Below are 60,948 nucleotides of genomic sequence, written 5' to 3'. Positions count from 1 at the left end.
ATACATGTTCTATAAAAATCGATGCATGGATTATTTTCAATCTATTTGGCCCTGTAATAACCATACGTTACTTACTACGATATATTCTTAGAATATAAGTAGAGACAATTTTTTTTTCTTAAAAAGTTACTTCTTGTCATAGTCAGATAAAAATAAATGTTACGAATAATCTTTAGAAAGAAACTTTTGTTTGTAATTATAAAAGAAAAATGTAATATTGCATGTTCATTAAAATACCTCATTTAATGTAAAATACACCTGAATTTATAGATAAATATTATTTATTTAAATAAACTTACATAATTGAAAAAAAAAAAATGCACATAAGAACAATTTTTCTGTCACTATTAATACATACTCAAATCATATTAAAATACAAAATCATTTTAATGAGAAATTTAGGACTAAGTGGATAACTTGCTAAATGTAAAGATGAAATTCTAAATTTCTTATTTATTATATTCTACTAACTGAAGTAATTGCAGGAGGTTCATACTTTTACATAACAGGCCCTATTTCAAAGAAAAATTAAAGGAAGTACAAACTTTGGCGGAAAAAAATGGAAAATTTGTACAATATTCTATAATTAATAGGAAATCATTACTTTAACAGCAAAATCAACCCAAACACTTGTGTTTATTTAGCTTGAATGTCTTCTGTCACTGACACTGCTTCGTAGCACCGACAACTCAGAGTTCCAGACATCACGTCCAAGTCGCGGAAGTATCGAGTGTTTGAGCCCAGATCGCTGCTCAACACAGAACCAAAGCTCCGCCACGCTACAACTGCCTTCTTGCCGGACTCAGGCCGGATACACCGCACAAGGCACTCAATCCACACTCGTTTATTGATAGCTACTGGAAAAATCTGCTCGATATTCTTGATTTTTATGGACACACACTATTGCTGGTTTTCACCGTTTGTCATAGAGAAACCACAAGAACGTAAAATCACATTATAGTGGTTTCTCCATGACATACGGTAAAAATCAGCAATGCTGTATGTCCATAGAATAGGAATTATTGAGGGTTCATCGGTAGATATAATCTGTTTGATGGCTGGTATTTTAGAATTTTCACTGGTTTGCATGTGATTGTTTCTTACAAGGGGTTGTCTCTGTCTGATGGTCAACCTACACACATCTGATGAACAAGAAATTGGTAAATTGACCAAGAGAAAACGTAGTAACTATTGAAGCTAACCCTGTCGCCAAGTGAACGGGAGAGGTGTCCCGGTCTCTTAAAAAAACCTGCAAGTACTGTGCGAGTTCCGAGAGCCCAGTCGGGGCTGAGGTGATGACTTCATCCGGAAGTGGCCGCTCTCGAAGAAGTTGAGGTTGTTTGAGGTTGCATTTCTTGCAGGTGGCGTGGTCTCTGGACGTGGCAGGTCTTCTGCAACTTGGTGGTCGAGCTAGGACTGAGCAGCCAATGGGGCAGTCGCACGGACAATACCGCGGCAACCACCCCTGGAGGCGCTACACCAGATCCCGCTGGTCGGGGTTGAAGAAGTCTAGCTTGAGGTTGCATTTCTTGCAGGTGGCGTGGTATCTGAACGTGGCAGGTCTTCTGCAACTTGGCGGTCGAGCTAGGACTGAGCAGCCAATGGGGCAGTCGCACGGACGCCACCGCGGCAACCACCCCTGGAGGCGCTACACCAGATCCCGCTGGTCGCGGTTGAAGAAGTCTGGCTTGAGGTTGTATTTCTTGCAGGTGGCGTGGTCTCTGGACGTGGCAGGTCTTCTGCGACTTGGTGGTCGGGCTAGGTCTGAGCAGCCAATGGGGCAGTCGCACGGACACTACCGCGGCAACCACCCCTGGAGGCGCTACACCAGATCCCGCTGGTCGCGGTTGAAGAAGTCTGGCTTGAGGTTGTATTTCTTGCAGGTGGCGTGGTCTCTGGACGTGGCAGGTCTTCTGCGACTTGGTGGTCGGGCTAGGTCTGAGCAGCCAATGGGGCAGTCGCACGGACACTACCGCGGCAACCACCCCTGGAGGCGCTACACCAGATCCCGCTGGTCGCGGTTGAAGAAGTCTGGCTTGAGGTTGTATTTCTTGCAGGTGGCGTGGTCTCTGGACGTGGCAGGTCTTCTGCGACTTGGTGGTCGGGCTAGGTCTGAGCAGCCAACGGGGGCAGTCGCACGGACGCCACTGAGGCAACCACCCCTGGAGGCGCTACACCAGATCCCGCGGGTCGGGGTCGAAGGCGCGGTTCACGAAGCCCACCTGCCGGCCCGGCTTCGCGGACACCTGCGAGGCGCGCAGCTGCGAGGCCACGGACATCTGCGAGGCGCGCATCGCCGCCATCTGGGACTGCCTGCGGGTAGTCACGGTCGACCTCCGGGCAGCCAGCTTGCTCAGCGTGTCTCGCCTCGCCGTGAACTTGCGCTTTTCTGCGAAACGACAACCCACGGTGAACCCCGACAGCCAAGTGCTTGTTGGGTCAGTGTATAACCAGCCGAACACCTCTTTACCATGCCTTTCTTGTCGTTTCTATTGTTCAATGACCTTGCTTGCAAATTTAAATTTACTTGCGATAGCTTTCTTGTTATTTATGCTGCTTATATTTTTTCAAACAAATATTTACTAAATATTATCACACATATGATCGTGACCTTTTACAGTTCGGAAATAAATATCTGGTGAGATAATAAGAGGAAAAAAATGCCAGAGAGCTATTGGAATAAATTTACAGGAAAAGCCTTTGATTAACAGTAATGACAAGAACATGAAATAACTTATATGGCGTGTGAAACAGAAACTAAAACTAATTAAATAATTTATATGTTCTAAAAATTTAGATTTAAAAACAACATATTTGACTAAAACAATCATTTGACATCAGGTTGGCACTATTTCAACAAACAATGCTTCCTCAGCCATTCTATTGTTTAAGTATGATACTTAGTTTTCACATTTCACACTAAGTTTCTTGAAGTCACACCGTTAATCTGGTAGCAAAACTACTTTTCGTGATTAACAACTTGCTTCAATCTTACCATCAATTAACTGTGTGCTTTGTTATCTGTGTCCATTGAACAGACAGTTTGGAGATTATGAGGCAGTAATGTTTCTTCGAAAATATTTCTAGACTGCCACTTACTTCCTGTCTTAAGAACATTGCTCAGGGAAGACATTTATGGCTGGTACAGTTCACAAAAAGGATCACTATCCAGTGCTGTCCATGTATTCACTATTAGTAGAGCCAGTGATATACAGCTAAACAACTCAGGAAGACTTGTCCACATCGGAAGATTGTCTCTTGTCGTTGACTGATGTTTGCGTAAGAAACCACGAAGCACTAACTCTCAGTTGACCGGACTGTGTTAGCAAGTGCAGAAATTACTGAACTATAACACTTTTATGAAAATAGATGTATAAACCAACAAGATATATTTTAAGGTGATTGTTATTGGTTACCCGAGGAAAGAAAAGAGAATGTACTCTTTTGTTGGTTAAAGAACTAGGCCAATTATTAATAACTATTGAATCCAGATAAACGTATCTCTGAAACATTTTAAATTGAAAATCTTTTCGGGACTGAAATAATGTATGACACAATAGTCAGACAGAACAAGTCTATAGAATTTTACATTGAAAAGAAAGGGTTAACACATCCAATATGTAAACTGTGTAGCCTATTGATGATTAACAAATCTTAGTTTAAAAAAAGCATGTCCCCTGTGACCATAGTTGTTACTATCTCTTCAGTTTAAGTAGATATATTTTCACACTCAACAATAGAAAGAGCGAGGTGAGCAGTCCAGCACATGTCACCAGTGATATCTCATTCAAACAGCAGCCAGTGAGCATGTATTTTTCGAGAAAAATATATGATTGCTCATTAGACAACATTAAGGCACGTGTGCACGTACTAGCAAATGTTCTACTGTAATTGGTGGCCGCCTGCAAGAGAAGCCATTGCCCTATTTGGTCGGGCCATTCAGGAAGTGTTTGTTTCCTCATTGCATATCTAAGATTGCTGTGCTGACAATAGACATGCACCTGAAATAAACCCGACCAACCACGAAGCACAGGCAATGCTACAAAGTTTTAACACACAGCTGAAGCATATACAACAATGCGAAGTCTATCTGCGTAGTTAAATGACCTAACAAACAGGAGACCCAGTAACACGATACCTGCAAACTTTTCTATGTGGTCCAAAGCATGCGTGAGACCCGCGTCTATTGTCTCTGCGATCATCTCTTGCTGGTTCCTGGGAATGAGGTTGTGGATGGTGGACCTCCTCGCGTTCTCCACTGTCGACTTCTTCCTGTCGTCGTTGGGGTTGTTGACGTCATCCAGCTTGAATTCCTTGGTGAAGTTGACGAGCTCCTCGGTGATGATCCCCTCGTTCATGTCCAGCGCATCCTGCAGTCAAACGCCATAGTCGCCAATGGTTACTGATAGCGAACCCCAAATACAGCGTGTATACCTTAGTGCGATTTCGCTTACTCTAAAGTCTAAAATGTTCCGATACAGAATCATTTATGACAAAGTTTCCACCAGGAAGGGGGCATTAGCAAGAGAGGGTATGAGGAAAGTATCCCGGGGACTTGTCACAATCCAACCAAAACCGATTTAAGATCATGTTGCTTTATTCCAAATACAATTAACTTTTATTGAGGTTTTTAAGTTTTAAGGACTTTCTTAACGTAAAGGTCACACACACGATTTGACTGGCATGTGCTGACGAGGCAGACCATACGCCAACGATTGGTAAACTGGTAACTGATTTTAGTGTTCTGCGCATGCACCCCAACATTGTCTTACGATTTGCCAAGAGCACTACAAGAACCATGTAATGTAAACACGAAGCACTCATAGACCCGTGCTTTCAATGAAATATTTTGTTTGGTATAAATATATTATTTTATAGAGTCCACAACTTCATGTACTATTTACGTACAGAAATTAATTTTGGTTAGAACTTCATGATTCTATAGGAAGTAGCGAAAAAAAATATTTTGTTACGAAACCACGTTTAAAAGATGTTAAATGATGCCAAGAAAATTTTACTTGCAAATAATATGTGACCCACACGAAAATGCATTGTACAATTTATTCTTGAAAATTTTTGGAACATAATTTTTTGTTAAAGTCACACAAAACTGTAAAAGATGTAAAAAAATCATACAAAGGATGACAAAACCCAACAGTATTGTCAACGATATTTGGCATTAGCTGGTAGTACTTTATTATCCTTAAGAACGCACCACATGGTATGATACGTACTTCTGGAGGTTCTAATAGCAGGCAGGCCGTTCGATGCTGCATTAAATTATTTGTTCATAGTAGTTGTATCGCTTGCGAGTTTGGGAAGATCAATTTTTTTGCCAATAAAGACTTCACAAAATTTATTTATCGTGGTGGTCATTTATTGGTGTTGACTGAAATATTGTTTCCCGTCATTTGCAGACATTATTTCGTCAGTAACCACGTAACAACAGATTATTTAAGGGCAATAGTAAACTTTAATTTTACCAGCGAAGAGTCTTATTTTGAAGTTCAGTAATGGCCAGTAATCGCCAAGGACACGGCTGCAACCCAGAAGCCAAGCTACTTCAGACAATGGTCGTGAAAGCCTGCGAACATTATTAAACTATCCAGTAGTTGATGTGCTCAGTAGGCGGTACCTTGCTGCCGCAGGAAACCCTGGTGGAGGCCAGCAGGTGCGACAAGGTGCTGAAGCGGTGCATGAGCATGCCCACGAACTGAACCACCAGCACCACGGCGAAGAAGGCCACGAACAGGATGCCAATGGGCTCCAGCGTCAGGTAGGTCTTCACTATCTGCACCTGCGGACAGCACTCTTCGCCTCACGTCGGGCCGAGCACGCTCCCTGAACTGACACCAGGTTCATCTGGATCCCATGTTCCTGGCAGTAACCTCCTCTTTCTTAGGACGAGTGGGGAGGCTTCTTGGTAGGACAGGAGTTTTACATTGCCCGGTCTCATCTTTTCCACCATTCAAACGAGATTCTAAAACATACAGCAGAAAGACGGGGAAGAATTTTGGGAAATTACTACTGAACATGGGTAATACGCTAGTAATGCAATACATCGATGTTTCTGTAGCCGAAATGATAATCAGCATTTCTGCAAAATTGTTTAAATTTATGGGCGTGCCGGTGTGTGTGTGTGTGTATATATATATATATATATATATATATATATATATATATACATTGTGAAATTCATTTTTGTAATTTGAAACAAATTGACATGCGAAATGTTCAATGCCATAGTGTGTAGACGCTTGTATGGTCTAATGGCGAAATAAATAAATAAATACATCCTGTTTGGCAACGGGACATCCAAGACTGTGTAATCTGTGCTTCGAAACACATGAGTACCGACTCACAGCTCATAGACTGGAGACAAGCTGGTTTGGAATCGACCCCACGACCACTTCCACATGAATGCTAGTGATAACGACCACGGAGGTAAGGTGAGGCTAACATTACTTTATAAAATTTAAGTAAAATGGTTTTTTGAATGCCAAAATTGTGTTTTTTTACATTTTTATATTGCTGATATGGCTTAAAGCCAACTCGCTCAAAACCTCCCAAAATTAAAGTTTTCCTGCACTAAACTTTCCAAAATGAAAGCCTGTCCCGCAATAAAAAAATAAAATAAAATAAAAATAAAGGGGGAGGGATAGGAACCGAAAGAAGCAATCGCAGTTCAAACATTTTTTGGGCCATAACAATTTTCTTTCGATTAATTTTCAAAATTTGACTTCGTTTAAGCAATTATATAATTTATTGGAAAGCCTGATGTTAATAGTGGATGGCCGACACAAATAGATACCCCTGTGAAGTGTTTGGTGTATAGTATTAATTCATTTTTGGGAATGACTATAAATTTCATAAAACAGTAAATATACACTATCATATAGTCTTTGAGAATACCTTTCACTGTATGATCTCGGCCTTAAAGAAGACCAAATTTTCAACATCAAACAATAAAGAAAGATTGCCATGGCATAAAGGCTATCGAAACCAATACGGCGTCCCACGGTTGCTATCCCTCCCCAGTACACGAAGAACAAAAGCGTATGCAGAATTTCATTGCCGTGGAAGGGAATTCTTTCAATTTGTTGGTGGGAATGATATATTTTTTAGTGGGAGGGGATTTGTCCTACCCCCTTTACCACAACTCTCCCCTGCATACGTCCTTGATGACGAACGATTGTCGTGGCTGTATTTTGGCGAAGACGTGCGAGGAAGAGAAACCTACAGTTCACAGGGACGAGAGCAACGCCCGAACAGTTCCGAAATTCTTCGAAGTTTGCTAACCGCTCGTGAAAATAATTCATATATTGTATGGTTATATAGTATCTTAAATACTGCCAACCTATCCTAACCTACTTATAATTTGAGCTACGGTAACCTTACCTACCCTCCCGGAAAAAAATAAAGAACAATTATTTATTCCTCTGACCGAACATAACCTAACATTTTACTTCGGTTAACTTCGGAAGTGTTCGGGTTGTGGTTGTGGGGCTATCATCCGTGTGAATTGTAGGCAATCCCGCGAGGGAGGTACCTCATTGGCGGTGCTGTTGAATGAGATGGTGTTGGTGACGCCGAGCGGCCAGTGGAGGTGGATGGTGTCCTGGTTCAGTTGCAGCAGGAATATCACCAGCACGAACAGCGCGTTGAGCATCAGGAAGGCGAACACGCACTTGTTGCGCAGCTCTTTCAGGGCCTTCTCCGTCTTCGCCTGCGGGCAGAGTCACGGCTGACACCGGATCCATCCGAGACATCGGTGCAACCACGTCTTGGATTCTGCACTGAGGCCACGTTCTTAACCCTACGTTTTAGGCATGCCTTGTTGCAGCAGTCTTTTTATTTTCCTAACCTAACTTACAGCTATGAGTGTGTGGGAGAGGTCTGGGTAGGGAAGACACTAAGTACGTCTCAGGCCGAAGCCTATACGCTCTAAGCATGCAGGTTATGAACCATGCAGGAGAGGTAGCATGCATCATGTGCTAGGAGGGGATTGGCCAGCCATGGCAACGTTTTAGCGATGACTAACTCCCCTCACTGACTATTCTAGATTAAAAACTAGGTAAGTTGGGTCCAGGTAAAACCTGCATAGACACAGGGAAAACCCTGGGCACTTACATGCGGGATGCAAAATTTCATGCATTATTGACAAGCAGGTTTGATTACAGGAAACAGAAGGATGGTTCCGGAAGAAGAGTTGGACAGAGTGGAAATAACTTAAACGGGCGATGAGCTGTTTGTCGTACTTGTAGATGGCTGCAGCAAAGCACGCTGAAACGCAGGTCCCTTCACTTTCACGAACTTGACCTCAAGCCACAAACAAAGAAATACGGTATCACGGCCGGGTTATCAAACGTCAATGTAGTTTTTAACGGGAACACCCAATTGTAAGAATGTGAAATGTGTAGTGTAACCCGCTAGAAAACAGGAAAAACACTGTACTGAAATGCAAACCGACAGTTACCATAAATTCTGAGCGAACTAAAAACGCCGGTAGCAAAGTGCTGCCACCTGGCAGACAAGGTCGACAGCAGAAACATACAAAAAAATATACCCAACGCGTGTGGCTCTTTTTTGGTCAAATAACAATAAGCTATATAGTACCATATAGTACCGGATTACAGATTGTGCAGAACTTTAGAATGACGCATTATAGAATGTGACGAACTATTGACTGCCGGTTTGTAGGACGCACTGAACGCTTAAATGCCGAATTAAAGAAGGTACCTGTTGACAGAATATGCGTAAACATCAAATTCCGGATGACAGAATGTGCCGAACAATAAAATTCCTGGTTACAGAACGCAAAGTTTAAGACTCTTCACTGTAATTTGCGTTGTAGGTTTTTTTTTTAACACCGAGGAGGAAATGTATGCGTTAAAAGTGGTGTTGATTTTTAGTGAGTCCAAGAGCACGCCACAGGGCAGTACCGCCACCCCACGGCTTTGTGCGCGTCATCACCTTCCAGGGTCGTCTGAGCAAGTCACGGGCCTTGGACATTCCGCCGTGAGCTTGTCCGTCGTGACACCACGCCGTCTGGCTGTCTTCCCCGACACTGCGCCACGAGACGTGGCGTCGCTTGGGGACGTCCACCAACAATCACGCTGCGCGCGTCTCCGCGGCTCGCTCGCGCCTTTGCCTGTACCTCTCCAACGTACTTTCACATTCCATTGCAATAAATGTACTCATTCCTTATTTCAAATCTATAAACAACTACTTTCCTCCTTTTCCAAGCCACCCGAAACGGCTGGGAACAAAGCCTTAAATTATGAATTCTTTAGAGAACGTTATATTGGAAAAAATATTATTTCAGTGGGTGTCACTCTTCATTTACTAACAAATAAATAAGATAATAATCTTTTAACATATTATGTTAAAAGAGATCAGTTTATAAACAAATATATAATAATTTATGACAATTAAAACCAATAATTTAATTATTTCTACCGACTTGTTAGGTATAGCAGCCTCTCAAACAACCAAAGGACAAACGTGGGTAAATTAAAGATTTTGTAGTTTGTAATCACACAAAATTATAGAGTTAGAGCTAATGCTCAGGAAACTCACTCAAATATAATTATAGTACATGTGGAATGGCAAATATTGTCAGTTAGTTGCGTCAAAGCGATAATTATTTATTTTTTTATTCGCACAAACAATACTAGTTTTAGAAGACAGTGAAACAGTTCTTTAACTGTCGCTGTATTGACCTGGGCTCTATGGGTCTGCATGCCCGCGTACCTCCAGGCAGTTGGCCAGTTCTATAAACACCACTCATCTATGGTCTACGCCAAACAATTCGAGAAGGTATCACGTCTAGAAAATGGCCTGTACGGGATTTGAACCTGGAATTTTGCGAGTTCAAGGTAAGGAACTGGAGGCTGCCAAAGACATTGTCTCTGACATTATGAGTTCAAGGAATACCGGTTCTTCGATAGTTGGTTAACTTCGGAAACTCCTAATATTTCTCCTTTCCAAAACTGTATTTTATATAACGCTCAACCATTGCCACGCGAACACTTATGACGTTCTCAATGGCATTTTGAATTTTGAACTGTAGACAATAAAAGTAAAAAGACAACTTTCTTGTGTTTGGGAAATTTTACCTTTTCTTCTTTGTTTTCGTCCAGAGGGAATAAGTATTTGTCTATCAGCTCGTTCCAGAAGATTTGCTCAACGTCGCTAAGAAAGTGGACATTTCCTTTCACGTCGAGAGCTGAGATCCAGTATGGATTAATATGATCTTCTCTCTTGACAGCTGAAAACAGAAAAAGCACACAGTATGTTTACTGTTCTGGGTTATGCTCAGAGGCTTGCTGAACTAGATGGAACCCCTAAGGTCCTAATAGGCTATCAACCACCTAGGTACCGATTCGGTGGTGCTCGTAAACGAGACGTGTCTGGGTTGGAAAAAGATCCACAGTTTTCGCCACACGATTGTGAGACGGCCTTCGAGGTCTTTAACACACTTAGTACATGTTATAGTCAGAGTATTTTCCTTGTAGTGATACTGAAACTAAAAAAAATTGTAGCATTCCAAGACAAAGTGTTCTAAGTACCGAAAAAATGTATTATTTTTCATGAAAAGGGATTTATAAGAAATCGCTAACACATCGAACTCCCACGTAAGTCCCTCCGATGTTTGCTTGTAGTTCAAAAGTGAGTCAGTATATTACTCTGCCATTACAACCATCAAGTAGATTACAGGCTTTCGATGAGGAGCCGCGTCGAAGTTGTAGATCACACCGACGTTTTGTTATACATTTCAGCAGGCATCTTCAAGGTTGAAAAATAAACAGGGAATCGGAAGGAGGTAAGGCTCTTTATATAATGCCTCTTGTGATAAGTCGCCTCAAAATTATTACAATTATAAATAGAACCTTTTATTCATGCTGTCAGTTGACTTCTCAACCTTGGATATGACTGATAAAACAAAGATTAAATGTCGATACAATCAATCACTTCAATTTTGCTTAACCTCAAAAGCCAAGATAGTTTATTAATAACTGTAACCCATTTCCCTCAATATTGTTCATTTTCCCACTAGTGTATTATTTTGGCACATAAATCCAATTCCCCGGAATGCATCAATTACTTCCTGGAAATATCAAAATGTGTTACCGCCATGTGGACTCATGTGGTGTCCACGTCCTCCTCCCCCTACGCAGTCCTCCTCTCACAGCTCAGTCCTCTAAGCGCTCAGTCCTCTCACCACTCAGTCCTCCTCCCACCACTCAGTCCTCCTCCCACCACTCAGTCCTCCTCCCCCTACTCAGTCCTCCTCTCACAGCTCAGTCCTCCTCTAACCGCTCAGTCTTCTAACCACTCAGTCCTCTCACCACTCAGTCCTCCTCCCCCTACTCAGTCCTCCTCCCCCTACTCAGTCCTCCTCCCCCTACTCAGTTCTCCTCTCACAGCTCAGTCCTCCTCTAACCGCTCAGTCCTCCTCTAACCGCTCAGTCCTCCTCTAACCGCTCAGTCCTCTCACCACTCAGTCCTCCTCCCACCACTCAGTCCTACTCTCACCGCCTAGTCCTCCACCCACCACTCAGTCCTCCTCCCCCTACTCAGTCCTCCTCTCACCGCTCAATCCGTCGAAGCTCTCGGAGTCGGATGCCTCGTGGTCCTCGGGGTCGTCGTTCAGCTCCCGGATCTGGCCGTTGATGTTGATGCTGTTGCGATGGCGGGGCGGGATGGGCGCTGGGTTCATCCTCCTGGACAGTCACAGCTCAGTCATCCACACTGAAGTGTAGCGCTGAAGGTTCATGATGAGGTACTAGCTTGGATCCATTGGAAGAGTGCGGAAACTGTTTTCCTCAGTTACGAAATTTTCTTTTATCAGTTTCACTCACATTTAAGTGAAGTAAGTACAAGTTGTTTCTTTGTTATTTTTTTTATTTTAAGTTTATGTGGAGTGTTGGAAATTTTTTTTTGTTTTAGGGATGATACTGCTGCACTGTATATAAATGTCATTGAATCCGCGAATCATTTTCATTCCGTAACAATAATCCTTCCAAAATAATTAATGTAGCCCTACGTAGCTAGGTTTCTATAATTTTCTTATCCTGTCTTCGCTTGTGTTTTTTCTCTCTCTTTTAAATCCCGGAAGGAAGGTGTCCGCACACCACGGACCTCCCCCTGGATACGTATCTGGCTTGCTGCCCATAAAGACTGTTGCTGCATGGACAGTTATCTTATGGGCTGTTGTGCCATACAACTTTTCATGCACTGTTAGAAATTACAGCGAATTCAAGGAACTTTTCAACGAATAATTTAATTCAAATAAACGAAGAGTTCTTCGCAATTTCAAATAACTTAACCTTCGTAGAAAATACTACATATTTAGACTTCCAAGTTTTACGTTTTGTTCTAAACAAAGGCAAAACACACGTGGTAAACAAGAGTGATCTTACTGTGGACCTAACCAGTTTTTTTATTTAAAAAATGCTTTGATTTAATACAAAGAATATTATTTTGGATTCATGTTCAAAGTAAGTGAACTCAGTGACCTAAATTTACGAAGAAAGCTGTAAAATTACGAAGATCCCTGGATAATTTGTAACCAGTGTTTGTCATGAATTAAAGGTGAAAATTTTTAACAGTGTGGAAGATTGTAGGTAGGTACTGAAGTCGTAAACCTATTAAAGAAATTTATGTTGTACTGCCTCTCTCTCTCTCTCTCTGGTCATCTCCCTGGTCTAGGAGCTGCTGCGGCACCGACCTCTCCAAGGAGTCCAGCTTCTTGCCGAGGCCGTCCAGGGACTCGGCGATGCGCTGCAGCTGTTGCTGGTCGTCGGCGGCCTTGGGCCGGGTGCAGCACATGCACCGGAACAGACCCGCCACAGAGAACTCGATGGAGCCGTCCTCGGCGCTGTCCTGTCCGTCCCTCTGCAGGAAGCCCAGCACGGGGTTCTTCTTCTTGTTCTTCATCAGCTCCTCCTGCGCCTTCTTCTCCTCCTCCAGTTGCTGCCACACAATCACGTACACCCTGCTAGCCTCGCTGAGGATTGCACGTGACAGAGTCATACCTCCTGCCAGTTGCTGCCACACGAGCACATACACCCTGCTAGCCTTGCTGAGGATTGTATGTGGCAGAGTCATACCTCCTCCAGTTGCTGCCACACAAGCACTTACACACTGCTAGCCTCGCTGAGGATTGCACGTGGCAGAGTCATACCTCCACCAGTTGCTGCCACACGAGAACGCTCACCCTGCTAGCCCCGCTGAGGATTGTACATGGCAGTCATACCTCCTCCAGTTGCTGCCACACAAGCAAGTACACCTTGCTAGCCTCGCTGAGGATTGTACGTGGCAGTCATACCTCCTCCAGTTGCTGCCACACAAGCACGCACATCCCGCTAGACTCGCTGAGGATTGCACGTGGCAGAGTAATATATCTCAAGAAATTAAACATGACTTTATTTAACTTTATTGGGTTTTTTCCTAGACACAGACGGCAAAGCCTTAGTGATTTCAGGGTACATAAAAACCTGGCACCACCCGGGACCTTCGGAATGCGAGTCTAGTGTTCAACCACTGCACTGTCTCGCTCGACCTTGGTGATTGTATGTACAATGAGACAAGTTGTGTTCAATTTTAGCTAACTTTTTCAAATAGATGTATTTAGTTAGTGATAAAATATATTAGTTGAAAAAAAATGTCAGGTCATAAATTATTATTAAAATTTACCACTAATATTCTCGGTCGGATTCCATCCACCAAATTGATTCTGCAACACTGATAACACACATACAACCTTCACCGAGTAGTTCATGTTGTGTGTTTCTTCACACTAGCATTCAATTTTTTATTTCAGTCTGATGAATAGAATTTTCTAAAATTACACGAGAAGAGGTGGAATAAACCTTAACTTTATGTTACGGTAGTATATTATTGAATAAGTTGGTTTTGCTGATTCTAGGTGTGCCACCTGGAATCAAAAGTTAACACATTTGCAGCAATGGTCCCTTTTTATGTTTTACTATAATGTATTGTGAGTTTGTCCAGTGATGTTCTAAGGACGCCAAATAATCTGTGTTATTACTTCACAAACAGCATGGACGTTGAAGTGTTTGAATTTTGGCCTCTCATGAAAGAAACCTAAATTTTCTCCATCTCTGAAAGTAGGGGATTGCAGATTTACCTTCTTGGTCTTGCCGGGCTGGGCGGCGGTCGGGGAGTCCCTGGTGCCCCACGTGATGTTGTTCATGTTGAAGAGCGCGAATATGATGAGCAGCATGTACATGCTGGGCACAGTGACGTAGTAGATGAGGATGGCGGGCAGACAGCCGATCTCCTTGGGGTGCAGCAAGGCGGCGATCACCAGCTCGCCGAGGAACATGAAGAAGAAGATGGACGACGGGGCCGTCAACCCATCCTGCTGGATCTGGATGGCGATTCCTACCACCACGGCCATCATCACCAGACCGTACAGGCTGCTGATCACCATCGCAACGAACAGCTGCAAGGATATACGCCCGTCCAACTTACTTATCGTATAATGATGGGTCCCTGCGCCAATCACCATACCTACACATCAGTAGGCCACACACAATGCTATTTACCATCTCCTCTTACCATTAAAAGACAAAAAAAAAAAAAAACACTTCAACAGCTTTGTAATCGACTAGATAACTTTTCCCTCTACCACGGCCCTCATCAACAGGAAAATATATGCTTGTACAGTACCTTCCATATCAGTGTGCTTGAACAATCAGGCCTAAGAGAGTCATAATTTATGCGAATTGTCCAGTAACATAGAAAACACAAAATCTCTCCGAACTTGGGCCAATTAAGAATAACAAGTACTGGCGATAAACCTCAAGATATTAAAGGGATGCGATACCTGAACTTTTGCGCTAAAAACACCACAGCAGAAGAGGAATATAATGACTGGCAGGAGGTTGTACTGCATGCTCGCGAAGTTTCCGATCTTGAAAGCCGAAACAAATGCACCAACCAGCATAAGGAATATGGTTCCTGGACCAAGTATCGAGCCAGCCATCATAACGACCTGGAAAGAATATATACACACCATTAGAAGGGAAGTTTTTTGTGCAGATAGTAATTATGAAACGAAGTTAACCGTTTCCACAATGGTATGGTGATATGAATAAAAAATACAGAAATGATGATAATGGCAGAAATTATGATAATGCTCATAGTGATAATAATGCAATGATGAGATCGACTTTGGCACGACTAGATTTTGATGACTATTCTAATAATGAAGAACATCAAAATATTGATCAAAATATTGATAATGATTATGATGATTGTAAAAATAACTAAGATATCGAAAAGATAAACCAATATATTAGCTAAAGGCCAGACTCAAAAAATTGATTTTACATACATCACAACTAATTCTTAGAATTAATAGTATCTGCCAATGGATTTACTACTGGCATTACTTTGTATATATAAGTACTACATGCCAACTAAAAACACAAAAATTACAAGTCATTGTAAGCGAAGTATTAAGGTCATTCTGAATTACTGTCGATTTGAATGAGAAAAACACTACAGCTTTAACACATTCTACAACTATAAATAAACCACTGGGTATTTTTTATCGACTACTCTTTACTTAAGTGCCATCTTGAATTTAACATTCTGTGAGAATTTTGGGGTTTAGTTATTATAATTTAAAGTTTTCAGTTAAGTTCCATCCTAGAAAGTTGTGAAAACCATTTTTAATGTCATACATCATGCATGTTTAGTGTGCAATTGGACATTTATCGCCATGCATTTACTTCTTAGATGTTTATTTCCTGTATGCACTATTTGCACTCTAGGGCCCTGGGGGTCCTAGTGTGGTGATGTATAGTTGTTCGGTCCCAAAATCCGTCATATGAACCCTACTTATGAGAACCGAGTTGGTACCCAAAGCACATTTTAGTTTGGTAGACTCACCCAGAGATGTAGCACTCTACCCTTTCCTTCTTTCTTCTCCCTCATGGCATTCAGTTTTATGATTCCTTATTTTGGGAAACCGTTATGAATATGTTACTTTTGGAGATGTTTATTCATCTAAATGATAGTTGTGTGTGTTTCTGTGTTTCTGTCTTCTGCAGTAAGTGTTGGTTTTTTTGGTGCCACTGTTCTGTAAGTGTCAGTTAACAAATCGTGGCCTTAGTCGATTCAGATGAGGAAAGCTCTTACGTGGTAGAAGATGTAGGGCGCGGAGATGTTGTCGTTGATTTTGATGGTCTGCTTGTAGCTGGCCAGCAGGTCGAAGATGTTGGCCATGGTGGAGGGCACCCAGCGACGCCGCTGGTTGTAGAACTCGTCGAAGCTCTCGGGGCAGTGCGTGTAGGCGTCGCTGGCGGCAGAGTACTCGACGCGGTATCCCTGCTGCAGCAGCAATGTGCACAGCCACCGGTCCTCGCCTGGAACATGCGCAGCTGTTGGTGGGTTCCGCAGTTTACTCTGGTGATATACTTAAATTGAACTTTTGTAAGTTTTTACCTCAAGCGAAGATATATCTCATTTTAAAACATTTTCAAAAAAAGTTTTGAAATGATAACAAACCCAAAACTAAGGAAATCTATAATTCACGCGAAAGCTAAATTCATCAGTCCTAGGATGTATGATGACCATTTGAGTATTTATATTACATAAAGCCCACATATTTTCTATGACAGTTACAAGTTCGAAGTTGTGCAGGTTCAAGAAATTTGTTTATTTTTGTACCTTTCTTACAATACCATTTCATAAATCACGAATTATTGCTCACGAAGCATTTCTACTCGTGCCTACAATATTTCATAAACATGTTCAAGAAGTTAGTACTCAAAGATCACAATATTTACTATGTTTACAATGGGATCAAAGCAGTTAAGTTTATTAATGATAAAAAAGTCCCTACCAATAAATAATACTAAGTGAATCTTTCTTTATTTTATGGCAATTATAAAATACTAGACGGTGGGAAAATTTAGAAACGTATTATTTCTGTATTTAAATTTTTCATTGTAAATTATTTACATTGTACTCCCAGTTGATGTGTTACACGCTTGACCAGCAAGTTGACATGGCTGGCTACTGTCTTGTGGTGCTCACCTTGGTCGAACTGCACGTAGTGCCTTGGCTCGGTCGCCGTGAAGGTGTACCGCTTCATGACGCCCTGGTCCATCAGCGCCCTTGCCCTGAACAGCGAGAAAGCCCCGGGGCTGCACAGCACGCAGCCGATCATGTGCTCGGTCGCCTTCTGCAACCAGTGACCGATGGCATACTCGAACTTCTGGTACCAAGCCATCGCTCCTGCAACAGCAGTCGTCGACCTTGAGCCAAGTGCAAGCTGATTCACAGTTACCAGCTATCAGCATGAACAGCGGGACAGAGCTGGTTCTGAGACCATTAAAAACCCATTATTCATATTTATTGACCTCCCTCAACCTCCACCTGTCACTTGTCAATTAAAAACCAATTAAATAAGTGTGCATGCGTGAACGTGTCCAATTACTCACTCCCTGTGACTCACCACCACCTGCACTAACAAGTTTTTTTTTGTTTTTTAAGACTGTGAGTGTCTGGAGGACACCAACACCCCCTCCCCCACCACCCACAGAGTATTGACTTTTTTTTTCCCTAACTCTTCCTCTCCCACTATCGCTTACCAACTCGGACGAATGTTGTCTTTTTATGATTATGGTTTGGAGGGCATAGCATCATCCATGTTAATTCTGGAGTCCGCGAACAGTCAGCGCTGGCAGCACTGACGTAGTCAAGTCACAGTTTGTTCCAGTAGCTGCTGTTGAAGAGTGCTACCATCGGCGATCGTTATTGATTTTCATATTTTCACTAAATTGTTTATGGCGAGTGTAATTCAAACCATAACAGCAGAATGATCTCTTTGTCATGAGGCAGATGTTCTAACCACATAACTATGGTCATAGTTGAGGATGAGAAGGTTAAATAATCTATACGTATCGACGTCCCAGTCAAAGTTTTGGTCATCGTCGAATATGTACATGAGATGCAATAGCGTCTATCTTGGGTATCAGTGCTTATGAGGTGCGGGAATGGGAGATAGTGGGACATGTGCACGCTTAATTGGACTTAATGAATTTTTAATTTACAAGTAATAGGTGGAGGTGGAGGGGGTCCTAATTATGATTAATGGGTTTTCAATTGGTCACAGAATCAGCTGGGTCCACTTATAGCACGATGCAGTACAGTTCGCACTGGACATTAATCTACGACTCGGGCTTGCCTGCGCCGATGGGGTGTATACGCCCACAGGACGAACCCAGAGTATCGTTCTTCTTCATGAGGTCTATGAGCAAGTGCACGGCCTGAGGCTGAAAGTCGATGTCTCCGTCCATGGCCAGGATGTAGGTATTCTGCGCGATGACCGCCTTGCGGTCGATGTGTATGGGCAGCTCCATGATGCGGTGTCCCAGCAGATAGTACATGTACATCACCTGTTGCACACCAACAATAATGAGCAGGATTTATATTCGTCTGGCTGGACATGCAAGCACTGTGGGTGACAATGCCTCGTTTATCACATGCCTCTTCGCCTCTGCGCGCAAGACACTGAACAGTATTTATGGTTGCAATGTTCTTTCGGCATAGGAGTTACAGCTACAGCCCTAGACTCGCTAGTTGGATGAAAATTTTCAAAGTATAGTGTTTCAAATTATATAATTCTCACAATATAAGGTCTGGGTCTTCTACTGGATATTTGTTAACCTTTTTATTTGAAAAGTGAACATGATGAAGAATGGAAAAAGGTGTGTGCCCCTTTCTTCTTAAAGTAGATTTTAGTTGTAGATATCTCCTTGTAAGGCAAATATTGATTGACAAAATAGTACTTGTTTCATTACAAAATTAAATTTCTCAAACAAATCTTTCTTAAAAATAAGTAATGTCTTATTTTTAACACTATCCAAAGAAAGCAAGATGTGTACCTTTTCCAAAAGCATATTTTTTTTATTTGAATTCTACGAACTTGGAACAAAGAAAGGTGTCAAAATATTTTAAAAATTCTACATATACCCTTGTATTCAAGCATGTTCCTCTACTTATTAGGAATTTAACGTATTTGGTGACATTTTTTAACACTCTGTTCCTTGACCATATTTAATCTTAGTTGAAAATAAATTATAATCTGCAAATATTTTTATTTTCAATATATTTCATTATGTGTTTTTTGTATATGTTAGCTCTAGTTTTATCAACATGTTTCTTCAAATACTTACTATACATAAAGCAAGTAAGATTTTTTAAAAATTAAAATTTTTAAAATATTTCTTTACTTCAGTTTTAAAATTAACTCAGCACTTTCAAACTATTTGTTAGCTAGCCTGTTGACTCATCTGCGATCTGACTAATGTGCTATTCATTCTCCACTTTTAAGGGGAATTATACCCCACAATCTTCGGTTTGTCCTTTTTTTTTTTTGTAATTCTGTTTATATTATTTATACAATTAATGCTACGACAAAGCATAAACGAAATAATTCCTACCATATTCACACCATTGCTGACTAACTTTAATGAACAGGTCTAGCATGTAACTGCCCGTAGGAAATAACTTAGTATGTCACTTGGGCTTCACTTAGGCCATGAATTTTGACTTCGACGAGGTTTCGAAGCAATATACTGTGGCTGGTCGAGGGAAAATTGAATAATAATTATGTACTTTAATTTGAGGTTAGGATTTTAAAAACCAACAAAATTAAATTATTTAGTGATTGTCAACTTGCTCAACGAACTAACACTCCTGGCCCGTTATGTTCTGTCTCATCAACGGCACTGATCTATGCTCCAACAATTGCCACTCTTTTTTATCCCCAACAACCAACAAGAAAATGCAACAGTCGCCCGGTTCAACTACCAACCATGTATTTTTCTTTCTGTTATCTCTGACTATTACCACTGACCTAGACTCAGGTTTCGAACTCATATGCCCATAATCAAAAACAAACTTAGGTACAATATTCTTACTTGGTGATCTGCCAAGCCTGATAATGTAAATTTTGTCCCTAACTATCACCATTGACCCGAGTGTGTAAAGTTCCATCCCCAATCACCAACAGTAAGTAGGAACAGTATTGTTGGTCATTACTTGTTAAGCTTGCCGAAGTTCTCTATGTCCCTAAATATCACCACCTAACTGGTTTCAATACTAGGTTTTGTACTATTTCATTTCCTGCCACCAACAGTAAGTAGGAACAGGTTGTTAGTCAAAGATCTGCACAGTCTGACACTGTTCACTATGTCTCGAACTACCACGACTGACCTTGGCTTCAAAACTAGGTCGTGGTCTAGTATAGGTTGTCCCTCATCACCAACAGCAAGTAGGAACAGTCTGGTTGGTCAGTGATCTGCCAAGCCTGACAATGTTCACCATGTTCCCAACTATCTCCACTACCTAGGCTTCAATACTGGGTTTTGTACTCTTTCATCTCCCATCACTGACCGGAAGAGGAACCGTTCTCTTGGTCAATGATCTGCCAAGCCTTACAATGTTCACCATGTACCCAACTATCTCCACTACCCAGGCTTCAATACTAGGTTATGTACTCTTTCATCTCCCATCACTGACCGGAAGAGGAACCGTTCTCTTGGTCAATGATCTGCCAAGCCTTACAATGTTCACCATGTACCCAACTATCTCCACTACCCAGGCTTCAATACTAGGTTATGTACTCTTTAATCTCCCATCACTGACCGGAAGAAGGAACCGTTCTCTTGGTCAATGATCTGCCAAGCCTTACAATGTTCACCATGTACCCAACTATCTCCACTACCCAGGCTTCAATACTAGGTTATGTACTCTTTAATCTCCCATCACTGACCGGAAGAAGGAACCGTTCTCTTGGTCAATGATCTGCCAAGCCTGAAAATGTTCGCTTTATCCCCAACAATCACCACAAACTTGGCCTTCAATACTAGATCCCCGCCACCAACAGCAGGTGACGTGGCTCTGACCTGACTCCAGCGCTTCCTGGTCCTGATCTTGTTCTTGTCCTTGAGGTGCACGACTATCTTGTTCCTGCCGGGCAGAGTCCAGACGAGGCGGCCGCCGTACGGCGTGGGGATGGTGGTGGGCGGCTGCAGGCGCACGCCGTGAAACCGTTCCACCGTGTCCTCCATGCACTTCATGAACTCCTTCACCCACTTGTTGACCACGCGCTCCCCCGCGTCGTCGCCCTTCTTCGTCTCGAAGGCGTCGTCGAACAGAATGTGGGCTGAGCGGCACGCGAGTCCATGTCATATCACTGTGACTCTCTCGGCTTATTAGTACATGTCTGAGTTAACGGCCATGCCGAAAAAGCGATTTTTTTTACTTATTACCGAAAGTCTAATTAAATTTAAAGAGAAAACCAAAGTAAAATAATATACAGTAAAAGGAATTTTAAAAAAATGGCAATAGACAATGGATAACATACCCATGAAATGTGAAATGTAGCATGCTAGAAAACAGGAAACACTGAGATTAAATGGAAACCGAAAGTAACGATAAACCTCAAGCAAACTAAAGTGAATGGGCACCCAAGACCAAAAACTAGGAACCACCCGGAAAAAATTTGTATTCCAGCGGCTTGGTTTTGTACCGTATTTAACAATGTGCCAAACTGCAGAATACTGGCTTATAAACCTTTCATTGTACATTTGTATTAGGTCTTGGAATTATAAAATTAATTGGCATTCGCTCGCTTTTAAAGCGGAAAGCATAATTATAAGTTCTGTATATAAAAACATTCAATATTAAATAAATTAATTTTTAATATTGATTTTTAAATCTTATTATCACTATGGATAAACTGAAAAGTAGTTCCTGTCACCCATGAAAGTAATGAATCAGTGAAGAAATACAACACTAAGGAAAACAGGCAATATACAGAGGAGAAAAAACCATCTCACTTATATCACTGACTAAATTTCCCATACGTGTTATTCTAGATTTGAGTTCAGGTGGGTTCGGGCTGAGGTTAGGACCTATATGGGTTTGGCAGAAGACCAGTGATTCAGCTGAATGGCTTGTTTTTAATTACTGTATGCAATTTTTATCATGCTTTCTTTGTTTACATAAATGATATACTTATATTATATTTAGTTGCTACACGACTAACTCCCTTATTACTAGCATAGATAAACCACAAATATAAATTTACCATCATTAAGGGAATACAATAAATAGCCTCCTCCCAAGGCAATCCCTCTGGTAGTGTGTGTTAAGGTTGGTGACAATAGGCAACAAGGCGATAGTTGAGTAGACTCAGTGAGTTGGGGAGAGGACTCACTCTCGAACTCGTAGTAGTTGGGGTCGACGAGGTCCAGGTCCTTCTGCAGGAACTTGCGGATCGCCTGGTCGACGTCCAGGCGCAGCAGGGACTTGATCATGCACGTCATCTCGTCGTAGGTCTCGTGCCACATGGTGGCGCACGCGTACAAGCGCGTCACGTAGTCCATGGGCTTGACGTGCGGGCTCTGCAGGGTCTGCGTCATGAACTCCACGTTGCTCTTCACGGCGTGCTCCTCGTCCATGATCTCGTCGTCGTCCAGCATGTCGTTCTCCTTTGAGATCTCCCCCAGATCCTGTGGGCACGCGCATGACCATCTCGCCAGGGACACAGCGCACGATGCTACTGCAAAGTGGCTTGCAGTGCCACGATTGCGTTTGACATATTTGACTGTTAGTCATAAAAAAAAACCTCAGGAATGGACAGCAAAATTTAATACGTCAAATTCACATAGAACAAGTCAATAGCAGCTGATGCCAAATTTCACTCGCTCATAAAACACAGAGACTTCTATGAAATAAATTTAGCCGGAAAAAGTGATCGCATAGACGAACACAATGAACGGACGATGTCCAGACAGTGGCAACTCGAACAGTAGGTAAAGAAACCAACAATGCTGGACAACACAGCGACGCACATATGGATAACCTGGACGACACAACGATGACAGCACGGACGAGCTCAGTAGGCTTTCTATGAGTCGTGACGTTTATGGAACTGGCTCGTGCTCCCGTCAACAGGCAAAAACAAACATTTCCTATGACAACAAGCAGAAACCAGCAATGCAGTATTGTCAAGATATTCTGTTAAACCAACATATCTGAGGGCCTTGCTGCCGTAAGATAGGCAACTCCTTTCTTGCCAACTTGTAGAGGATTAGAATACTCCAGGATGCATTTCTCCCACACAAAACATTAGTAGGGTGCAGGTCAACAAACTGTTGACAATTGGTTTTATCTATATGGATATGCATCCATTCAACAATATATGTGCTAAAACATAGCATTTCCCCAAGGTATTCAGTTTTTTATAACAACAAATTTCTCACCTCTGTTAAATCATCTGAAAGTCTTATTGTTTGTACCTGTGCCCATGTATAAGCTCCTTGACGAACTTCAGCTGGTTATTGAGTAGAAACTAAACTTATAAGCTGCCAAGATGAAAATAATATGTTATACAATTGGAAATTAGTTCTAATGTGTATAGGTCATGTGCAATTGAAATATATTGTAAGCTCTTATTAAATAATAATCTTAAGAACACAGCAGATATGAAAGCATTATTCAGTGGATTTGCAAAGCTTCATTAATGTTTCCCTTGACTTGCTATGTTCCAAATATTAAAAAAAATCATGCTTAGCAGCAAATAAATCTCCCTTGAATGTTTAAAAAATACTGTTTTAACATTTCTTGAGCTTCATTCTCCCAATATACTCAGAGTTAATGGAAATCTTTTATCACCCAATATGGCTGAGTTTTTCCTAGGTATTCTCCCAAGATAATGGAGCTATCCATCCTTGAATCACTTTATTGTATTTTCACTCAGTTATGCGAAATAACTTCAATTAAATTATGTAACTTCACCTACATTTACTTAAATACTAGCACAGACCCAGTAGATATGTGGCGAATTAAAAATATAGTCATCTACTGGAAATATCATACATGTAAATAGATATGTTAAAAAAATAACATTATAATCATTGTAACATATCTGGTTCTATCAGTTATACTGTTTTGTGATCGACTATAACTGAGAACTCCCAACAAGAGAAGTGTCGATTTGACATACTGGCAACTAATTTATTTTGTAACAGTTTTGGCTTTCATGTTAAAGCTGCTTCATGGTGTTGGATGTAACTGACATTTCATTGTCAACATTATCAAGGTGATAAAAAATGCTTAATTGACACCATGACATGGTTAACTGCAACATACAGTGAAACTACAACACCATGACAACACTTCAACCCACATGCCAAGACTACCATGGCGATGACCTGAAAAACAAGAGGTCATCCTTTGACCAGTTAAGATGAACATCAAGTGAGCACCCGATTACCAGGAGACAATTGTCCGAGTATGTAGAGAACTATGGAGTACATTCTAGCGGCCACAGGACCCTCGAATGTTTCCAGTTTCTAGAGGTCACTGGACCCTCGAATGTTTCCAGTCCCTTAAGGTCACTGGACCATCGAATGTTCCCAGTCCCTAGAGGTCACTGGACCCTCGAATGTTTCCAGTCACTAGCAGTCTCTGGACATCGAATGTTTCCAGTTTATAGAGGTCACTGGACCCTCCAATGTTTCCAGTTTCTAAAGGTCACTGGACCCTCGAATGTTTCCAGTCCCTAGAGGTCACTGGACCCTCGAAGTCCCTAGTGGTCGACTGAGATGAGGGCCTGGCCATGCTCACCTCCCTCCTGACTGACACGTCCTTGTCGTTGCGCTTGCGGTTCATGGCCACACTCTGGTCGACGAGCAGCGAGTTGTAGAGCGGCGTGACGAACAGCTTGTCGGTGCTGGCCAGCGCGTCCGCCTGAGGGTCCCACAGATGCGCCGTGACCCACATCTGGGACACCAGCCACGGCAGCCACACCCACGCGTGCTGCGGGCAGTCCACATGCCGTGCAAACCCCGGTCTTTCCTCGTCCAAGAGCTCAAGTTGAAGCACAGAACTTTAATCCCAAGGTTGTAGGAGTGAAAGAAAGTGTAGAGGATTGTGGTAGAGTGGGGATAACACTCACCCTCCCCAAAGAGACAGCAATGGAGGGATCACTCTTGTAACAGTTTTCTTCCAAATCAAATAAAACACCGAAAATCCGAAAATGTTCAGTTAAATAAAGATGCATTGCTTTCTCAGTAATCAGCCAATCAGCCATGAATTATAAGCAAGCTAGAAGAATGTTAACATGTGACCACGGAGTTAAAATACCCCCCCCCCCCACAAAAAAAACAACCTATTTCATAAAATTCCTCCCTTGGAATAAAAGAAAGGGGCATATCACTTCAAATCGTACATAACATATATATCTTTCCAACTGCAATTGGTAGACAAATAGTGTGAATTTTCATTCTTTAACAGTAAACTGTAAACCACTTTCTCCTTCCCTACTTAGCAGAAGTTCTTAAATATGATACTGAAATAGTGCAGATGAAGACTTAAGACGATCTCTGGAACCTCTACATCTATAGAGGCCTGCTACAAATCCTGTTATAATAAGCTGTTAAGAGCCATAAATCAGCGATTATACGCAGATCATATTTTAATATACGACTCACGAACTTTCATAAATATTTTATACTGGAACCTCACACATCCAAAGTAGCCTTGACAATTTGTCAACTGCATGCACCACGATACAAGTATGTATCTTATAGGTCAGTGCTGGACCCACAAAATTAGTTAATGTGCAGCCCGTGAGCGCATACACTCCAGTATTCACTATGGAATAAAACATAATTTTGTGGCCATAGCATTGAACGACTTAATTATTGCCAATATAGCTATCAAAATATTGTGTCACAAGGAGACAGATGGAACGCTTTTTAGGTTATGAAATCTTAATGGCAATTTGCATGTCCGAGTTGTGAATCAGAAGGTGTTTGATGGTTCGTAACTAGTCCATTGAAAATACAACACCCGAGCGAGAGGGCACAGCGGCATGACACTAGATTCGCACTCCAGATGATCTGGGTAAGAATCCCCGTATGTCCATTACAATTTTTATTTTCCATGGTTTCCCGGAATCGCCGGAGGCAAATAATGGAATGGTTCCATTTTTTTTTTACTGTAGGCCATGGCTGATTACTAATCACAGAATCCCAGGGGCGCAACAACTAAATTTCCAAAAAGGGGGGGGGGGGCAATATACCTTTTTATAAAGAATCATCGATCCCCCCTATTGAAGCGGGGGACCGGGGGTCCTCCCCCGGGAAAATTTGTATTTCAAGGTGGAAAATGGTGCTATTTAAGCAGTTTTATTATCTAAAAATTTATTACACAGCACTTTCTTTGCCCCCGTTTGCCTCCACTTCAAGGTTTCAGAGGGAGGGGGGGCAAAATACCCTTGCCCCCCCCCCCTGTTGTTGCGCCCCTGCAGTATCCCTTTGCTATTTCACTGGAAGTTGTCATCTCTTATAACTTATTTGTAGAAGCACAACTTTGAATACAGTAATTTTATGTGTGTGTTGTTGACACACGCAAGCGCTGGTGTCGGCAGGTCAGAAAGCTGGCGCCGACTACAAGACTGCCTGACCCTCGCGGGCCCGGACCTGGTTGACGACGAAGTCCTCCAGGTCGTAGAGGCCGGGCGCGGCGAAGGCCAGGTAGCCGGGCGCGAGGCCGCGGAAGACGCAGGGGTCGGTGTTCCTGAGGCCGCACGCCGCCACCAGCAGGGACACCGCCACCGGCACCGCCAGGTTCACGGGGAGCGCCAGGCCCGCCGGCTGGATGCGGATCTTGCACGCGAACTTGGCTGCGGCAACAAGACATCCGCCTGGGTCACTCACTCTCCGAGCCAGTGGCGTGCCCAGGATTTTGCTCTGGGGGGAAGGGGGGGGGGTCAGGCAGAAGGCTAGGGCCTTTCCGGGGGGCCTGGGGGGTATGGAATACCCCCCAGCTAGGCGGAACTTCATAAAAGTCAGTTTTATGAAGTCAGTTTACTCCAACATTGTGTCATTGAATTTATTTTAGTATCATACTAAATATTTTTTTTCATTTTATGAATTTAATATTAAAATATATTTAGCCCTGGGGGGGGGGTCCAGTCCCGCTTGTCGTCCCCCCCCCCCTTGCCAAGCCCCTGCTCCGAGCAAGGCTAGACCTTAGAACCTCTCGACACACGGCAGTGTATTTACGAATGTGGTATTTGTTTTACTTTACGATTGATTGGTGAGCGCGATGGTCGAGTGGGTAATAGGATGGGCTTTTTAGACATAAGGTCGTGAGTTCGGCGACTCTTGTTAGTTAACACAGATTGTTATTAGAAATGTTTACTTGATCAATAGATGGCGATGATAGTAAAAATCGTTCTACGTCATAGATTGCTCTTTAAAAATTACAAACAATAAAGTTTCTGAAAGTTTCACGTGATTTCGTGAATGCGACGGAAATGTGTAACCACGGTGCTGCCATCTGTGGCAGATGGCGCGAAGCAAAGTTCACAAAGCCAAAGGAAAACTTTAAACGTTTTTTTTTATAAATGAATTTTAACAAGGTGAGCAGTATTTTAATAAAATTCCTTGTAGAAAATCAGGTCCCAAATCATGGTTTAGTATTTATTAAAAATATATTTCGATTTTATCGGAGCCATTTCATTATATAGTTTCAAATGTAGGTCTGCTAATCAAATTATTCAATAGTCGACGTAGCTGCTCCGGTGGCGAATTCTAGTGACTCTTAACGCGTGGTTCGCGTGTAGAAATGTTGTTAAAAACAAAATCAATATATAATCACGCTCGACATTATTTTGATATTTATAAGTTAATTCCGTATCCGAGAGCTCGTTACCGAGGGTAGATTTCACACATCTCCAGCAGAAGTACCCGTACATCACGTGCGCGACGAGAAACCAGCCTAGGTCAGCGGGAACTCACCGAACACATAGCAGAAACACCCGGACAACATTTGGTCGACGAGGCATCAGCCTAGGTCAGCGGAAACTCACCAAACACATAGAAGAAATACCTGGACAGCATTTCGTCGACGAGGCATCAGCCTAGGTCAGCGGAAACTCACCGAACACGTAGCAGAAGTACCCGGACAGCACTTGGATCGACGAGGCACCAGCCTAGGTCAGCGGGAACTCACCGAACACGTAGCAGAAGTACCCGGAAAACAATTGGTCGACGAGGCACCAGCCTAGGTCAGCGGGAACTCACCTAACACGTAGCAGAAGTACCCGGACAGCACGTGTGTGACGAGGCACCAACCTAGTTAAGCGGGAACTCACCGAACACGTAGCAGAAGTACCCGGACAGCACGTGTGTGACGAGGCACCAGCCTAGGTCAGCGGGAACTCACCGAACACGTAGCAGAAGTACCCGGACAGCACTTGGATCGACGAGGCACCAGCCTAGGTCAGCGGGAACTCACCGAACACGTAGCAGAAGTACCCGGAAAACAATTGGTCGACGAGGCACCAGCCTAGGTCAGCGGGAACTCACCGAACATGTAGCAGAAGTACCCGGACAGCTCTTGGTCGACGAGGCACCAGCCTAATTCAGCGGGAACTCACCGAACACGTAGCAGAAGTACCCGGATAGCTCTTGGTTGACGAGGCCCCAGCCTAGGTCAGCGGGAACTCACCGAACACGTAGCAGAAGTACCCGGATAGCACGTGCACGACGAGGCACCAGACGGGCGCCAGCGGCCACGCGTCCACTTCCACCATGCTGGCGACGGGTGTCACGTCGGAAGTGTTGGGCGAGCTCATGATGGGCTGCACCTGGGTGCGGACAGACATCGTCAATCAACTCCAACGCGTCGACCAGGGCCGCCTGCGCTTAGCGTGGACGTTCCCCGAACCACCGTAGCTCTTATATTTGATGCTATTATGTGGTGAGCACTGGCTCCAAACAACGGGTTCTCAGTGGTGATAGTGAACTCCGAACCACTCGGCTAACGACTTGATGCTCACAAACTTGATTCATGCCCGGGGGATGGGTTCGACAGCGTTCACGGCTCCCGTGGATTGGCCCTTAAACACCTTGGTTTTTCCCTTTATTGCTGGGGTTGGATGTGTGCCGAATAATGACTAACAGTGTAACATAATCCTGTTACGAACTGCGACGCGTGCATCCGAGCATAATATACATACATAACATAATTTTCGGATTTTAATCCAATCTTTCTGTAATTATCTTTGACATCGTATCCATAGATTATTTTGTCAATTACACATGAATTTGAAGGCCAGGTAGGAAAACATTTTTGCAACTTGATATCAATTAAGGTACAGTTTTTTTTATAGTGATTATAAAAAGAAAACTTTGCTGTGTTAGAAATAATCACCGAACCGTGCTAAGCAAGTGTGAAAAAGAAGATCCAGCGGACTGGAAGGGACAGGGATAGATTACACTGTTTTCAGAGGCGTAGCCAAGATTTGTGTATGGGAGGGGGGGGGGGGTGTTAAGAAGCATGGCCTCCCCGTATTAAAGCGGGGGGTCCGGTGGTCCTCCCCCGGGAAAATTTGGATTTTAAGGTGTAAAATAGTGCTATTTTAGAATTTTGCTGTTCTTAAATTTAAAAATTGTAATGGTAAAAATTTTATTAATTTTAATAAGAAATTTGATTGAGTGTTGAATAAGAAATTATTTAAAGATTTGATGCTAAGGGGGGGGGGGGTTGAACCCCTAACCCCCCCCCCTGGCAACACCCCTGACTGTTTTGAATACAGCAGTGGTTACAACTTACCTCGTACACATAGACGTGTCTGGGTTTGAAGGACGGGAGGAAGTCTGAGAAAATCAAGGGCACCGACGGGTCCTTGGTGGGCTGTTTCAGGTACACAGCCAGCAACATGGCGCAGAAGAAGCACATCATCTTCCACACGGAGATGTAGATGTACGAGTAGTAGCGATACCGAGGGTCCGTGAGCCTCAGCATGAATGTTCTCAGCGCTTTCAAGTACTCTGCGACAAAATAAATTATATACACACACACACTTATGGTATGAAAGGCCAATACATGTTTCCGTATGCGTGATGAATACAAATTCGACCGACTAACTTCAACTTCAGGTTCATCACGACAAAGTAAGTAGAAAACGTCTGTACGACTTGTGGTCTGGTATACGCCTTTGAAGTTAAGGTTGAACAACATTTTTATTGTAAATACGAGATGTCTTTAATGTGACACTGACCGTCTGGATATGTTTTGATTGAATGAACTTCTACAGCCACAACAAATTTTCTCGTGGGAGCAAAATTATTTCATTTGAAAATCACGACACAAAAAGACGCGAGAAAATAAAGACGTTACTCCCAATCATTTCAAATGAAATAATTATGCTATAGGGCCTACTGATGAAATTTTCCGAATTTGTAGACCAATATCAAATTATAATATAATTCAGACGCTCAGGGTTCCAATTTAAATAATGCATCTATTATTTACAATCTATATATGTCCAACTTCATAGGTTAATTAATACCGGTCTTCGAAATCACTTCAGACCACAAGTCTTAGAAAAGTTTTGAAGATAGTTTGTCGTGATGAACCAGCAGCCGAAATTCTTCGGTCGAATTCCGACTCATCATATATATGAAATTATTATATAAGATTAAAATTCAGAATTGGGAACATGGGAGGAATAGTTAAAAACAAAACAAAAATTCCCTTTTGGCACAGCTTACAGACGTAGGTAGACTTAGAAATGTCTGGAAACGTTCTGGAAACTTCTATAAACTTTGGAAACATTTAAAGAATCCTTTAATATACCGTTTGATAAATTCTGAACTAAGAACGATACTTTTTATTTAAGTTACGTTTGATAAATTTCAAGTAAAAAGTTTATTGTTGATGTTGTCGTTCCTCGACCGCGCAAGTACCCCGCCTGGGTGGATGTACTGTGCAGGACGTACTGTGCTCCGTGTTCCTGGGCAGAGTGACGTAGTTCTCCCACCAGCCGCACGACACCAGCAGCGCGCTGAGCGGCACCAGCCAGGCCCGGCCGCCGGCGGCCAAGGGCCACGCCACCAGCCCCGCCGCCTGGCACAGCAGCGCCGCCGCGTCCGCCGCCATCTTGGGGAGCCCGCTCCACGCCCGCTCGTTCCCGCGGGACAGCAGCCCTGGCGACACCCCGCGCCTCGTCACACGCATCTGGCACATTGTAACATCTTGGTTCTCGGTACACGGCATTCGGTGGGAGTAATTTGTAAACATGGAACGGAAGTCGAATGAACGGTAATGTTTAACCACGGTGCTGCCATCTGTGGATGTCCCAGAAATTTCTAAAAGATGGCGGACCAGTCTGATTCATCCGTATATATAACTTTCGTGAAGATCAAAGAGTTTACACTGCGCATAGTACAAAACTTGGGGTTAAAATTTATAGCTCGCTCACCGAGAAGCGCCGGAACGAAGCACACGCAGTTGGCGAGAGCCCTGCAGTGCTCTCACTAACAGCTACCCCACAGCTGCAGCTCGCTCACCGAGAAGCGCCGGAACGAAGCACACGCAGTTGGCGAGAGCCCTGCAGTGCTCTCACTAACAGCTACCCCACAGCTGCAGCTCGCTCACCAAGAAGCGCCGGCACGAAGCACATGCAGTTGGTGAGCATGGCCCCTTTGACGACGTCCAGGTCGGGCAGCACCACGAACACTAGCAGCGCGAGCCCCGCCGTGTGGCAGGTCTCCATGACGAGCACGGCGAGGAACTCGCCCCAGCCGGGCTTGTCGAACGACTTGAAGAAGCAGATGCGGACGGACCTGAAGAGCGTGCCGAGCTCCGGCACCAGGAAGGCGAAGAAGATCATCCACAGCCAGCTGACTCGCTCTTCGTCCGTCAGCTCCGCCACGAACTGCTTGTTATGGCCTGCGGAGGAGACCCCGTCAGGAGGTGAGCGCTCACAGGCGTGAGACAATGCACAAGTATGCGAGTTGGGACTCTACCTGCAAACGCATGCATTCACAGTATTCCCGGGTCATCAAAAATATATATTCAAGTCAATGGATGGTGTCCTCGTGTTGATAATATGTATAGCCTGATTAATTAAAATTTAGACCTAAAATTCTTCTACGGAAATTCGAGTTCCAAGCTAGCTCCATACATAGGTATCTGACAAATTTGGTTTACATTTCCAGAACAATTATGGTTCCTATGAAATATACTAACCGGTAGATTCTGTATCCCACCATTAGTTCTTTATCCTCAAAGTTGTATATTATTCCAGTCACGGAACGGAAATTCAAACTAAAATACTTAAGAAAGATCAGACGCCATGAAACTTTAATATTCAGTGCCACACGATTCCACTAAATTTAGAAGTAAAAATATTTGTGAAGTAGTATCGGGAGCCAACCACTATGTCGTTTACCATCCACAAACAAAAAAATTGATTTTTGGCCTGATTAAACATTTTATCGGATAGGATCATTTTATTTCTATCAACTGTGCTGGCTAAAAATTTAAGCACAATAAACAAAACATACTTTATTAGTCTTTCTGTGGTGATCGTGGCAGTAATCTGACAGTCAACGAAACGTACTACGTACTTGCCCTGAATGTGTCCATAGACAACCGGGTCCCAACCACATTACCAGGGCGACTATCAATCCCATAACATCTTTCTTGGCTAATCCACCCCTCAAATGTTGCTCACATTCCCATCTGGCGTTGTGCAACTTCCTTTTCTGCACCTATGCCAACTTCCAAAGTTCTCCTAACAGATATTAAAGGTTAATATGCTAATGCCGATCCGTTGGTTGTCGTGAAAGGAAGAAAGGGCACACAACCCACGGCGCGCTCACCAATTTCCTTGTTGCAGAAGGGCACTGTGGTGTTGCTCCTCAGCTGAGACGTCATGAAGAGCAGGCTGCCCTTGGCCGCCACTGCGCCGCACAGCACCACAGAGAAGGTCAGCACATACGCCAACACCTTGGTGACCTTGACGGCGACGTCGAAGCCGTGCTGGTTCACGCTCGAACCCGACTCCTCCGAGGGCGCCACGTCCTTGAAGAGGTCCCAGCTCTTGAGCACCTGCCGCGGCCTCTGCCTGCGGTCGTCACAGCCGTTATTCGTTATTCGTTCTCTACTGAATCATCACTGCATCACTCACTGCATCTCCTGAAGCCTTACCATCTAGTAGCATCTTTACTAAAGCCCATTACTCACTGCGTCTACTGCAGCCTAACCACCTCAAAGCATATTTACTGAAGCCCATCACTCACTGCATCTACTGAAGCCTAACCACTTCAAAGCATCTGTACTGAAGCCCATTACTCACTGCGTCTACTGAAGCTTAACTTCATCGTAGCATCTGTACTGAAGCCCATCACTCACTGCATCTACTGAATCCTAACCCCCTCAAAGCATCTTTACTGAGGCCCATCACACACTGCATCTACTGAAGCCCGCCCATCTCCCAGCCACTTTACTGAAGCCCATTCATTACTCACCCCATCTACTGAAGCCTAGCCACCTCATAGCATCTTTACTGAAGCCCATTACCCACTCCATCTACTGACACCCGTCCATCTCCTAGCCACTTTACTGAATCATGTTATTCACCCATACTCACAGTTTCTTTAATGAGGCCTGTTTATCACTACACTAGCTGCCCGACCCGGCTTCGCACGGCTATACTAATGGAAAACAAATTAAGCCACATCTCCCATTTACAGTAATGGTAAATAAAAAAAATTCAGTGAAAATTTATTACAATGCTGTACAATGTACCGGAGAGAAAATGAATAGCACCGATGGTTTCCCGACTCGTGCACGCAACGTACAACTGATGTACCCGTACTTCGCTACGGCAGTCTACAGGCAGATCACTCTTGCGCCGCTCATTATACATGCCCCTCCTTGTGGGTACGCCACTGCCGCGCGATGCCCGTTGCCATGGAGACGCAGAAGGCATGAACAATGCAAAATCCTGTTCTCATGCAGACAAAGTACCCACTGTTGCCTGGTTTTACCACCCATGGGATCTAATTTTCGGAAAATGTCATCCTGCGTAACATAAGGAACATTACTGTGAAGTTTCAAGTCTGTAAAATATATATACTTGAAAAAAAAGGCAATTTTTTATATTTAAAGTACCCGCAAAATTTCAACGGTGATGAGGACTGCACTAACAATGAAATAGTCGTTGCCATAGAGACGAATGAAGCATCAACAAAGCAACAGCCGTTGCAATGGTGATTTCCTACCAAAAACTGGAAATTTTGATATATTACGCCCCCGAAACTACCCTTGGGATCGGATTTCCGCAGAATCCGTTCTTAGTGAGCGTCTACATCACAAAATGAGTAACTATGCTAAATTTCAAGTCAATCGGGTGTATAGTTTTAGAGATCTCGTGATGAGTGAGTCAGTGAGTGGTATTTCGCTTAATAAACTTCTAGCGCCTGCGGCATTGTCAACACACACTTCGTACGTGTACTGCATGTTGTATCTAACCCCCTCCAACGCATTTGATTCTAAATTGGACTCATAGTAAGGATCCCTAATGTTATTGATAATATAATATATCCTATAGCCTTCCTCGATAAATGTACTATCTAACACTGAAATAATTTTTCAAATCGGACCAGTGGTTCCTGAGATTAGCGCGTTCAAACAAACAAACAAACAAACTCTTGAGCTTTATAATATTAGTATAGATATTACCGAACTAGGTTACTCATTTCCTCTTTACTGAAATACATTACTTACAGCATATTTGGTAAAACATGTTACCCACAGCATCTTTATTGATGTCCGTTACTCATAGAATTATTAAAAAAAAAAAAACTAATTTCTCACAGCATGTTTACTGAAATCTTTACCCATGGCATCTTTACTGAAGTTCGTTACTGAATGTTTACTTAAAACTGTTATTGATCGTAACCTTACTGTAGACCATGGGCGAAAATCTGTATGCTTTACTGGGGGGAGGGGAGGCGTGGTATAACCTTTATTATTCCTATCCCCTCAGAGAAGGGCTTTTAGATTGCAGGGAGGATCTACGCCCTGATGTAGACTATTACTCTCCGCATATTAAATTAAGCTCATTATTTACATAAACATTAATAAACCTTTTGAATCATGGCATTTTTATCAAAGATTTCAATTGTGTAATTGCGGTATCTTAAAGTGCGTTTATTTAATGAGGTGGCAAGATAGCATCTAAATAAAACAAAAAAAATCCTGTAATGTTCCCTACATATAAACTTAATCAGTATAAAATATTAAAAAAGCTTTAGGTTTTTAATGTTAGTGATACTATTCTTTCCTAAAAGTTTAAGCTTTCTACATTGGCAAGAAAATAACCAATGATGGCTGGTATTGCTGCGTTAATCTGCACGCTTAGTATTGAAACAGTTAAAATAATTTTTTTATGCATGCATTTTTCTCTCGACGACTCCGTTAACGGAAATATTAATATCATGATTACTGATATCGTTTTATATTATTATTATACTTAATACACGCTATCGTAAAAAATAAAATGTGACAATTTTACGGTTTTAAAGTTAGTGAAATATTAAAAAGAAATTAATGGTATGATTCAACATGTTCGAGTGACAGTTGGAGTGAGGTACACTCTTAGTTAGATTCTGCTAAATAATAATACGAAAAATCTTTAATTATATATTGTATTTACCTAAACATGTTAGAGTCAATGTTCAAAATAATTTTAAAATTCGTTAAACAGTTGTTTGTCTTTCGGTTGTATTTTAGTTAATGTGACTCGCTCGAAACATTAACAAAGTATACTTTGATTTATGTTGTTATAAGACAAGTTCATCACAAATATGTCAATGTGTGGCAATGAAGACAGCGACGTGTGAAAAAAAATTAACACTCCGAAAGGTTTTCCAGATAAACATTTCTCAACTTGTCACTGAATCAGCATGTTATTTATCTACGAAAAAATATCGTGATTATTATCTAACGAGAGACAAGTTATGATAAAGTATTTTTAACATATTTTGGTATTTTGATGTATCTGGTCAGGAGAAATGAAAATGAGATTAGTTAATAATATATTCCCCAAGTCTGAATGAGACATTTGAATCAGTTAAACAAGTCCTTAATTAACGCCAATGATTCCAAACATTCCTTAAATGTTTTGTAATTTTTTTCGGACGTTTGCATGCTTGCTACTGACGAAGCTTAACGTTTATTTTCGGCAAAAGCTCAGGGCGGACCTTATTTTGCCACGGAGGTAGAAGCCAGTAGTCATTTACACTAATTTATGCACGGCCAGGGCCGGATTTAGAGGTCTAGAGGCCCCCTGACCCCAAATTATTTTCCAAATAAAATGAACATTTTTTTTTTCAGTCGAGTTTTCCAATAAATAATTTATTGTGAAATCAAGAAGATTCACTTAATATTTAAAAAAACATACATAAATATGATCGGAGACAAGAATTATATGAAATTAAATTTTAGTGTTAATGAATATTTCTGTTAATATTTAACAATAGTATAATCATGTATGTACAAAGTACTGTAGGTAAAGGTAAAACAGCGAAAAAAAGAATATCAAAGGATTTGTGGGGGAGGGGACCCTCCGTTCGTGGAGGCCCCGGGGCTTTCGCCCCGGTTGCCCTGCCCTGAATCCGGCCCTGTGCACGGCGCAAGCACACGCACAAACAGCGCACAAACAGCGCACAAACTCACACATTGTCGTAGCTGGAGTCGTCGTCGTCGTCGGAGCTGTTGATCACCGTGTCGCGCATCTGCGTGCGTCGCTCGAGTCACCTGCGAGGAACAGTCACTCACTCGCTCTGGCTCCCGTCGTCCCACTGGCGCCTCACTCGGGTTCCCTCTCCGAACCCGGAGAACGAACACTTGGAGCAGGGCCGGCGCGTCCATACAGGCTTTGAATATATATATATACTGTATAGAAGTCGCGAGTGGATAGGATTTACTCTACGTTTTTCAGAAGCGTATGATGAGCAGCTTGGGAACTTCACCGCTGCAGTGCGCTGCCGTAACGCCCTGTATCGTCTTAGTTGTTATTTACCCGTTAGAGCGCAGCACTGTTGCCCGCTGTCATTCCCCCCGCACCCCTCACCCATCATTCATTGCAGCTCAACGTCGTTCAACGGGAGGGGGAAGGGGTGTTTGAAGAGTTCGACACTTGTCCGCTAGGGACCACCACAAGTCGATGCCCTAGAGATGGTGGCGATTGCGGCGGTGAATTAACCAACTACCTCAAAACCGTATTAGAATTTTTAACCTGGGCTGGCGACTTCTATACAGTATATATATTCAAAGATACAGGCGAACTAGGCAACCGCCTAGGGCGCCAAGTAGCTTGGGGACGGCGCAGCACGACACATAACAGCTCATATAATATGTTTAACGATTATTGAAACTAGGTGAAAATGGATTTTTGTAACAGTTTGGAATGTTCATATTGATATAAGTAATTATTTAAAGTCCACGGTGACCTGTTTAGGATTTGTAATAGTAATAAGTAAAAAAGTATAAAAAAACACAAGCCTGCTTACATTTGATTGTTGACAAAATCTTAGGCTTACGTGGTGTATTTTGAGGCAAGGCAAAATTTTTGGTGGTGTCCGGTGGGGGGGGAGCGACATTAAGGATTTTCGCCTAGGGCGCCAATTTACCTTGCACCGGCCCTGACTTGGAGTAAAGTTTCGGCACATTCGGGCATCTTGGACGTAGGCTTTATGTGGCCACAGTCACTTAGGCTGGTATTACAACACTCAAATATAAGGATTTAGGTGTTGAATATTCTACACTTGTGCCCTAATCGTTTTCCTGGTGCACGATGGGACACGGCCAGTCCCTTGTTTTCAGGTAACGGTTTTCTGTGTCCAGTCTGTTACCGTTCTGTTGCCCAAATTCCGCTTATACGCAGAGCTCATGTTTACGTTAATGGAGGACCCACGTCCGGTGCCATTAACTCGTTAATATTCAATTTCGTGAATATCAGAGGACGTACCAAACGTATTGGTGTGCCAAATGACATTTTATGATATTGAAACCATCCTGGAACAAATTTTGTTTACTTTAATAGTCATAACAACAAATAATTGCACCTTTAAAAGTAATTAAGAAAATTAGAATATACATAATTTAATTCATGCGACGGTGCTGCTATCTCTAGGATTTTTGCCGTAACAATTTTATCGATGGTTGCCAAACGTCCGCTAGAATGCGTTGGAACCAAAGTCTAGCCTCGCACAAGACATGGTTTATTAAAACAGTTGCCTTTCTGTTACCCGACTGGGATTCGGTTTGGACTCGTGCTGGAATACGGCCCGCGAGTTAGTTTACAGTTGTGTCCCAACAAGGCAGTGTGTTTTCCATAAAACATAGTGTTTGACGTGACAAAGTCTAATAAATCTATGAACGCCGGCTGCTGTGTATATGATATGATATGATGCTGAATGATACTCTGAAATAGTTAAACACTGCACGCGCTCTGCCCTCTATCTCGAAAATGGTTCAAAGATATAAAAATTGTTTAAACAAAAGTTGTAGAGAATTTACATATAAAACACAAAATATCCATAACTCTTAAAATTGTACATAGGAAACGAAATATTTGCAATAAATGTGTAATCGATTTTTTGACCTTTGGCCTTGGAATATCTGTAGTCGTGGACACCCTACGATAAGTAGGTTTTCAGACAAGTTTAAGGGTGCCAAAATAAAGGGTTATACAACTTTATAGCTGACTATCATTCAGAGATACTCGCCCTCAATTGACTAAAATTCCTGGACTACGTATCCAGTTGTATTCTAACATAAAATATTAAAATAAAGAAAGGAAATTCATGTTTTGTGGTGCAAAGCTGTATGATTACCAAAATCAGGTTGAGTCTGAATTAAAACAAACTACGGCTGCTCGTCCATCACGACAATATTTTTGAAAACATTTGTACGACTGACTTATGCTCTAAAGTGTTTCTTAAACTGGTTACGTCTTTGAAGTTGATGCTGAACATATTTTTTTTATTGTAAACAGCAGAGAGATTATATAAAATTTAACACATGAGTGTCTTAATTATGTTTAAATGAATGAAGTTCTACAACCGCTACGATTGTTGTGGTTGTAGAAATATTATTTCGTTTAAATAATTGGAGATCGTAACACGTCACAAAAATATGTGAAAAATTTAGGTGTTACCCCCAGTCACTTGAATGAAATAATTTTGCTACAGAAACAAAATTCACGGAGGTAGTTGAACTCCAGTAACACATAATCCGGGTACCCAATGTTTCATCTTAAATATTTTCTATATTATTTACAATAAAAGTATGTTTTGGCTTCATTTTCAAAGACGTAAACCAGCCTTGGGAAGCACTTTAGACCATGAGTCGTATAGAGATTATCAACTTACTTTGTCACTCTGCATTTTTAATTAATAAATACATATTGTAAAGGCTGTTCTTCGCTGCCGTTGACGGGTCCTGGTCACCAGTGGCGTAGCCAGGATTTGTGTATGGGGGGTGTTAAGAATGAAAGCGGGGGGTCCGGGTGTCCTCCCCCGGGAAAATTTGGATTTTAAGGTGTAAAATAGTGCTATTTTAGCAGTTTTCGGTACTTAAATTTAAATATTGTAATGGTAAAAATTTTTATTAATTTTAATATGAAATTTGTTTGAGGGATGAATAAGAAATTAATTAAAGATTTGGTGCTAAGGGTGGGGGAGGGGTTTTAACCCCTAACCACCCCCCCCCCCCCCCCCCCCCCGGCTAGCCCCTGCTGGTCACTGTGCCTCGGCACAGTGCCACCGTCCCTGGTGTACCGCCCGCCCCCAACGGACAGGGGGAAAGGGGTGCGCCGTTTATCGGGAATTACCGAATGCGAATTAATAATAATGCGCCTAACGTGCTTTTGAACCCTTCATTAGGATTACTCCTACACATAAACACCACGTGTCGCGCGACTGTGGGTCCATATGGCGAGCGAGGCTTCATGAGAGCGCAGGTCCGTCCTCTCTCAGTGGCTGCCTCCTCCCGACTCTCCCCGGCACCTCGCCGCAGTGATGCCAACTCCTACAGACTGTTCCCCCTAGGACCAACTTCAAATCCCCCTACCTTTCGATTAGAAACCCCTAAAGTTTTCATTATACATCCTGTTTGAGAGGTTATTTCTAATATAAATATAAAATACATTCAAGTTGTATAAAATAACTGTTGTACTTATACGGATGCATCTTACAAGCACGCTGGCCATAGAGCTATTATTTCTGATATTTTAGTTATAGCCGCGCTTGGAGTTTATATTTGGTTTAGTTTGTTGGTTGGGTTCGAGGCTTAATATAAATTGCATAGAGTCGTGCGTTTTTGTTTGTATTGAGTTCGTGGTTTTTTGTGTTCACTTGAGCTTTGTCTCGGTTTATAAATTATTATGTTTTGTGTCATTTTACGTTCTTTTTTTATTTATTTTTTCAAGATTTACACTTTGATTTCACGCCCTCAAAAAAAATTTCTTGAATAATGTGCCCCCTAAAAATTCCCCCTACATAAATGTACCCCTTAAAAAAAAACCTATACATCTTGATTACCTCTAAATTTGGGGGGAAAACCCCCAAGTTGGCATCACTGCCTCGCCGAAGTTACAGTTTTGCGTCGCGCTGCGACCACTAGCCAATGGCGTGCAGGGAGCTACCTGGTGGGGCTACACGAACGACCCACTAGGTGCACCCAAGACCTTACAATATGTATATTTGAAGAACATTGTTCCCGGGAGCAATTATTCTTGTGCAACATATCAAATTGTATTTTAGTGTAAAATTAAAATAAAGTAGGCAGTTTTTAATGTGTGATTTGGGACTGTTCAATAACCTTGTTTTTATTTTTTTTTCATTGTCAAGTGCATATAACTGTTTATGCGATAAGGAAAATGCAGCAAGTATTCCGTGTAACGTATCAATTATATTCTAACGTAAAATATTAAAATAAAGCGAGTAGTGGAATGTGTTTTTAATGCGCAACTGTACTATAACCCAAATAAGTTTGATTTTGAAATTTTGAATTATAACACTTTGATATAAACTGGATACGCAATAAAGAACAATTACCGCCATACAAAACACGGTATGCCCAAAAAAATAAAGTATTACTTCAAGTCTTATTTTCCTATCCCATTTTGAAGTGAGATTTCCAAGTACTCATACGCACACAGAAAAAAAAAATATTCTGTACTCTTACAAAAGAATCCTTTGGAAACCAGTTGCTAAGAAATAGTTCGAAATACTACCAGAAATATATTGTAACTTTATGCAACACAAAGATGTGGTTATTTTTGCATAGTTACATGAAATACGTTTTTCGAGATAATGCTGAGTATTTCTCACGAAAATCGGCGTTTAATTTTATATTTTGATTGATGTTCTATTCAAGCATATTTTTTTTAAACCAATAAAAAGATAATCCAATATTCAATAACTGGACTTTATTTTGTTTTATTATGCTTATTAATGTGCGCTGTCAAAACTGGATAACTATTCAAAAAAAACGGTAATAAAAAAACTTCAACTATTGGAGGTACTGGGAACCTACAAATCATAAGTGCCCGAACCAAGTATCGCTGCGAACACGCTGTTTTTTTTTTGCATTGATACAGTTGTTTTCGTGTAAATGTACAAATGTACAAACATCTGTAATTTTACATGAATATTTCTGTTCCAATTACAAAAAAAAAATCACTGTGTAGGAAGGAATGTCAAGATTACAATATCTTATCTACCGTTTTGCGTTGCGACATTTGAGGAAAATGCATCACGCCTTGCCTCGGTGTGATCGCCCTGGGTAGAGATCCAGTTTCGACATGGCACCTACGACACCTGAAGGTGCGGAATGTGACATCTCGTGGGAAGCCACTAAGCGAGGGGGGGGGGGGGGGGGGGGGAGAGAGAGAGAGGGCGCATAAGACGCACTGGGAGTTCACAGACATAAGTACTATTTAATAATAACGTTCTGGAAAAAAAATCTCTTTTTAAATCCTAATTGACAAAATTAGTTATATCATGTTACGATTTTCTGCATAGTTACTTTTGAAGCTACATATTTTTATGTGATCGAAAGAAGTTTATGAAGAGTGTGTCCTCGGGGGAAAAAAAAATGATTCCAACATAAAGGAGCTAGTTTTGTTTTGTTTTAATTACTTAATGCCTTTATGTCTCCTCCTACATTTCCTCACTCAGAGGACTTGAGAGCCAGCATCAAGCCCTAAGACGAGCACGTGATAGTAACAAAACCAAACTGTCACGAACGTGGTTTTCGGTGCTAAACGACTATTTATGTCGATAAACTAACTTCCACGTGTACAGAATATAACTGGGAGATAACTGCGACCAGAGTTAGCAGGCGTTATACAGCTAGCTCCGAGCTGAAACATGGCGTCACAGTTCAGTGTCTCCGAACAGGCCCGTACACACACAGCCTCAAGTCACTGTGAAGCGACTGAGCAGGGACATTGTTGTTTCTTAGAATATAAAATTGCGACTGTACATCCTTATTAACAAGTTACGTTCCTCTGTTAAACTTCCCGCCAACACACGTATGTGATTAAAAGCCACGTCTAAACTTTTTTTTTTAAAGTTGTAATCGGTATTTAACATAGCTTACTTTTAACTTATATTCAGTTTTTCATAAGCACGAAGAAACAATAAGAGCCTAATCATACAAAACTGATGTATAATAAATCATCCATGGACGGATACAGGAAGTGACTACGCACATTGCAAGTATCAGCTGAATCTGTGCGCTTATCTCCCAAAGTGATATTGATATAAATATGTAGCTGGTTGATAATAGATAATCAATAATCTGACGAAATGAAAAACATTTAACCCACATGCCTCCAATCATCGAGTTGGCGTTACTTCTTCCGAGGACTGCAGCTAACATCTCTCTGCTCATCCGAAAAATGAGCATTCTGTTCGGTTGTAATCCCACGAAGGGATTGTTACTGATAGAGATATTGGTTTAAGTAAATGCGTTACGCAAACATATCGCTGCTTAAACTGCAACAGTACCTAACAATACTTTACTCAGCAAGTAATTTGTGGCAGACTACAGCAAAAAAAAAAACCTTTTTATTAAGTCTCCAATGTTGACGCTATTCGCGCTACTGCGTGGGAGCAGATTCATTGAACACTTCGCCACGTAGTTAAAGATTAACTCTGCGATAAGATAAACGACATATTTTGGTTTTATTTCCTAGCCTAACTTAAAGCTATGAGTGTGCGGGAGAGGTCTAAGTGCGTCTCAGGCCGAAGCCTATACGCTCTAATCATACAGATTGTTAACCATGCAGGAGAGGTAGCATGCATCATGTGCTAGGAGGGGATTGGCCAGCCGTGACTGCGATTGGCGCCATGACTAACTGTTTTGGACAGGATATGATCGCTTCCTGAGTAACAACACGCGGACCGCATCGAGAACACTACTCGCTGATTGGCGCACGTGACCCTCTGACGTCACTCGTCTCTTCTTTGGGACGCATCGGTAAGAGAGACACGAGCAGCAAACACAACGCAGAGTAATCCAGGAAGGAATTAGCCACGGATTATGGCACGTAAACACCTCAGCATTAGCCTGGAATGATTTCTGAGAATCACGGAAGACTAGAATCAGAATAGCTGAACCCCCAGACTTCACTGGGTACGTTCACAACTTTCGGGGCCCTAATTACTTGGATGAAAGCTCGTTTGAAACTTCCTGGTTCGCAGGCAGCTTATGCCGGTTTCCAGCAGTCATGCCCGATATCGATACGTGTAACGCTTTGTACGCGTCTATCAAATGACAGCTGTCTTCAAAAATAATCCTGTTTCGAAACCTGTCCCACAGAATTATTTCAATCTGGTTAGCGTTTGCTGACTTGGTCGATGTATTTACGAATTACCTCCTTCTCTTCACGCGCGTGAGGTATTTTCCACCTCCGTGTTTACGACCTGCGCGGGAAGGTTTCCATTTCACGTGGCGACTGCTAATCGCGAGCCGAGGCCGGGGACATGAATTCCAATTGCCGTACAATACATCCGCTGTCGCCCAGACAGCTTTAGAGCTGTCGTTAAAACGGGCGAACGAGTCGATCTCAGTCGAAGAGAACCGGTCGAAGCCAGGACAGCCGTGTGGAATTAGCAGTTTGATGAAGTCGTTTGCATCTTGAACGAAATTGTAAGCCATTCTGGGATCTCAGTTCATCTGTGGTGCATTTCGAATGGACACCGCACATTAACGCTTTAGATTTTACAACCACGTTAAAACTTCAAACATTTATATATTCTTTATGTTTGAAAAAGTGGCAGCCACCCATAAATAGATAATTATAGGGCCTTAATTTCATGTTTCGTGTAAAACCAGATTACATTCAATTTTGTAAAATATACTAGTAATACGTGCTACTGATTTAAAAACTTCTTCCTCAAACTGCCGTCTTTACGAGACCATTATTTCTTACGCCAATTATTTTTCTTACCCATTTCAGAATTTTTGTTTTTTCCCACAATGCATTAATTGCATTTACACAGTTTGTTGAAAAAATCCAAGGTCTCACTTACGAATAAAACATTAACAAACATGTTGCGGATTCGGCTTCTCATTCATGTTAGCAGCATATTTGTAAATGAATTATTTGTCATAAGATTACTTACGATATTACCTGCATTCGACGCCCATGTTCTTTGTACCAACCATTGTAAATAAGAACATGCTGAATTATTTTTATTTTTCGGCAACAGGGAAGACTTTACATCACTCTATATAGTTGGAGCGAGACTATTATTAGTTAATTAATTGATGTTTGTGTCCGTAATTAAAAATTTTCCTCTTCAGATTGTGTCAATGGGCCCGCAAAAATTTCCAGTCTCTGTTTGAAAGAAAATAGGCAAATTCATATTCCCTGTCCACCATTACCAAGTGACAGAGAAACGCGGTGGCATCGTAATTGTTTGCTGTTTGATGTCGACCCAAGTTTGCGCCACAAGATTCGACATACATGCTGGGTGTATCTTGTTTCCCAGGTTTGCCTCGACGGTGACGGAGCTGCAGATAGCGTTATTAATCCATTTGGCCCGTCTTTATCAGTCCTGGCTTTATCGTAACACGATACAGTATCGTGAGCGATGCACTCGCCTCTCCCTTCAGACCTACATATTGAGGTTGAGGTTCCCTCCCGGTAGCAGAAAGCCAGAAATTTTTTAAAGCGTAATTAAAAACTAAAAATATCAGAACTTAAAGTAATATTGAAAAAGACACAATTTTTATATTTCCTTTCAAAAAAATATTCAGTTGTATTGACAGTATTTTTACATTCAAAAACATTTCCTGCTATCTTTGTAGCTTAACACCAAAATACTAAAATGCCTAGAACCTGTAATCGTTTCATTGGAAACTGGGCCTTAAGAGTTGTGTAGTTGTTCCCCGCTTATAGCTATTTATTAACAGCCTGCTGATTCTTGACTGAACAACACTTCGAAGAAACCTGATCATAGAGTGACCCAGTAAAATATCTAAATGTTTTCAATTAAGGAACCAATTACTAAAATATAATTAACGATGAACATTTGATGTATTGAACTCTATCCTACAAGTGAATATTTTCACAAAAAAAAAAGGTTGTCTGTAAAGTCGGTTTACCGTTTACGGACGATAATTTTACGTGATAACGTCATAAGAAAACATTGATGAAAAATTGCATACTTTTTAATTTTCAAATATTATTTACAGTTTTTGCAAATTTAATTTAAATAATTTGTTTAAATATAATCACGAACAATTAGTTATAGAAATAAACTGAAATCGAATCAATGTCAATAAATTGTTAATTTGAAATGACGAAATTGGACAAATAAATCAAATTTTTTAAATTGCTGCTTTTAAAAAGCCCGCCTTAATCTGTTTGATATTATAGAAGATTTTCTCGTACGGTGGTTGGCCGGTTCTTGCACGCTCGGCACAGGCGGAACGTGACAATTAGTCATGATTTTTCGTGCGTGCAGCAGGCGTTCATCGATTTATAAGACGTTATCACGTCAAACAAAGCATTCTAATTGCTAAAAACATATAACTTGTTTAAGAGTAAACAATTTTTTTTTTTTGGCAATGTGAGTAATTTTTGAGTGTGTTATGTTTTCCATCGATGGGTTCATCCCTGTTCTTGTTTCCATCGTGTCGCAGAGGACCTCCAAGAAGATCTCATCCTGGGCCAGGATTGGCGATACTAGACTTCGAGGCGACGACTTAAACCTTTGGACGGCGCGCGGTGCCTGCCGCTACACTTGGCTAAGGACACGAGAGCGGCCCAAGACCGCTGAGTAAAGACCAACTGGACACCCCTGTTGCGGAGTGGAGGAACATGAGCCCCCCCCCCCCCCCATCTGTTCCTTGTGATGCCAGGGGATTGAGGTAAACAACAAGGCGCGCCTGGCCTCAGAGACTAATAAAGGTGGAGTTGCCGGATCAGCTTGCTGGGAGGGGCCGCGACATACGTATGTAGCTACAGTACATCCGCGTTCACTTGAAGCATGGAGCATTTCTCAAACAGATCCATTAGATAAACCTTGTGCTTCCTCGCTGATGAAAGAATGCAGACGCTGTATACAATATACACATTCAAATCATTATTTCGGACATACGTCGTTGCTGGTTTTGCACTGTTTGTCATAGAGGAAACCCGAACAACGGACGAAGAAAGATGAGTACACAAACACACAGATGAATAGTCAAATTCTGGTGATGTCAAATATCAAATGCAAAGATAGCACGAAAAATTCCGTGAAATGAATTAGAACGACGAGATAGTTGGAACAAAAACAGTAAATAAAGACACCTGTCTCGTAGTTGTCAGCTCACTTGTGTTCTTTTGTGCTGTGTTATTGTTCTGACTAATTCCTTTCACGGATTTGTTTTTGCTGTCTTTGACTTAACATTTGACACCGGCTGATTTTGGCTTGTTTTCTGTGTGTTTGTGTATTCATTTTGCTTTGTCCGTTCTTATGGTTTTCTCTAAGACCAGTATTGGCGTATGTCCGAAATAATGTTTTGAATTAATTTTCCCATTGCAAGAATCATTCAAAGAACGTAACAATATTAACATTTAAGTTGTAAGCCAACTAAGAAGTGCAGTTTTATTTATAAACGCCTAAAAAAAAGTATTTTTTTTTGTGTGATAGTCACTGAAAATGGAGGCCTTTGGCTTTACTCAAATTAAAGTGAGATTTGGCTTTAAAAATAATATTGTTACGATTTACTGGGTTCGTAAAGGATAGCCCAATTAAAGATTTTATTACACTACACGGTTTTATTGATGGCCACTACTTATGTCACAATATTCTAAAATGGCAAATAATCAATTGCACTTAAAAAAAATGTTGCTTCCCCAGTCACTCGTTTTCACACACCGCACAGCACACCTCGCTGGGCCGCACCTCTGGCGCAACTCTTGCCGCAGCACCCGTCGTGGGTCTCCGCCGCGGGACTCCGTCGCCGCACTCCGCCGCCGCCGACGCACTTGCCTTCGCCGAGGATCTGCTCGACGCCTCGCTCGGAACTTCGCTCGGGACTCCGCCGCGCCCGCGACACTATCACCCGGAACTGAACTCTTCGCCCTGGAACCTTCGTCCAGGGACTTCGCCGCTTTATCCCCCGGAAACTCCGCCGCGGGAAAACTCCCGACTCCACTGAACTTTTGCCCTGGAACCTTCGTCCAAGGACTTCGCCACTCTGCCGCACCCGCGGCACTATCGCCCCGGAAACTCCGCCGCGGGAAAGCTCCCGCCTGAACTCACTCACTGACTGAGGCCGGTGTCCTCGTCTTATATATCAGCCCAGACGCTTGACAGAAATCACGAGCGCGGCTGGGGCCAGTCGCGTCATTCCGTGCCGACCCGACGGCAGAAATCTCTCGAAACACGTGTCGGCGGCTCGCGTAACTCCGCGGCTGTCCGGTTTCGGATGTAAAACTAATAGCGCCGCGCGGGGAGCTGAGGGCTGGAGGGAGGGGAAGCAGCTACCCAGGTGCTTGCAGAACGTCTCATGTTGCGCGGCCACATGATGTCAGCCAGCTGTGCACCTGCACGTGTCGCGGCCTTGCTCACGTTCGTAACAATATGAACACTTTAAAATCCTTGTTAATTTTTTTCTTTTCAAATTAATGAGACTTTAAAGTATGATGTATGGAATACGTAATCAATTGGATTCCGTGAAAACCCAGCTATGTTTAAGTTAAATGTTGTGAAGTCTTGACAGGTACAGTATTTACGTTTCTGATGATCTCAACAGTTCCACGTTTCATCAGACCCGTTAGTTCTATGATGGACGGGTCAGTGTTAGATGAAATTAGTTCTTGGACATGACATTAGAAAAATGTTCATCCGAACGCCAGTCAAATAAATTAGCAATATTGAGTTCTGTTAATATGTTGAGAAATTTTATAGGCTGCAGAGTAGATTTAGAAATGTTTATCTTGTGGGTGTTCAGAAAAATGAGGAGTTTGGAACGAATTATTGGCCTCCTTACTTTGTTTGCCATTTGCGATAGATGGTGTGAACCCAATATTAAATAAATTTGTCTGACCTTTGTTAGGCTTTTCTTTTGAGCACCTAATTTATGTCGGTATTCCATAATTTCTTGGAAAAATTTAGCACATTGCATTTAAGGCAACGTGCATTTTTTTTAATAATTAGCTAAACAAAAAAAGTGTAAAATAAGACTCGAAAAATTTAGACTCGGTGTATATTCAATATGTCACATAACACGTATTTTTTTTAAGTTACCCTATTTATTATCAGCATGTTCAACGATACATACCACTGTTTCTTGCGTGAGATCTCGGATATTTGTACTTATAGCTAGCTCATTTAATTAAAAGCAGTTTTGGTTTTGTTCCAAGCCAACATGAGACAGATGTATAAAATAAAATATAATGTTACGAATGTGAGCAAGGCCACGACATGCGCAGGTGCAGAGCTGGCTGGCGGCTGCCGTAACATGAGTTGTGCCGTGCGCACCTGGGTCGCCGCTTTATCTCCCTCCAGCCCTCCGCTCCCCCCGCGCGACACTGTTAGTTTGACATCCGAAACCTGCCAGCTGCGGAGTTACGCGAGCCGCCGACACGTGTTTTCGAGAGATTTCTGCCGTCGGGACGGCTCGCGATGACGCGACTGGCCCCGGCCGCTCTCGTGAGTTCTGGAATTGCGCCGGGGCCTATTTATATGCCCGAGGACGTCAGGGTAGGGAGTCAGTTCGGAGTGTTCAGTCGGGAGTTCTCCCGCGGCGGAATTTCCGGGTGATAGTGCCGCGGGTGCGGCAGAGTGGCGAAGTCCTTGGACGAAGGTTCCAGGGCAGGGTTTGAGTGAGTTCAGTGGAGTCGGGAATTTTCCCCTGGCGGAGTTTCCGGGCGATAGAGTCGCGGGCGCGGCGGAGTCCCGAGTAGGGTTACCAGACGTCCGGCAAAAGGAGGACATGTCCTCCTTTTTATGTATTTTTTTGCGTCCGGCCGGATTTTCCTTAATGCTCCAAAATGTCCGGCTTTTTTATAAAGTGAGATAATTCCTGCAGTTACACTCTGAGTAAAACGCGCGGTGCGTGCTAATGCGCTGTTCGCAGAGTCACCTCAATAGTCAGTAGTTCTATGACAGCTTGACAGGTAGCAGCACATGCAGAAGCACGTGTTTTCAATATGCTGTATATGCGTAGTTTGTTTGATTCTTTATACTGAAACTGTATTAAATGCCAAAACATTGTAAAATATCGTACTCCATTGTAATTAATTCATGAATTTTAAAAAAACATATATTGTCCTCCTTTTTAGTGAAATGTCCTCCTTTTGCGAGGTGAATGTCCTCCTTTTTTGTTATCAGTGTCTGGTAACCCTAGTCCCGAGAGAAGTTGCGAACGAGGAGTCGAGTGGGATCCTCGGCGAAGGGGAAAGCAAGTGTCGGCGGCGGCGGAGTGCGGCGACGGAGTCCCGCGGCGGAGACCCACGAGGGATGCTGCGGCGAGAGTTGCGCCAGAGGTGCGGCCCAGCGAGGTGTGTGGAACAAGTGACTGGGGAATAGGTAAACCTTTTTTAAGTGTAATTAATTATTTGCCATTTTAGAATATTTTTGTGACATAAGTAGTGGCAATAAATAAAACTGTGTAGTGTAATAAAATCTTTAATTGGGCTATCCTTTACGAACCCGCGGTAAATCGTAACAATATAATACGACAATGTTTCGCCAACTGTATGTGGGCATTGTGCCCACCGTAACACGCTAAACCTGCATGAACACGGTACATAATTCAAGGAGTGTAAATAAATCTGAGTTACTGGCTGTAACAGAAGCAGTACCGCTCGTTATCTTGAAAAATAACTTCTCCCTCAAGGAACTTCCACCTGTCGTGATCGGCAGATTTTTCATTGCCTTATCAGGTTTTTAACATTTCAACGCCAAGCGATAGTCACGCCTCCTCATCTAACATGAAATACAATATCTTGTAGATATATTTTTTGTCTCTCACTTACAGCATTGAATATATGTGTATATATATATATATATATATATATATATATAATTCTTACAGTCTGTTATCATAACTATTTTCCAGGGAGATTTACTTGTACAAAGTTACAGTGGCCACAATTGTAAACGTGATATGTGCACATCCAATAACTAAGGGTTTTCAGAATTGTAATTTTCGACCTGCTGTCAGGGTAAATCCATGCATTAAAAAGTCTTGAAATGTTACGAGGCCTCCCTGATGTCCAGGCCCTGGGGATTATAACCCCCCCCCCTCCCCTCATGGCATCAGTTATCAAATTATATGTAGCCCAATAATATGTGTATTGTTTTCGTGTTGTCACCTGAATCGAAAAAATCACGAAAGCCAATTTCACTTCATTTCCCTCCGCTGATAAACAACGATCTCTAAAAAAAATTAGAATTGTTACATAACATAAGTTTGATAAAAAAAAATTAATTTTGCGAGAGATGCAAGCAATATGTTGAATAGGAAAGACTTGCAGTTAGAATTACAGAAACAAAAATGATGTATTATTATGAAATAAGGCGTTACTCATGAGTAATGTAACTTCAACGTGTAAACAGTTACGGAATAAAAATCGACAAAGGCAGGGGCTATGGCGATGTTCAGCTAAAAGAAGAAATCATATTTAAGTTGGCTGCCTGCCTGGGCCCACGAGCGTGAAGGCGCTAAGGGCGACACTGGCTGGCGCATCACACGCTTCTTCGCCTCTACGTTCCAGACATAGAACTGTTGTGCAGTCTTCGCGTCGGTAATGCGCCTCGTTGTGAATTTAGGCTGTGACCCCATAATTTTAAGGTGGAATATTAAAGATAAAGGCTCTGCACTTCCCTATACCTCTTACAATACTAGGTTTAGAATTTTTTATAGCTAAAAACATACACGAAAACACCCATTTTAGCCTTTCTCACTGTCCAAAAAATACATGTTAAAGACATCATGAATCAAAACTAATAAATACAATTGCAATGGCTCGTAAACACACAAACTCAATAAATCTTGAATGGTTGGCCAATGGCGCGTTAGGAATGTTGAAAATAATTTATACAGATTTAATGCTTTCGATAGTATAAAATTTGCATTAATTCAACTGGAGTTGGCTATAATGTTTGTTCGATGTGCCATTGTTTATGAGAAAATTAAAATATTAGCATGAGTAGTGAGATACACGGCGCAAGCCTTGGAACTTGAACGCATTATCTCACTAGATTTGTAATTAGGCATATTGCAAAAAAAAAAAATACTAATTCATTACCGTAAATTAACGCAACAGTTTTGCCACAGCAGTTGGCCTACCTGCAGTCACCTCGATCTCCACCGCCTTACTGATAGCGCTATCTGCTCAAGTTGTGCATGGACTCACTTCACACCTGCCCATCAATCTCCCTCCCCCCCATCATTCGTGAGTTTAAGCCAGCGCCTAATGACAGCGCACTCAATCTGATAATACCTATTGCCGAAGATAACACCCGAGATTTATCCGTGTTTTTCACCTATACTTCGTAGGTCTTCACTGTTGGTGCAACGCGAAGTAGCAGGCAACTATCTGGGTTGTTAGGCCCCATAGGGACGTACTGTCGGTCACTCCGATCTCAATTTTCCCTAACCTAACTAAACTTACTGTATTTGTCTGTGAAGGGCCTGTGTTAGGAAAGGTTGTAAATGCGTATCAGGCCTAAGCCTACACGCCAAATCATGCTGAGTTTCAGCCATGCAGCCGATTTGACTTTGTTCCAAGCCAACTAGAGACAGAGGGATAAAATAAAATGTGTAACACGACAATGTTTTGCCAACTGTATGTGTGCATTGTGCCCACCGTAACACGCTAAAACTGCATGAAGACGGTAAACGATTCAAGGAGCGTACGTAAATAAATCTGTAACATGCATCGTGTGCTTTGTACGGGGAGTGGCCAGCCATGGCAGTAATTGATGCCATGATTAACTCCCCTATCTTAAACTCTAGACTATAACTAGTTAAGTTGGGCCCAGGTAAAACCTGCGTAGACACAGGTTCGGTACGGGACAAGAAGGATGGTCTGGAAGAAGAGTTGGTCGGGCAGAGAGTAGCAGCCATGCTGGGGGTCGGTGGTCCTCACTGGTGTTGTTGCGTCTGGGTTGGTACCCCTGGCGGCGAGAGACTTCATTCATCGCCCTACGGCAACCAGTCAGCGTCCGACCTCCCGAGGATTGTCGTGCACAGCTGCTGTACCCGGGAGCAACTGTCTGTCTGTTGGCATGTCGCACAGCTGACCCTGGTTCATCGACCTCTGTGCCTGCCTGTCCACCAGCTCACCAGCTCACCAGCTCACCAGCTCACCAGCTCACCAGCTCACCAGCGCACCAACTCACCAGCTCACCGCCCGTCGGTAAGGGGATGAGGTACGAACCTGAAGACGCCATATTGGTTTCAACAGTTTCAGGCCATGGCTCTGTTAAAGCTTTAGTATATATATTTAATGGGAAACCTGAAGTCAAAGTGACATCATATAAATAGTTGCCCCTGTGAAGTAAATTTTTGGTAACGACCACAACTATAGTATGTATTACTGTAATTAGACACTATGTCGCGATCTTTGAAAATCTTTTAATTTATAATCTCTGCCATAACGCAGGTAAATTTCAAATATTAAACTGTTCCAAAATTGTTATGGTCTAAAACGTTTGATACTATTTGGTCACAAGATATTTAAGCTAATTAGTATCGCTGTAGACGCACTCTGATTACACTTTTATTTATCTCGAGCTAGGTCTAATCTAATTTCTCCCAACTACATGTTTTATCACTACTCCTTCTAGGGATTTATTCCGATATATAGAGATAGTAATGCATGGCAATTTTTTTTTAATTTTTTTATTGATAATACAGGTTGAAAACAATTTAATTACTTTTTCCTTCCTACTGTAGATGGAAAGAATTTTATTTCAACATGGTGCAGGTAGCTTTTTTTTTTCTTTTTTTTTTTTGTTTCTAAGCGAATAACGAGCGATCTCCAGTGGCGTAGCCAGGATTTGTGTGTGGGGGTGTTAAGAAGCATGGCCCCCCCTCCCCCCGTATGAAAGCGGGGGGTCCGGGGGTCCTCCCCCGGGAAAATATGGATTTTAAGGTTTTCGGTTCTTAAATTTAAATATTGTAATGGTAAATTTTTTATTAATTTTAATATGAAATTTGATTGAGTCATTAATAATAATAAATTAAAGATTTGTTGCTAAAGGGGGGGGTGGAAGCCCTAACCACCCCCCCCCCCCCACCCCCACCCGCCTGGCTTAGCCCCTGGCGATCTCTATACTAAAATATGTGTATTGATTGGTTCGAACAAGTGTTGGTTTGTTGTTGCAAGTGGTGGGCGAAGCGAGCTGGTCACGAGGTCCCAGGGGCGCAGTCCCTCATGGGCGGGTCGGGCTGGGCGAAGCAGTGCGCCCACTCGGGCAGCACGGCTGCAACAAGCGACAACCATGTTCACGTCTCTCTCGGGCAGGGCCGGCGCGTCCATACAGGCGAACCAGGCAACCGCCCAGGGCGCCAAGTGGCTGGGGGCGGCGCAGCACCACACATAACAGCTCATATAATATGTTTAACGATTATTTAAACTAGATGAAAATGGATTTTTGTAACAGTTTGGAATGTTTATATTGATATAAGTAATTATTTAAAGACCACGGTGACCTGGTTATGATTTGTAATAAGTAAAAAAAGTAAAAAAAAAAAAAAACACAAGCCTGTTTACATTTGATTGTTGACAAAATCTTAGGCTTACGTGATGTATTTTGAGGCAAGGAAAATTTTTTTTGGGGTGTCCGGCCGGGGGGTGGGGGGCCATTAAGTTTATTTCGCCTAGGGCGCCAATTTACCTTGCACCGGCCCTGCTCTCGGGTTGCACTGGTATGCGGCATTGCAGAACATGAACAGTAGTAGCATCTTTTTTGTTATAGGAAACCTACTGTGTTGGACGGTGTTGTCGACGTTGTTGTCCACAGCATCTGCTTATTTGCCGTGTTTTCCAGGGTTTGCGTCCGCCTTAAATTACTGTTATTGTTGAAACTGTCTAGCCCTTGTTAGCCCTATGTGTTCATCTGTGCTGTTATTATTTTTTTCATGACTAAATTCATTCCACGGAATTCTTGGGCTGTTGGATATTTGAGTTTGAATGTGTTCGTCTGTGCTGTCATCGTTCATGTTGTCCATAATATGTTTAAGTTCGTTGTTGGTTTTATCTGTTCATCAGCTGATTTAGGCTAGTTTTGTGGTTCTATGTTTTCATTTTTTAAATCCATATTTTCCATGACAACCAGTGCAAAACTGCAATGGTGTATGTCCAAGAAATAGTATTAAATCATTTATTTCATTATAGACCTCACAAAATTTATTTCTTCGTTGTACCAAATGTATTGCTATTTAAAACATAATTGTTTCCAAGTGATTCCATTAATAATTTCGGGACCAAACATAGAAGAGCATAGCCAAATAACTGCAGAAACCATTTGTTAGGTGTATGTTGACAACATAATATTTGAAGCCGCAAATGCACCAACCAGATGGAGGCACTCGCAGTTTCTCGTGCGCCTTCTCCGTCGGCAACTCGTCCGTGCACTCAGCCTGCCAGTCAGCGGGGACCAGCGGCTGTACCAGCTCTGTGAACCTCACAGCGGGGCACAGCGCCTCGCAGCCAGGCAGTGTCAGCAGGTGCGGCGCTGTCTGCGTGCTGTTCCTGTACCAGACCTGCGGGCAGTCGGCAACTCTGCAAGTGACCACAATCACCTAACCTCACATGTCCAATCGCCTGAACTTTGGGCCTGTGGCGGACAGACGGACGAGCAGAATAGTCAGATCATCAGGTCTCGTATTCTGTACATCACAGGGTGGAGGAGTTGAATTCTTCTGAAGAGTTCACTGGGGACCATGAATACCTATATTCTTTACAAACAATTTGAATTTAAACAAACATTACTTTGATATCCTGTTCCACTATATATAATTGTTTGCTGCAAATGTGAGAGGAAACTGTTAAGATAATATAACTAAATCGTTTTTTTTTAACATTTTTTCGTAACTACTTAAAAAAAAAATTCTGCAATTAACTCTGAAACATAACAACCCCGGAGTTCTCAGGAGCCACAAATAGATCTTGAACAGATAGCGCGTGAGAGCAGTATGTAGAGAGAGCACCAGCCGTAGAGGCGAATATGCGCCCAGTGTTAGCGTGCACGTCGACCTTACAGCCACAAGGTCACGTGGCCGAGGGATGGATGGGGGCCTAAGGGCCCCGCCTACCCGGTCACACATACCGTGTGCAGAGCTTCAGGTTAAACAGCGTGGTTCGAAAACCACTCAAGATATCCCAGTGCGGTCTGTTTAAAACAAGCATTTAAGAACTCACTGAGGGCCGAAAAGTAGTTCTGTTTCCGGATTAAATTTATAAACTGTATTTTTAGAAGCGTTAAAATGTCTAAGAGGCATGTTATCAGAGTAACGTTTGGCCATAAAACAAACCAGTACAGATTCTTGAAAGCACTCACGGGACTTCCATTACGCCTTTTATCTTCATTTCTGCACCATTCAATTAATGTTTCGGTCAAATGTCATAGTTGTCCTATAAACGACGACGAGGAAGTCTGAGTGCCAGTTTGGAGCCTATGCCGCTTAGAGGCGATACCGCGCTGGAAGCACCAGCGAGCGTCGCACTTATCATTCCGCGTCAATAGCATAGGTACACCCCTCAATGGTCGGGGGGACATTAGAGACGGCAAGGGGTCTAGCGATGAGAAAGAATAAATTAATGGATTTATGATAGCTAAAAATGATTCATAACAATTACTGGAAATGTTTATACAAAGTGACACAATTCTATTGTTGACACCGGATCTAACGTCAATGATGTAATTTAGATTTGCGAATTATGAACTGCGAAAGATTGCAAAAGTATGAAAGAGAATGTAAAATTATACAAAAGTGTACAAACAGGTGCGAAAATATACAATTGACGGTCAGCCTGAGGACCCGGGTAGCCGGGAGGGGGTGGAAGCACGCACCGTGACGTAGTGACGGGCGTCGCGGAGACGCAGCTCGACGAGCACGGCGGAGGCGTAGGGCGCCGGGACGCCGTCGAAGACGCCGAGCGCCCGCAGCAGCGCCGCCAGGTTGAGGTCGTGCGCCGAGTAGAGGTGCAGCCGGCGGTCCGGGCGCAGCGTGGCCGCCATCTTGGCGCGCATGTCGGCCGCCATGCGCCCCAGCAGCTCGCCTGCACGCAGGGGCGTAGCCAGGGGTGGGTTTTATGGGTTCAAACCCCCCCTCCCCCCCTTAGCAACAAATATTTAATTAATTTCTTATTCATCACTCAAACAAATTTCATATTAAAATTAATAAAAAAATTTTTACCATTACAATATTTAAATTTAAGTACCGACAACTGCTAAAATAACACTATTTTACACCTTAAAATCCAAATTTTCCCGGGGGGTGGGAGGGGGCATGCTTCTTAACACCCCCCATACACAAATTCTGGCTACGCCACTGCCTGCACGTCGGGCCAGCTCTCGAGTACAAGCTCCCCTACCAACTATGTCGTGCACATACACCCTGGTTTAAACACAGTTTCATGTGTAAAAGAATGCCCCAGTTATAAATTTCAATAATATCGACTGTAACCTTTGTAGAATTTTGGTTCAATGTCACAATTGTATTGTAACTAAAACTTTTTTAGATAACCACATGCGCGAGTACTGCTTTGTTGTTTTCTAGCTTGCAGCACCACCTACGCAAAGTGGCGACTCTTAAATGTAAATCAATTTTTTTTTCAATTTGCTGACAGTGAATCTGTAATTTCAGGATGGAGCCCCTCCCCATTAAAACTCTTTTGTACGAGAGTGGTTGAATGTCAAAGTCCCTGACCGTTGGATTGGTCGTATTGGTCGATAATACAGAGATCTGTTTCGCTGACCTGACATGCGATTTTTTTTTCCTTTGGGGCTTTATAACAGATATGTCTACATTCCGCCGCTACCTAATTATTTACCATAGTTAAGACACAGCATTGAAGAGGCTATTGCTTCCATTACTCCGGACTTGTTAACCAAAGTGTGGGAAGAATTGGACTTTAGGCAGGATGTTTGCTGTATAACTAAAGGTGCACATATTTAACATTTGTAAATAACTATGTTAGTTTGCCCTCAGTTTAAGTTGTAAAGTCTAACTTAAACTTTTATAATCTACCATAGAAACTGGGACACTAATTTATGGACACCATATACTACGAAGTTAAAAATTGCTTCTGCGGTTAGTCCAAAAATTATTTATGGTTGACTCCGAGCCAGTGGAAAATGCTCGTCAAAAGTACCATGGAAAAACAGGTATTACAATGACCACAAGCCAATAAACACGGGTCTCTTACCGAGCGCATATGTAAAGGATTGTTAAGTTTATCCTAGAGAACATTGAAAAAGAGACACGCAGGAACGGGTGAAGCAGCCCGAGGGTTTGCGGCATGTAGATATTGGCGTGGGGTCTCGGGTGAAGCAGCCCAGGATTGTTTATGGCATGCAGCTATTGGCACGGAGTCTCAGGCGAAGCCGCCCAGAGATTTGGCGAAATGAAGATATTGGCGCGGGTTCTCGGGTGAATCAACCTCCAGGGTTGTCGGCATACAGCTATTGGAATGGGGTCTCGGGTGAAGCACCTCGCAGGTTGGTGAGATGTAGATATTGGCATGGGGTTTCGGGTGAAGCAGGCCGGAGGTTTGACGAAATGAAAATATTGGCACTGGCCATGGGTAAAGCAGCACCGAGTGTTGTTGGCATGAAATTTTGGCATGGGGTCTCGGGTGAAGCAGCCCGGAGGGTTGGCGACATGCATATGTTGGCGCGGGGTCTCGGGTGAAGCAGCCCGGAGGGTTGGCGACATGCAGATGTTGGCGCGGGGTCTCGGGTGAAGCAGCCCGGAGGGTTGGCGACATGCAGATGTTGGCGCGGGGTCTCGGGTGAAGCAGCCCGGAGGGTTGGCGACATGCAGATGTTGGCGCGGGGTCTCGGGTGAAGCAGCCCGGAGGGTTGGCGACATGCAGATGTTGGCGCGGGGTCTCGGGTGAAGCAGCCCGGAGGGTTGGCGACATGCAGATGTTGGCGCGGGGTCTCGGGTGAAGCAGCCCGGAGGGTTGGCGACATGCATATGTTGGCGCGGGGTCTCGGGTGAAGCAGCCCGGAGGGTTGGCGACATGCATATGTTGGCGCGGGGTCTCGGGTGAAGCAGCCCGGAGGGTTGGCGACATGCAGATGTTGGCGCGGGGTCTCGGGTGAAGCAGCCCGGAGGGTTGGCGACATGCAGATGTTGGCGCGGGGTCTCGGGTGAAGCAGCCCGGAGGGTTGGCGACATGCAGATGTTGGCGCGGGGTCTCGGGTGAAGCAGCCCGGAGGGTTGGCGACATGCAGATGTTGGCGCGGGGTCTCGGGTGAAGCAGCCCGGAGGGTTGGCGACATGCAGATGTTGGCGCGGGGTCTCGGGTGAAGCAGCCCGGAGGGTTGGCGACATGCAGATGTTGGCGCGGGGTCTCGGGTGAAGCAGCCCGGAGGGTTGGCGACATGCAGATGTTGGCGCGGGGTCTCGGGTGAAGCAGCCCGGAGGGTTGGTGACATGCAGATGTTGGCGCGGGGTCTCGGGTGAAGCAGCCCGGAGGGTTGGCGACATGCAGATGTTGGCGCGGGGTCTCGGGTGAAGCAGCCCGGAGGGTTGGCGACATGCAGATGTTGGCGCGGGGTCTCGGGTGAAGCAGCCCGGAGGGTTGGCGACATGCAGATGTTGGCATGGGGTCTCGGGTGAAGCAGCCCGGAGGGTTGGCGACATGCAGATGTTGGTGCGGGGTCTCGGGTGAAGCAGCCCGGAGGGTTGGCGACATGCAGATGTTGGCGCGGGGTCTCGGGTGAAGCAGCCCGGAGGGTTGGCGACATGCAGATGTTGGCGCGGGGTCTCGGGTGAAGCAGCCCGGAGGGTTGGCGACATGCAGATGTTGGCGCGGGGTCTCGGGTGAAGCAGCCCGGAGGGTTGGCGACATGCAGATGTTGGTGCGGGGTCTCGGGTGAAGCAGCCCGGAGGGTTGGCGACATGCAGATGTTGGCGCGGGGTCTCGGGTGAAGCAGCCCGGAGGGTTGGCGACATGCAGATGTTGGCGCGGGGTCTCGGGTGAAGCAGCCCGGAGGGTTGGCGACATGCAGATGTTGGCGCGGGGTCTCGGGTGAAGCAGCCCGGAGGGTTGGCGACATGCAGATGTTGGTGCGGGGTCTCGGGTGAAGCAGCCCGGAGGGTTGGCGACATGCAGATGTTGGCGCGGGGTCTCGGGTGAAGCAGCCCGGAGGGTTGGCGACATGCAGATGTTGGCGCGGGGTCTCGGGTGAAGCAGCCCGGAGGGTTGGCGACATGCAGATGTTGGCGCGGGGTCTCGGGTGAAGCAGCCCGGAGGGTTGGCGACATGCAGATGTTGGCGCGGGGTCTCGGGTGAAGCATCCCGGAGGGTTGGCGACATGCAGATGTTGGCGCGGGGTCTCGGGTGAAGCAGCCCGGAGGGTTGGTGACATGCAGATGTTGGCGCGGGGTCTCGGGTGAAGCAGCCCGGAGGGTTGGCGACATGCAGATGTTGGCGCGGGGTCTCGGGTGAAGCAGCCCGGAGGGTTGGCGACATGCAGATGTTGGCGCGGGGTCTCGGGTGAAGCATCCCGGAGGGTTGGCGACATGCAGATGTTGGCGCGGGGTCTCGGGTGAAGCAGCCCGGAGGGTTGGCGACATGCAGATGTTGGCGCGGGGTCTCGGGTGAAGCAGCCCGGAGGGTTGGCGACATGCAGATGTTGGCGCGGGGTCTCGGGTGAAGCATCCCGGAGGGTTGGCGACATGCAGATGTTGGCGCGGGGTCTCGGGTGAAGCAGCCCGGAGGGTTGGCGACATGCAGATGTTGGTGCGGGGTCTCGGTTGAAGCAGCCCGGAGGGTTGGCGACATGCAGATGTTGGCGCGGGGTCTCGGGTGAAGCAGCCCGGAGGGTTGGCGACATGCAGATGTTGGCGCGGGGTCTCGGGTGAAGCAGCCCGGAGGGTTGGCGACATGCAGATGTTGGCGCGGGGTCTCGGGTGAAGCAGCCCGGAGGGTTGGCGACATGCAGATGTTGGTGCGGGGTCTCGGGTGAAGCAGCCCGGAGGGTTGGCGACATGCAGATGTTGGCGCGGGGTCTCGGGTGAAGCAGCCCGGAGGGTTGGCGACATGCAGATGTTGGTGCGGGGTCTCGGGTGAAGCAGCCCGGAGGGTTGGCGACATGCAGATGTTGGTGCGGGGTCTCGGGTGAAGCAGCCCGGAGGGTTGGCGACATGCAGATGTTGGTGCGGGGTCTCGGGTGAAGCAGCCCGGAGGGTTGGCGACATGCAGATGTTGGTGCGGGGTCTCGGGTGAAGCAGCCCGGAGGGTTGGCGACATGCAGATGTTGGTGCGGGGTCTCGGGTGAAGCAGCCCGGAGGGTTGGCGACATGCAGATGTTG

General features: G+C 43.5%; 1 protein-coding gene across 1 annotated transcript; it reads right to left on the bottom strand.

The window, feature by feature from the left end:
- Nucleotides 1-483: 483 nt before the first annotated feature.
- Nucleotides 484-28,036, bottom strand: LOC134541996 (chitin synthase chs-2-like). Its single transcript, XM_063385774.1, has 17 exons — nucleotides 28,009-28,036; nucleotides 26,544-26,746; nucleotides 24,685-24,876; nucleotides 22,271-22,565; nucleotides 20,955-21,214; nucleotides 18,230-18,440; nucleotides 17,077-17,277; nucleotides 16,177-16,403; nucleotides 14,858-15,025; nucleotides 14,156-14,473; nucleotides 12,734-12,978; nucleotides 11,596-11,726; nucleotides 10,119-10,270; nucleotides 7,550-7,726; nucleotides 5,636-5,797; nucleotides 4,139-4,370; nucleotides 484-2,389 (listed from the first exon to the last, which is right to left on the bottom strand). The coding sequence occupies exons 3-17, from the start codon at nucleotides 24,838-24,840 to the stop codon at nucleotides 2,172-2,174; spliced, it is 3,153 nt and encodes a 1,050-aa protein (XP_063241844.1). The 5' UTR covers nucleotides 24,841-24,876; nucleotides 26,544-26,746; nucleotides 28,009-28,036; the 3' UTR covers nucleotides 484-2,171.
- Nucleotides 28,037-60,948: the final 32,912 nt, after the last annotated feature.

This window comes from Bacillus rossius (genome assembly GCF_032445375.1).
Source record: "Bacillus rossius redtenbacheri isolate Brsri chromosome 4 unlocalized genomic scaffold, Brsri_v3 Brsri_v3_scf4_2, whole genome shotgun sequence".
NCBI classification, from domain to species: domain Eukaryota; kingdom Metazoa; phylum Arthropoda; class Insecta; order Phasmatodea; family Bacillidae; genus Bacillus; species Bacillus rossius.
This window is presented reverse-complemented; position numbering and strand designations above follow the sequence as displayed.

Bases quoted from the DNA above. Each gene is read 5' to 3' on its own strand.
- LOC134541996 (XM_063385774.1), bottom strand. From the start codon at position 24,840: ATGTGGGTCACGGCGCATCTGTGGGACCCTCAGGCGGACGCGCTGGCC. The intron at 17,278-18,229 runs GCAAGCCCGAGT...CTGCTGTTGCAG, and splicing joins TATACACCCCATCGGCGCAG to GAGCGATGGCTTGGTACCAG. The intron at 14,474-14,857 runs GTATCGCATCCC...ATATCCTTGCAG, and splicing joins TTTTTAGCGCAAAAGTTCAG to CTGTTCGTTGCGATGGTGAT.